The sequence below is a fragment of the Lolium rigidum genome, chromosome 4, assembly GCF_022539505.1.
Source record: "Lolium rigidum isolate FL_2022 chromosome 4, APGP_CSIRO_Lrig_0.1, whole genome shotgun sequence".
Lineage (NCBI taxonomy): Eukaryota > Viridiplantae > Streptophyta > Magnoliopsida > Poales > Poaceae > Lolium > Lolium rigidum.
Window position 1 is genome coordinate 127,442,943 of NC_061511.1, and position 61,966 is coordinate 127,504,908.

The window sequence follows — 61,966 nt, forward strand, 5'->3', positions numbered from 1 at the left end:
CCCCAACACTTTTGCCTCAATTCCTATTTCTTGCGAGTGCATCATTAAAACTGCTGAGCCCATCTTAATGGCTATAAAGAAAGAACTTCTTGGGAGATAACCCATGTGTTATTTTGCTACAGTACTTTGTTTTATATTTGTATCTTGGAAGTTGTTTACTACTGTAGCAACCTCTCCTTATCTTAGTTTTGTGTTTTGTTGTGCCAAGTGAAGCCTCTAATCGAAGGTTGATACTAGATTTGGATTTCTGCGCAGAAACAGATTTCTATCTGTCACGAATCTGGGCTGTTTTCTCTGTAGGTAACTCAGAAAAATATTCCAATTTACGTGCGTGTTCCACAGATATGTACGCAACTTTCGTTAGTTTTGAGTTTTCTGATTTGAGCAACGGAAGTATTTTATTAAAATTCGTCTTTACTGGCTGTTCTGTTTTGGCAGATTCTGTCTCTGTTTTTGCATTGTCTCTTGTGGACTTTAAGCGAGGTTTTCTAGACGTGGAGAGCTGTAGCTAATGTTTTATTGAGTTCTTGCAATGTGCCACTACAGGACCAAGGTGGATTCAAATTTTTTGAGTACTAACCCCTCTAATGAAGTTTATGAGAAGTTTGGTGTGAAGGAAGTTTTCAAGGGTCAAGAGAGGAGGATGATATATGATCAAGAAGAATGAAAAGTCTAAGCTTGGGGATGCCCCCGTGGTTCATCCCTGCATATTTCAAGAAGACTCAAGCGTCTAAGCTTGGGGATGCCCAAGGCATCCCCTTCTTCATCAACTTATCAGGTTCCTCCCCTGAAACTATATTTTTATTCGGTCACATCTTATGTTCTTTACTTGGATCGTTTGTGTGCTTTTATTTTTGTTTTGTTTGAATAAGATAGGATCCTAGCAATCCTTGTTTGGGAGAGAGACACGCTCCGCTTTTTCATATGAACACTTGTTCTTCGTTTTACTTTTAATGTTCAATGATAAAAGTTGGAAGCTACAATATCTTATTTGGTTGGAAAAGGAAAATGCCTCATCATGTCTTGGATAATTTGACACTTGGCAATTGTTTTGAGCTCTCAAGTAGATCATGATTAAGTTTTTTCATGTAGTTTAAACCTATTAGTGGAGAACTACCGTAGAGCTTGTTAAAATTGGTTTGCATAATTGATCTCTCTTAAGGTCTAGATATTTTCCGGTAAAAGTGTTTGAGCAACAAGGAAGACAGTGTAGAGTATTATAATGCTTGCAATATGTTCTTATGTAAGTTTTGCTGTACCCGTTCATACTTGTGTTTGCTTCAAACAACCTTGCTAGCCTAAGCCTTGTATTGAGAGGGAATACTTCTCGTGCATCCAAAACCTTGAGCCAAAAACTATGCCATTTGTGTCCACCATACCTACCTACTATGTGGTATTTCCTGCCATTCCAAAGTAAATTGCTTGAGTGCTACCTTTAAACAATTCAAAATGCTTCTCAATTTGTGTCAATGTTTTATAGCTCATGAGGAAGTATGTGGTGTTTATCTTTCAATCTTGTTGGGCAACTTTCACCAATGGACTAGTGGCTTCATCCGCTTATCCAATAATTTTGCAAAAAGAGCTGGCAATGGGATTCCCGAGTCCCAAATTAATTAACAAAAATAGACACTCCTCCATGGTATGTGATTGTTGGACGGCACCCGAAGGATTCGGTTAGCCATGGCTTGTGTAAGCAAAGGTGGGGAGGAGTGTCATCATAATAAAACTAAAATAAAAGGGCACTCCTTCATGGTATGAGATTGTTGGCGGGCACCCGAGGATTCGGTTAGCCATGGTTTGTGAAAGAAAGGTTGGAAGGAGTGCCACCCAAAAATAAAAATAATTCATGGGAGCCGCTCTTGAAGGTTTGTCTGGCAAGGGGGTTAGAGTGCCCATTACCATTCGTTGACAACAACAAACACCTCTCAAAACTTTACTTTTATGTTCTCTTTATGTTTTCAAAACCAAAGCTCTAGCACAAATATAGCAATCGATGCTTTCCTCTTTGAAGGACCTTTCTTTTACTTTATGTTGAGTCAGTTTACCTACTTCCTTCCATCTTAGAAGCAAACACTTGTGTCAACTGTGCATTGATTCTTACATACTTGCATATTTGCATTCATCATATTACTTTGTGTTGACAATTATCCATGAGATATGCATGTTACAAGTTGAAAGCAACCGCTGAAACTTATATCTTCCTTTGTGTTGCTTCGATGCCTTTACTTTGAACTTATTGCTTTATGAGTTAACTCTTATGCAAGACTTTTGATACTAGTCTTGAAGGTATTATTCATGAAAAGTTTTGCTATATGTTATCTACTTGTTAGCAACTATAGATCATTGCCTCGAGTCACTTCATTCATTTCATATGCTTTGTAATAGTATGATCAAGGTTATGTAAGTAGCATGTCACTACAGAAATTATTCTTTTTATCGTTTACCTGCTCGGGACGAGCGAGAACTAAGCTTAGGGATGCTGATACGTCCCCGACGTATCCATAATTTCTGTCGTTCCATGCTTGTTTTATGACAATACTTACATGTTTTGCTTGCACTTTATGATGATTTCATGCATTTTCCGGAACTAACCTATTAACAAGATGCCACAGTGCCAGTTCCTGTTTTCTGCTGTTTTTGGTTCCAGAAAGGCTGTTCGGGCAATATTCTCGAAATTGGACGAAATCAACGCCAAACCTCCTATTTTTCCCGGAAGTCTCCAGAACACCGAAGAAGAGTCGGAGAGGGGCCAGAGGGCCACCACACCATAAGGCGGCGCGGCCTGGCCTGGGCCCGCGCCGGCCTATGGTGGGGAGCCCCAGGTGCCCCCCTGCGCCGCCTCTTCGCCTATAAAATCCCTTTCGACCTAAAAACACCGTACCACTTGACGAAACTCCGGAAAGACTCCGGGGCGCCGCCACCATCGCGAAACTCCAATTCGGGGACGAAGTCTCTGTCCCGGCACCTGCCGGGATGGGGAAGTGCCCCGGAAGCCATCTCCATCAACGCCATCGCCTCCATCATGCTCCGTGAGTAGTTCCCCCATGGACTACGGGTTCTAGCTGTAGCTAGTTGGTATTCTCTCCCCCATGTACTTCAATACAATGATCTCATGAGCTGCCTTACATGATTGAGATTCATCGATGTAATCGGTGTTGTGTTTGTCGGGATCCGATGGATTGTTACATTATGATTGTCTATCTACAAAGTTTATGAAGTTATTGTTGCTGCAATCTTGTTATGCTTAATGCTTGTCACTAGGGCCCGAGTGGCATGATCTTAGATTTAAGCTCTATACTTATTGCTTAGATTGTATCTACAAGTTGTATGCACATGTCACTGTCCGGAACCAAAGGCCCCGAAGTGACAAGAATCGGGACAACCGGAGGGGATGGCGGTGATGTGAGGGACACATGTTTTCACGGAGTGTTAATGCTTTGCTCCGGTGCTCTATTAAAAGGAGTACCTTAATTTCCAGTAGATTCCCTTGAGGCCCGGCTGCCACCGGCTGGTAGGACAAAAGATGTTGTGCAAGTTTCTCATTGCGAGCACGTACGACTATTATTGGAAAACATGCCTACATGATTAATGATCTTGATATTCTGTCTTAATGCTATTTCAATCCTATCAATTGCCCAACTGTAATTTGTTCACCCAACACTTGTTATTGGAGAGTTGCCACTAGTGTAGATAGCTGGGAACCCCGGTCCATCTCTCATCATCATATACTTGTTCTACATGTCATCGGAAGTAGTATCAACTATTTTCTGGTGCCATTGCTCTCATATTACTATTACTGCTGCTGTGTTACTGTTACTATTGCTCTCATACCACTGCTACTTTCACATCACACCTGTTGCTAGTGCTTTTCCAGGTGCAGCTGAATTGACAACTCAGTTGTTAAGGCTTATAAGTATTCTTTACCTCCCCTTGTGTCGAATCAATAAATTTGGGTTTTACTTCCCTCGAAGACTGTTGCGATCCCCTATACTTGTGGGTCATCAAGAGACAACTAGATTCGCACGCGACCTCTCTTCTCTTCTCTCTTTTGCTTAAAAGCTTGTGACTCTTTTGTATACGGTGGCACTTGCACTCTTTTGTATCTATGGTGGCACTTGTACTCTTTTTGTATGTATGGTGCGACTTGCACTCTTTTTGTGTTTTTGCGGCTTTTTCTCGCACTATGTTAGCGTTAGCTCGCTTTTGCTATCTTGCCACACGAGTGTTTGCTTAGAAGCTTTACTCCACACTACACACACACCTCACAATCGGGGTCACGTGCAATGTCTCGCAACACTAGATAAGCAATGCTCGATAGGATAGATCGCAAAAGGAAGAGAGCTACAAGGAAAAACTGCAAGTTATACCTGCGATGATGGTGGTGGTGGTGGTGGTGGTGGTGGTGGTAGCCGAAGTCGAGCTTGGAGGAGGGCGCGGAGGGACGCCCGGTCTGGGGTCCGGTTTGACCGGTCTCTGACCGGATGGTCCGGTTGGCGCCCGGTCGGCCGGGTGCTGGGCCGGCTGGTCCGGTCTGGGGGCCGGTTGACCGGATTTCTCAACCGGATTTCACGGTTCTCTCTCTTGTTCTTCCCCAAACCAAAACCAAAAGATCAAATTGACGGGAAACGATGGAATTGGAGGCTAAAAGTTGGGGAAATAGTAGATCAAGCACAACAACACCGAATCCACGGACCAAAACCACTCAAAACGCAACCAAATCACGAGATCGGTCCAAAGGCAATTTGGGGCTATTTTTGGGGATTTTGTGGAAAATTTTCTAGAAACGAAATCGGGTGGGTGGAGGGTCAAAATCGCGGTAACCAAAAGCTGCTGATACCATATGATGAGATCTGAGATCTAGGGTTTGGCCCGATCTCGCGATTTGACCAAAATCCACGAGGAAAAGGTGGAAGAGCGCGAGGAACACGAAGAACACGCGGAACACCGGTACTCACGCACGCACACCAACTCGATACACCCGATACTTACCCCCGTGGCTCGATGGACCACGCCAATGGAATCACCCGGAAGAGGCACGCGGCAGAATTCCCGGTGAGAGATTGGTGTTGGAGAAAAGAGATTGGTGAGGGAGAGAGAGTGACTTGCACTAGAATCTCACTCAACAATATCCAAATCAACAAGAGTGCCTTGATTACAAAGGGATGCTTGTCCAAGATGGATGCTAACCCTAGGGAGACTAAGCTCAAAGTTGGTTTAAGCTCAAAATTATGTCTGAGGGGTAAGGGAGGGGTCCATGTTGCTTATATAGGCCTACATGGCCAGCAAGGCGAAAAGGTACATAAGTGGATAACTTAGGCGGTTTGGTGGGGCATTCCCGTCGAGATCCGGTCTCGGGGCCGGTCGGACCGGGCCTGTGACCGGGTGGTCCGGTCGTGGGGCCGGTCGGCCGGTCGCCAACCGGAAATGTCGCGAGATCTCCGTCCGGTTGGCCCCGGTACGACGCCGAGGGAATCCGGTTTGGCGACCGGTTGGCCGGGCCCGGGACCGGATGGTCCGGTCGTGGGGCCGGTCGACCGGGTCCTGGGCCGGCCAGCTTCCTCTCTTCCTTCAAGCGCTTCGAGTGACGTCGGGTCCAGCTTCGTGCTCATCTTCAAGTCCCGCTGCTCCTCTCCTTCCCTTGACCATGGTGTGTCGTTCTCTCCGGGGTCTTGATGCACCTTGTACCTAATGACACAAAGTATGTCGGCATGAGGTAGCATTCCATCCAAAGGGGTCCCGAGATCAAGGTTGGTGAGGAGCGAGTTCACCTTATCATGTAGCGCTTTAACTCGAGCCCGAGTCATCGGTCCACTTGGGGGACTAGTTGGTCTTGTTGTAGTGTCGTCGGTGAGTGGGGCTACATCACAAAGTATGCAAAGGATTGAGCTCCCTAAGACGATGCAATCAAGTTACCCAACCGAAAGCCCCTCTTGATAGTGCGGCTATCTATCCTATAATCCGGTCTCCCAACAACCACCTTGAGACCGGTAAAAGGAAAACCTAGCAAGGCCATACCTTTGCCTTGCGCATCCCGATTGATCTTGATGATAGCTCTTCAAGCTCCACTCAAGCCGGAATGCCTCACTTGATCATCGTCGCTTCGTGAAGACTCACAAATGCTCCCCCATACACATGATGGGAAAGCTCTATTGATGCACATCTTCACATGTCCATTATCACCAAATGGACGGCAAGCTTCAAGTATGTGATCCACTCAAGATGCTCATCTTGAACTTGCCCAACTCAACCTTGTATCTTCTCATACTCTATCATAATATCTTGAGGTGTATATAAAGAATTCTTCACTTGGAATCAAGCTCTCAAGATCTTGATTATCCATTGCTTATCACATAAGATAGAGCATGGCTAATATTGAGTTCCACATAAGAACTCCTTCTTCATTTCTTCTTCTTGATCATATCACATATAGATCTTCAAATCGATGATCTTGATGCCAATACACAAGGTGTATCTTTATCTTCATGGCATCCATACTTGAATCCAACACATGGAATACAAGAAGTACCTATGGAATATTCCTTCATATAAACTCTATGAAAACATTAGTCCATAGGGGTTGTCATTAATTACCAAAACCACACATAGGGGCAATATACCCTTACAATAGTTGTCGAGGTCGGAAGGCATCCAAGTGATGTAGGCCGGCGAGGACCCAAGGTCGGAATTGCAACAAAGGGTGGGTGTGCGAGGTAGCGGAGGAGTATGATTGACTAAGACCTTATACCGGGCCTCACACCAACGGAAGTGTGGAAGGGAATGTACACCCGGTTGGCACCAAGGTTAAGATCTCTTATGGATAAAGCAACACACCTCTGCAAAGTGTAATGAATCGTGACATGTCACTCCCAGTTCCGGGTTATGGAACTGCGAACGCTGCCGGAAAGGAACTCCATGAAGTTCTAGTAAACCGGTGAAGGCTGACGGACATAGTTCTTCTGAATAAAAGCAACCTTTTGAAGAAATGGTTATGAAAACCTGCATCGGTATTAGACTTTCTGGTCTAATGCTGTAGCTAGTGCATTAAACACTTCTTTCCTATAATGAACTTGTTGAGTACACTCGTACTCATCCCACTCTTAAATCCCCTGCTTAGATATGGAGGCATCGAAGGAGGATCTACCGTGCAACTCGAAGACCGAGAAGTCTACAAATACTTCAAGGGGACAGGACCCTGTCAGAAGAGTCAAACACCACATCTACCATGGAGAAAACCTAGATTAAGCAGTAGAAGGGAACTAGCTTCCTAAAACTAACTCCTATTTGGCTAGAATTTAGTCATAGCCTATTTAGCTAGTCAAATACTCTATCAATAGAGTCTGTGATAAGATTAGACCACGAGTTGTTCTTCTGGAGTTTATTTGCAGTTTTACCTCAATGTAAAGTAGGAGGCAGTGTGGATCTTTTGTAAAGAGTCGGTGTTGTAATTCTATAGACATGCCTTGGGCCCGCATATGTTTCTGTTGTACCACTCCGAGCGATATAATACTGGTGGAACGGTGTTTCATTGGTGTTATATCAGACTTGCATACTACACCATGAAGTGGTATGCCGGGTCACCACACCCTCGACACCGCCAGGGTGCGCGGTCAGACAAATCGTGGCCGGCGTCGGCGGTGGCGGGGATTCCCTCGTCCTCTCGCGCACGGGGTCGGGCACGGGTCGTCCTCCTCGGGCCAGGGCGCGGCCCTATCGTCGGGGACCTCGGTGGCAGCACCTGGCCTCGGCTAGGCGGCGGCATGATGGACGACGAGGTGGTGGTGTGCCCTGCCGGCGATGGAGGGAGGGTGGGTGCGGGCTGCTAGGTCCTCTTCTCCTCGCCTCTCGGCGGTCGGCGGTGGAGGGCGGCTCTCGGGCGTGGCGGGGGCTAGGCGTGTGCGGTGTCTCCGGACTACGCGATCTGCGCTTTGTGTCTCCGGCGGCAGCCTTGGCCGGCTCCGGGATGGTCGTTGGCGTGGGGGCGCGACCTGAATAAAGGCAGCGGTCCTAGGATTCCAACTTGCGTCAAGATGATGATCTGCCGGAGGTGTGTCCCCATTGGGCTAGAGTGACGGGTTCCGGAAGGCGCCGCCGGCGATCTTCCATGACCGATTCACGCCTGGAGAATGCTGGATCGGGTGGGATTCGGTCGGGCGCACCCGTGTGTTTACTCTGTTTGGTTTTAGAGGGAGCGCTTCGAAACTCTGCTGGCTGTTAATATCATGGGGCATATACTCGTTCCATGGAGAATGTCATGAAGGCCGAGATCTGAGGACTAGCAATGGAGGTTCCAATCTTTGGGGCGAGGAGGAGTTGGCTTGGTGTTTCATGACTTGGAGCAGCGGCATGCAAGTAGGAGCAACTGCACAGGAAAAGACCAAAGTCTTACCTTTCAGGGAAAAAATCCAAGGTCTAACCTTAATTCGTTGTGGCTGTCAATGGCCTTGTTGACGGCATTGTTTTGAGAGCGAGGACCTTCTTCAGGGTGAAAATCTAGATCTTTGATTGGGCGACGACAACGTTTGTGCATTGTTCCCTTTTTGGAGGCGCCGCTTGTGAAGAAGTTGGACTTATTGCGCTGTCTTGGTGGTGTTAGTGCTGCTGTTTCAAGGATTAAACCACCGTAGCGGGACTTTTCTTTTTCTGTAACTCTTCTTTTTTTTTTGGTTGTGTACATCTGTAATGTCGCCAGGGAAATGCGTTGTTGCAGATGCTGGGTGTGATTGGTATCTCCGATATTAATATATGCTCTTTCTCGAAAAAAAAACTCTGCAATTTGTTGTTCAGATACTTTCAAAGTGGTCGCATCAAGTCTATTGTCCACCGACGCGTTCTCTTCGTCCCAGAAAAAATAAAATTTATATTTCTTATAATATTGCATCAGCATCATCTAAAAGTACATGGATAGTGTTTAGACTTTTTATACTTCCTCCTGTCCAAAATACTTGACTCGACCCTGGAATTTTTATTGCTTTTGCATCAGCATCAGCATCATCTAAAAGTACATGGAGTATGTGTACAACACATGTTTTTATTGCTTTCTCCGTTCATAAAAGGATGTATAACAACTTTATTATTTTGACGCGTTTTTTTAGACATATTAGACGAAGCTAAGCTATCCTTTTAGGAATGGAGAAAGTATTAAACGGAGAACAATTTCATGTCGCATCTGACGTGTTGAACGGCCCTAAGTTAGACAAAGTACTGTGAGAACAGTGGCGTGTGTTCTCCGGTCCCGACTCCTCCTCTAGCTGCAGCGCGTATGCCGTCGGTATCTCACAGTGGCCAGCCAGTGGTCATTACCGGCCGGCTCGGGAACAAATCTTACATACATGATACATGTGCAGTGGCGTGATCTGATGATTGAGGCCGGGGACGCACAGTGCTTCAAGCGAGGCGCCGTGACTAAACAAAACTAGGGACGAAGACACTGGAAAAACTGGCTAAACACATGTATTGTTGGCAAATACGATGGACTTTTCTACCGTATAGCTACCGGACCACTAAGGTCCCTCCACCTTGTTGTGTCCCAAAGGCTCCTTCAGTGTCCGATGGTAAATGGTTGATTGATTGATCGTACTCCCTCCTTCCTAAATAAAATTCGGATGCCTATAGTTTTCAGTAAAGATAAACTTTTTAAAGTTTAGAGAAACTAATATCAAAAAATATCAAACTTTGGGATTATAAATGTCGACTTAATATGAAGTCATATTTCATAATGGTTCTAAAAAAATTAAATGCACATAATATGAAATCATATTTCATAATGATTCTAAAAATATTGATATGGAATTATAAATGTCAACATTTTTTTATAGTTGGTCAAACTTTGAGAAGTTTGACTTTATTCAAATATTATAGGCATTCTATTTTAGGATAAAGGGAGTACTATGAGTGCAAGTAGGTCGTTTTACATACCTTCGGTCAATTTTTAATTAATTTTGTTTGCAGTATCACTATAATTATCAAGATTGGAAACTTCAATATATATATGTATAGAATTTTCTTGATTTCACCTAGGTATTATATATAGATAGAGAGTGGATTTGGTGATCAGGGGGATACGTGAGCACCCGGTTATCACCGTTGGATTTGGTCCACCACCGTTGGATTCTGCTACTCACTAACGGCCACTACCTCTCCGGCCTCCACCTCCACCTCGCCGGCCTCCACCTCGTGCATCTGAGGTCGCGCCAGTGTCTCTCCGGCCAAGTGCGCCGCCATGCACCTTCCCCGCGTCTCTCCGCCCTTCCACTCGACGCGTTGGACCGCGTCGATGCATGTACAGTGCTAACATCGTTAGACACGTGTCGAGCAGAGAAGGGATGCTCACGTATCCCCTGATCACTGATGACCCACAAGTATAGGGGGTGTATCGTAGTATCTTCGATAAGTAAGAATGTCGATCCCAACGAGGAGCAGAAGGTGTTGACAAGCAGTTTCGATGAAGGATTCACTGTAAATGCTCACAGACAAGTATTCGGGGGTTTTTGATGTAACGAGATGAAATAAAGTACGAGTAAGTAAAGTGCGAGAGAAATAATTGCAGCGAGTGGCCCAATCCTTTTTAGCACAAAGGACAAGCCGGTTTGTTTACTTATAATGACCAAACGTTCTCGAGGACACACGGGATTTTAGTCTAGTGCTTTCGCTACATACGAGCTGATTAATCTTCATTGTTTTGATAAGTGTTGTGTGGGTGAACCTGTGCTAATGTACCGCCCTTCCTAGGACTAATACATACTTGTGATTATACCCCTTGCAAGCATCCGCAACTACAAGAAAGTAATTAAGATAAATCTAACCACAGCCTTAAACTGCGAGATCCTGCGATCCCTCCTGCATCGATATACCAACGGGGGTTTAGGTTTACGTCACTCCGGCAACCCCGCAATTGGCAAACGAGTACAAGATGCATTCCCCTAGGCCCATAAATGGTGAAGTGTCGTGTAGTCGACGTTCACACGACACCACTAGAAGAATAACACCACAACTTAAATATCATAACATTGAATATTACTCAACCATAGTTCACTACTAACATTTAGACTTCACCCATGTCCTCAAGAACTAAACGAACTACTCACGAGACATCATATGGAACATGATCAGAGGTGATATGATGATGAATAACAATCTGAACATAAACTTGGTTCAATGGTTTCACTCAATAGCATCAACAACAAGTATGAATAGATACGGGAGAGTTTCCCCTATCAAACAATCAAGATCAAACCCAAATTGCTACGGCGGTGACGAGGTTCTGCGGAGGAGATGGCGGTGATGATGGTGGAGATGATGATGATGGTGATGGAGATGATGTCCAGCTCGATGGCGGTGACGATGGCGTCGATTTCCCCCTCCGGGAGGGAATTTCCCCGGCGGATTCCTGCCCGCCGGAGAGCTCTTTTCTCTCTGGTGTTCTCCGCCCCGCAGAGGCGGCTGTAACCCTTCGTGAGGATTCCTCTGTGGCTTAGGTCTTCGGGACGAAGGGTTTCGCGAAGAAAAGGAGGCGAAAGGGGTCGTGGGCCCTCCACACCACATGGCGGCGCGGCCAGGGCCTGGGCCGCGCCGCCCTAGGGTGTGGGCCCACCACGGCTCCTCCTGGCTCCTCCTTCGGCTTCCTTCGTCATCTTGAAAAATAGGATTTTTGGTATAATTTCCTTCCACGAGTTGATCTTCCGAAATATTGCGTTACGACGGTGCTTTTTCCGGCGAGAATCCTGGCTCCGGTGTTCGATCCTCCAAATAATGATGAAACATGCAAAATAGATGAAATAACATAAGTATTGTGTCCCAATATGAAATATATCAATGAATAACGAGCAAATTATGATATAAAATAGTGATGCAAATTGGACGTATCAACTCCCCCAAGCTTAGACTTCGCTTGTCCCCAAGCGAAGCTGAACTACTGTAAACGAGGTCCACATGTTTATGGAGTGAAGAGTCGATAAATAAAATACGGACAAGAAGCATCATATTCATTCACACAAGACATTATAGTAAACAACTTCCTCATATAATTCAATCTTGAAACAAGTATAAGGTAGTCACAAATAAAGGTGCATAAGGAATCATAATTGATGATGGCAAACTTTGTTCTTGGTCAGAGAACATTTAACAAATTATATTCATCTATTGAGCGGTGCTCTCATATTAAAAGCTTATGGTAAACTTGCATACTCAATCATATTAATCATTGATGACTTTCAAAGCTATATTCATTCAAGGTAAAACTTGTACTAAGCAAGAAAGAGTAAAGACATGATGAAGCAAATCACAATATAATATTTTAATCACAACAACTCAAATGCTTGCTTGAGATGGAGGGAAATAGGTTTACTGACTCAACATAAAGTAAAAGACAGGCCCTTCGCAGAGGAAGCGAGAGATTAAATCATGTGCTAGAGCTTTTTCAGTTTTGAAATCATATAAAGAGAATAAAAGTAAAGTTTTGAGAGGTGTTTGTTGTTGTCAACGGCTGGTAGCGGGTACTCTAACCCCCTTGCCAAACAGACCTCCAAAGAGCGGCTCCCATGAAGGACTTTATCTCTACCAGCAAGGTAGATCATCCCTCTTCTCTTTTGTTTACACATGTACTTTAGTTTATTTTAAGGATGACACTCCCCCCAACCTTTGCTTACACAAGCCATGGCTAACCGAATCCTCGGGTGCCTTCCAACAATCTCATACCATGGAGGAGTGTCTATTGCAAAATTAAGTTGCTTACTGATGAATCAGGGCAAAACATGTGAAGAGAATTATTAATGAAAGTTGATTAATTGGGGCTGGGAACCCCGTTGCCGGCTCTTATTGCAAAATTATAGGATAAGTGGATGAAGCCACTAGTCCTTTAGTGGAGGCTGCCTAACAAGGTCGAAAGATAAAACACCACATACTTCCTCATGAGCTATAAAACATTGACACAAATAAGAAGTAATAAGTTTTGAATTGTTTAAAGGTAGCACATGAAGTATTTACTTGGAATGGCAGACAATACCATGTAGTAGGTAGGTATGGTGGACACAAATGGCATAGGTTTGGGTTCAGGTTTGGATGCACGAGAAGTATTCCCTCTCAGTACAGGTCTTTGGCTAGCAAGGTTAATTAGCAAGCATAAGAGTTGAGGTGAAACAAACAAATATACATGTGATAGAAACAATCATGCATCTTACTTGTAAGCACAAACAGTTTTAACTTTTAGAATACTAAGCTAAGAACTGATAAGAAAGATAATAATATCTTCTACATGTACTTCCTCTATTCTTCTAAAACTCAAAGTGTTGTTACTATTGACCATTGCTAAGTTTGCCAAAACCAAATAGATTAACTCAATGCTCCCAAAGTGGTACCAATACTAAAATCAAGATCAATCATATAGTAGAAATTGCAAACTAAAATAAGATGTGCAATACGTAAATGATAAGACTTCTCATTAATATTCCATAACGATAACTCACACCAAGGGATACATAGACAAACTAAAGGAGAGATACTCCACACTGCAACCCATCTCATACGATAACTTCCCTACTCATGATATGACACTACTTGATAGTAAAAAGTAAAAGGTAATGATAATGTGATACCGCGGCACTCCCCCAAGCTTGGAACAAACCAAGGGGATGCCAATACCGATGATGGATTACTCCTTTGGTGATGGTGGTGATGAATTCCCGTCTTCAGACTTCCAAGATAGAGGCTCTCCATCAACAAATGACATCTTGGTCTCGGGAATCCTGAAACTAGCAGCACGGCTTATATGTTTAAACCTGTTTTCATACTCACAATTCTGATTATGAATGTCGTAGAGTTGAGCTTGGAGTTTGTTGGTGGTGTCGTGAAGTGAGAGGATGTCGCCCCATAGCTTTGCAGTTTCCTTCTCGTGTTCAGCAATGAGTTCAGACACAATCTTGTGAAAGATATCCACTTCACGCTCGGCCATCTTCTTGTAATTGAAGACCTCTTGTTCTAGCTTCTCCATCCTGTCTTCCAAGCTTCCTTCTCCTTTGGGACCCTGAACATCTTTGATCTGCAGTTTTCCCTCGGCGAGCATCAACTCCTTTGGATGCATCCTCAGCTCCTCCTTGTACAAGTTGCCAACATCCTTGCAGGAGTTGTCCTTCGGAGATCCCGATGAAGACATGATGGCTCTAGATCCAAAACAAATCCTGGCAGAAACAGCTCGAAACAAGACACGTCGAGAAAACGATATACGGACCTCCAGGGGTCCGGTGGATTTTATAGTAAAAATTTTCAGAACAAACGGAAAGTACCAGGTCGAACCAGAGTCGGAAAGGAGCGACGAGGCGGCCAGACCATAGGTCGGCGCGGGCCCAGGCCAGGCCGCGCCGGCCTGTGGTTTCGCCTCCTCGTGCGTCTTTTCCACTCCGTTTCGAACTCGTAATTTTTCTTATTTTCCAAAAACAGCAAAAATAAGGTTCGGAAAGTAAATCGCGAACTTTTCATTACCAGTACTGTTACCTATTCAAAGTCGAGTTCTGGCGGACTGTCAATTTGTCCCTTGATGAAAGCTTCCGGTGTTTCCACTCGAACAATATCAACATCAACATTATAAGAATCACCTGAGATATAATGCTTGAGTCTTTGTCCATTCACCACTTGCGTGGCATTACCTTGGAGAGAGCTAATTTTAATTGCTCCTGAACGATACACCTCCTCGACAACATATGGTCCTTCCCATTTCGAGAGTAGTTTCCCTGCAAAGAATCTGAGACGAGACCGATACAATAGGACTTTATCCCCAATATTAAACTCTCTTTTGATAATCCTTCTATCATGCCATTTTTTAACTTTTTCTTTAAAGAGTTTAGCATTTTCATAAGCTTCACTTCTCCATTCATCTAGAGAACTTAATTGTAGCAACCTCTTATCACCGGCAAGTTTAGGATCTTTATTTAATTCTCTAACGACCCGATAAGCTTTGTGTTCTAGTTCTAAAGGTAAATGACAAGCTTTTCCGTAAACCATTTTATAAGGTGACATTCCCATGGGGTTTTTATAAGCAGTTCTATAAGCCCATAGTGCGTCTTTCAATTTACTAGCCCAATTCTTTCTAGATTTATTAACGAGTCTTTCCGCAAGATAGATTTAATTTCTCTATTTGATAGTTCTACTTGACCACTACTTTGAGGGTGATAAGCGGAAGCAATTCTATGATTAATACCATACTTAGCAAGAGTTTTTCTAAAACCTCCATGAATAAAATGAGAACCTCCATCGGTCATAATATATCTAGGTACTCCAAATCTAGGAAAAATAATATCTAAAAGCATTTTTAAAGAGGTCTCACCATCGGCACTTTTTGTAGGTATGGCTTCCACCCATTTAGTAACATAATCAACAGCAACAAGTATATGAGTGTTACCTTTTGAAGAGGGAAAAGGTCCCATGAAATCAAATCCCCAACAATCAAACGGTTCAATAACAAGAGTATAATTCATAGGCATTTCATTGCGTCTGGAGATATTACCAACCCTTTGGCATTCATCACAAGATAAAATAAACTTCCTCGCATCTTTGAAGAGAGTTGGCCAATAAAAACCTGATTGTAGAACCTTTTGCGCGGTTCTATCTCCGGCGTGATGTCCTCCATAAACACTGCCATGACATTTACTCAATATCTCTTGTTGTTCATATTCGGGAACACACCTTCGCATAATACCATCCACTCCTTCTTTATATAAGTGTGGGTCATCCCAGAAATAATGCCTCAAGTCATAAAAGAATTTCCTCCTCTGCTGAGCTGAAAAGGTTGGAGGCAAGTACTTGGAAACAATAAAGTTAGCATAATCGGCATACCAAGGACTGTCTCGCGAGCTCACCTTTATTACAGCCAATTGTTCATTTGGAAAACTATCATTAACGAGAACAGGATCATAAGCAATATTTTCCAATCTAGACAAATTATCGGCAACGGGATTATCGGCACCTTTCCTATCTACAATATGTAAATCAAATTCTTGCAAAAGAAGTACCCATCTAATAAGCCTCGGCTTAGCATCTTTCTTTGTCATAAGGTATCTAATTGCAGCATGATCAGTATGAATTGTAACTTTTGAATCAACAATATAAGATCTAAATTTATCACAAGCAAAGACTACAGCTAACAATTCCTTTTCGGTTGTAGCATAATTTCTTTGAGCAGCATCAAGAGTTTTACTAGCATAATGAATAACATTCAGTTTTTTATCTACTCGCTGTCCAAGAACAGCGCCTACAGCAAAATCACTAGCATCACACATAATTTCAAATGGTAAATTCCAATCAGGAGGTTCAACTATAGGAGCAGTTGTTAAGGCTTTCTTTAGAGTTTCAAAAGCTTCCTTACAATCATCATCAAAAACAAAAGGTACATCTTTTTGAAGAAGATTAGTAAGAGGCTTTGAAATCTTGGAGAAATCTTTAATAAATCTCCTATAAAACCCAACATGACCAAGAACACTACGAATACCTTTAACATCCCTTGGATAGGGCATCTTCTCAATAGCTTCAACTTTAGCTCTATCAACTTCAATACCTCTCTCAGAAATTTTATGTCCCAATACAATTCCTTCATTAACCATAAAGTGGCATTTCTCCCAATTAAGAACAAGGTTAGTTTCTTCACATCTCTGCAAAACTTTATCAAGGTTTCGCAAGCAACTATCAAATGAATTCCCATAGACGGAAAAATCATCCATGAATACTTCCACAATACTCTCACAAAAACCATGAAAAATAGCAGACATGCATCTTTGAAAAGTAGCAGGAGCATTACATAAACCAAAAGGCATACGTCTATAAGCATAAGTTCCATAGGGACAAGTAAAGGTGGTTTTCTCTTGATCTTTAGCTTTAACAGCAATTTGTGAAAATCCAGAATAACCATCAAGAAAGCAAAAATGAGTATTTTTAGATAACCTTTCTAGCATTTGATCAATAAATGGTAAAGGGTAATGATCTTTCTTAGTAACTTTATTAACTTTTCGAAAATCAATGCACATTCTATACCCTACAACTACTCTTTGAGGAATGAGCTCATCATTATCATTAGGCACAACGAGTCATACCTCCTTTCTTAGGAACGCAATGCACAGGACTAACCCATCTACTATCGGCAATAGGATATATAATACCAGCTTCAAGAAGTCGTAATACCTCATTTCTTACCACATCCTTCATCTTAGGAATTAGACGACGCCGAGGTTCAACAACAGGCTTTGCATCATCTTCCATATTAATGGCGTGTTGGCAAATAGAGGGAGAAATCCCCTTCAAGTCATCAAGAGTATAGCCAATAGCACTTCGGTGTTTCTTCAATATTTGCAATAATCTTTCTTCTTCATACTCTGTAAGTTTAGAACTAATAATAACAGGATATATTTTCTTATCATCAATATGAGCATATTTAAGATTATCAGGTAAAGGCTTTAAATCAAAAACAGGATCTTCCTTTGGTGGCGGTGTTGTACCCAAGTCTTCCACCGGTAAATCATGTTTGAGAATAGGTTGGCGAAGAAAAATCTCCTCAAGCTCCTCTCTTTCTTTCCTAAAAACTTCACTCTCGCTATCCTCCAAATGTTCTCTGCAAAGGATTATTAGGAACAAGAACAATAGATGCACACTTGCTCCATTTTAAAATCATTACTAGGCAAATCAGCTTTATAAGGAGTTTTAGTAAATTTAGAGAAGTTAAACTCATAAGATTCACCAGCAAATTTAGTCAGAATTTTCTCTTTCTTGCAATCTATAATAGCTCCACAGGTATTTAGAAAAGGTCTACCAAAAATGATAGGACAATAATCACTAGCGAGCAGAACCAAGTACCAAAAAGTCAGCGGGATATTTAATCTTACCACATAGAACTTCCACATCTCGAACAATACCAATTGGTGAAATAGTTTCTCTATTAGCCAGCTGAATAACCACATCAATTTCTTCAAGTTCACAAGAATCAATTTCGTGCATAATCTCCGTGTAAAGCTCATAAGGTATAGCACTAACACTTGCACCAATATCACATAAACCATAATAGCAATGATCACCAATTTTAACGAGATAGCATAGGAACACTAGCTTGTTTGGGTTTATTAGGATGTGAAACAATATTAGAAGCATCTTCACGAGAAAATAATATGACCATCCTCAACATTTTCGAGTCACAAGATCTTTAACTATTGCAACGAGCGGAGTTCAACTTTTATTTGTTCTTCAGGTTCTCTAGGTTTCTTTTCACTTTTATGAACCGCACTATTTATAACAGAGTACTCTTTCATTTTAGCAGGAAAAGGAGTTTTTTCAATATAAGCTTCAGGAATAACGCGATCAACAGTTTCAATTACAACACACTTATTAATAGATGAATCAATTTTATCTTTATACGGTTCATGATACTTATCAAAATTCTTCTTAGGCAATTCATAATGAGAGGCAAAAGCTTTATAAAGGTTTGCAGCAACTTGAGAATCAAGACCATATGTAGCACTAATATTACGAAATGTATCGGTATCCATAAAAGCTTCAATGCATTTATAATCATAAATTATACACGATTCTCTATCTTTGTCGTTCTCCCATCCTTCGGTATTTTCTTGGATCCGATCAAGAAGGTCCCTTTTAAACTCTTCTTTATTGCGTGTAAATGATCCGGAACAAGAAGTATCCAGCAAGGTCTTGTCTTGAAAAGAAAGTCTTGCATAGAAATTATCAATAATAATATTACCGGGAAGCTCATGAATGGGGCATTTGAGCATTAAAGACTTCAATCTCCCCCAAGCTTGGGCAATACTCTCTCCATCATGAGGCCAGAAATTATATATGCGGTTCCGATCTTTGTGAATTTCACTTGGAGGATAAAATTTGGAATAGAATAAAGGCACAATGTCCTCCCAATCAAGAGAATCACCATTCTTCAGCAATTTATACCAATGCGCCGCTTTGCCAGACAGCGATATAGAGAATAGCTTCTTCCTAACTTCATCCATAGCAATACCTGCACACTTGAATAACCCGCATAATTCATGCAAAAACGAGTAAATGATCACCAGGATGGACGGTTCCATCCCCTTCATAGCGGTTATCCATAACATGTTCAATAATTTTCGTAGGTATTTTATATGGTATTACTTCCTCACCTGGCGCCTCATCCACTACCGTTGCGGTAGTAGTAGATTTCCCAAATAGAAATTGAAGAGAAGATCTCTCCATAATGACTTATAGCAGCAGGCGAGAAATAAAATCAGCACAAACGAGTAAATGTTTTCCTTACCAATTCCACTTACCAATAGCGCTTCACTCCCCGGCAACGGCACCAGAAAATAGTCTTGATGACCCACAAGTATAGGGGGTGTATCGTAGTATCTTCGATAAGTAAGAATGTCGATCCCAACGAGGAGCGAGAAGGTGTTGACAAGCGGTTTCGATGAAGGATTCATTGTAAATGCTCACGAGACAAGTATTCGGGGGTTTTGATGTAACAGATGGAATAAAGTACGAGTAAGTAAAGTGCGAGAGTAACAATTGCAGCGAGTGGCCCAATCCTTTTTAGCACAAAGGACAAGCCGGTTTGTTTACTTATAAAGACCAAACGTTCTCGAGGACACACGGGATTTTAGTCTAGTGCTTTCGTTACATACAGCTGATTAATCTTCATTGTTTTGATAAGTGTTGTGTGGGTGAACCTGTGCTAATGTACCGCCCTTCCTAGGACTAATACATACTTGTGATTATACCCCTTGCAAGCATCCGCAACTACAAGAAAGTAATTAAGATAAATCTAACCACGGCCTTAAACTACGAGATCCTGCGATCCCTCCCGCATCGATATACCAACGGGGGTTTAGGTTTCGTCACTCCGGCAACCCCGCAATTGGCAAACGAGTACAAGATGCATTCCCCTAGGCCCATAAATGGTGAAGTGTCGTGTAGTCGACGTTCACACGACACCACTAGAAGAATAACACCACAACTTAAATATCATAACATTGAATATTACTCAACCATAGTTCACTACTAACATTTAGACTTCACCCATGTCCTCAAGAACTAAACGAACTACTCACGAGACATCATATGGAACATGATCAGAGGTGATATGATGATGAATAACAATCTGAACATAAACTTGGTTCAATGGTTTCACTCAATAGCATCAACAACAAGTGTGAATAGATACCGGGAGAGTTTCCCCTATCAAACAATCAAGATCAAACCCAAATTGCTACGGCGGTGACGAGGTGCTGCGGAGGAGATGGCGGTGATGATGGTGGAGATGATGATGATGGTGATGGAGATGATGTCCAGCTCGATGGCGGTGACGATGGCGTCGATTTCCCCCTCCGGGAGGGAATTTCCCCGGCGGATTCCTGCCCGCCGGAGAGCTCTTTTCTCTCTGGTGTTCTCCGCCCCGCAGAGGCGGCTGTAACCCTTCGTGAGGATTCCTCTGTGGCTTAGGTCTTCGGGACGAAGGGTTTCGCGAAGAAAAGGAGGCGAAAGGGGTCGTGGGCCCCCCAGACCACATGGCGGCGCGGCCAGGGCCTGGGCCGCGCCGCCCTAGGGTGTGGGCCCACCCTGGCTCCTCCTGGCTCCTCCTTCTGGCTTCCTTCGTCATCTTGAAAAATAGGATTTTTGGTATAATTTCCTTCCACGGTTGATCTTCCGAAATATTGCGTTCGACGGTGCTTTTTCCAGCAGAATCCCGGCTCCGGTGTTCGATCCTCCAATAATGATGAAACATGCAAAATAGATGAAATAACATAAGTATTGTGTCCCAATATGAAATATATCAATGAATAACAGCAAATTATGATATAAAATAGTGATGCAAATTGGACGTATCAATCACCAGGCTTCATCCGTATATAGATATATGCCACAATTATATTTGGTCACTCTGTCAATTGTTATAAAAGCGACAAGCAAATAACGAAGAACGAAACAAGAACACACGCAGGGGACACAAGATTTAACGTGGAAAACCCCTTCCAACACAGAAGGGGAAAACCACGGGCGCCAGCCAGCAAAACTTCACTATATCGGGAGGTGTTTACAAACGCCGTGGGTTATCTTATAATCTGATAAACCCTAGCCGGCGGCTTACAAGATGTATATATAGGCGGTGCCAACGATCCGTACCTCACTCCGCTCGTCAAAACTTAGTCTCCCTTTAGTATATGAATTTGGATCACAATACAACATCAATCATAGCTCCGCCATTACGGTCTACTGCTATAGATGTGTGTGATTATGTCTATGCAGTATTTTGCGTTTCTAAAAAGAATAGAGTATCTTGAATACCACGTGACTATCCAAACATCGCTTATCTCTGAACCTGGAGGCATATGAATATATGGTATATGGGTGGGACACAAGTTTTTGATTGTTAAACGGAGAAAAAAATAATGTTACGTTTTAGGTGTTGAAATGTGTATGTAGTGACAAAAATTGATTGATTTTTTTTATATTTTGTCTACTATGTAATTTCCTTCCAAGGTCAGGTGAACCATGTGAGTAGAGAGGCAAAATATGGTAGCTCATGCTTTACCTATGCCACCAAAGCGCAGCATGCACTATGCTGTTTGGTATTCCTCAACGCTTCAGTTTGTTGCTCAAATATGCTACGCTTCAAAGTGATTATAAAAAGTCCGGTATCTAACAAAGCGCTCTCTTTGTAACTAGAAATAAAATTTGTATTACGGTATAATATTGGGTGGTCTACAACTAATGCAAGTATCCTCATAGTGTTTTCTAAATTTAAGCTAATTTTCAGTCAGATGATGTGATCGAATCTTGGTTGCAACCCATGTTGCAACTCATCAGTAGCACGAATCACGGAGAACTTTAACGATCTGAGATATTTTCTCGGTTGTAACTTGCAACTCATTACTAAAACAAATCACGAGACAATCGAACGGCTTGAAAGTAGTTTTCGTAGTTGCAACATCATATATAACTAGAAAATCTTAGTTGCAACCGTTATTACAACTCATGCTACAATCTTTCTTTAAGCAGAAAACATGTTCAAGCTTCATGATTAAGGTACTAGGGGCTCACAACACTATCGAGAAATGGCTTTCGGCTCTTGAAAGCATTGGGTTGCCACGTTTCCTCTTAGCCTAACATGCGGGGCCCACTTTCAGTTCACATGGCAGCACGCAGGTATTCAGATAGGCCGGATCGATTCGGAGCGAGTCGCCACGGCGAAAGGTAAAGCAACATCCAGACCGACGCTCACCATCCGTATGGCGACGGCGGAAGAACAGGCTGCGGAGGCATGAATCACGATTCAATCCTATGATCTAGAAGTTGACTGAAAATTAAGCTAACATGAATTAGCAAATTCATATTATAAAATTAGACATCCTTGGATATGACCGTCTTGGCAGCAATTCGATCTAGAGAGATTGTCGGAATTATGGGGCAAAATGAATGTCGAATAAAAAGAACCAACCAATAACCAGAGGTGAAAAAGTGACTCCGTCCGAAAACAACAAATTGTAAAATTTGACCTGTCTCTTTAATTTCAGAATGCATGGTGTGATGGTGAGTAGTTTCTAGCTAATCGGGAAGTAATGGCATAGATAGATAATACATGTTCGACCTCACTTTTTGTCGTCCCGTTCCTTTCTTTTGAGTTTATGGAAAACCCACTTGACATACGTTACGTTATATACGGAGTACATGCGCTGTATGTAACAAAAAACAAATAGTCGCTGACTGAGCACAGTTTTGTCGTCGACCCGACTCGGACCTACCGGAGACAGACCGCCGTAGACTGGACCAGCATGACCTGCCATCTGACATGCGGGGCCAAACACACTAGTACTAGTACCACATACAGTACGTAGCGGAACAACGTGGGTCCACCAGCCTATGGCTAGCGCGTCCAAAAAGAGCTAAATACACCCGGGGTACTAAAAGTTGCTCCTTACGTGCAGATTCGTCCCAATACTAGAAAACGGAGGTTAATTAGTCCCAAAACTTGTAAATCGGGTTAGTTAGTGGTGCCCCGCGTCTCAGAGATCGACACGTTGTGTGTCACGCTGACTAGATACTTTTGCTGATAACCCCCCTCTATTTTGTGATTTCCCGTTGTAGTACCCAACCCAATCCCTAATTGGCTAATTCCTAATTGGAATCCCCTGCTTGCAGCGTGCCCGCGATGATGGCGGCGGCGGAGTGGTGGTGCTGGCCGCTGCTGGCGTGGCTGGGCTCCGCGCGGGGTGGTTCGTGCTGCTCAACGTCGTCGTGGGTGCTGCTGCAGCGGCTCCGGCCCTTCTCCGTCTTCTCCCCCAGTCGCCGGGCTTCCACACAGAAGCAGCGCCGGCGGAGGACTCGCACGCCACATTCCGTGGAACGGAGGAGGACGAACGGGAGGACGTGGGTGCTGCTGCAGCGGCTCTGGCCCTTCTCCATCTTCTCCCCCCAGTCGTCGGGCTTCCACACGGAAGCGGCGCCGGCGGAGGACTCGCACGCCACATTCCGTGGAACGGAGGAGGACGAACGGGAGGACGTGGTCACCGTCGACGCCCCGCGCAGTCGCAGCGCCCTCGCCCGGCCCTCGCCCGAAGCAGCATGTCGAGCAGATGCGAGGTGCACTGGGAGTGTCGGACCAATGCTTTGCCTCTGGCCTGAAGAACAAGCAGCTATATGCAGTTTGCTGGGAGGAAGAAGCAGTGTGCAATGAAGAATTTAGCAGTTTGCAGGGAGGAAGAAGGTAGCAGAATTGGAGCTGCTGATTATGGAGATGAATCAAGAGAAGAAAAGAGTTGAAAGGACTGGGAATTATCTTAGTAGTTGTCTTTTGTGTTGTTGTGTATGTTGTACCAGCATTGAGAACAAGAGGTTGTGTATGCTGTAACATCAGTGACAATATTGCAATTGTGTACTTATTCCAGAAATGTTTGCAAGATCTTTGTGTGGTTTCCTCCCTTGCAATCTGTCTTGTACCACATAATCTAGAGCTATGAAGAACTTCCAGAAATCATTACAGGAGAGGGTACAGGAACCATTTCATAAGCTCACACTAAATTCACAGGAAATTGACAAGAGAATTACTGGAACTTCTATAGCAAATACATTGTAGTATTTATTACTCTAAATTGCAGTCATCATAGTACAATACAAATCCTGGCAGTACATCACATGAAATAAAACAAAGAACATTCTACATTTAATTTAGCAGTACATTTGCAGGTCATGTGAACATACACCTATCTGTGTAAGATGTACACTCAAACTGGCAGCAACACATTAAGTTTTGAGTATGAGGTGCATTTTGACTGACTGGCGCCTCATTGACATCAACTGGAACATTAAGATCTGGAACATTTGCTTGTTGGTGCTGCCTCTTTGCAGAACCGCTTGCTACATTATTTGCCCTCTTTGTTGTAGCTTTAGCCCTCCCTTGTCCTTCGGCCCTTCCCCTCCCTTGTCCTTGATCTTGACCTGCAACTCTTGCTCTACCTCTGCCCCTCCCTCTACCTCTACCTCTGACTTGCGTAGAGCTGACTCTAACTCCTGTAGGTGGAATCTGGTCTCTAGCAGCAGCAACAAATGATGACTCTTGAGGTACTAGCTGATGTTGAATGTTAGTGACATGAGCATTCGCCTGAAAGTATATACGTAATAGCAATGAACCCAAATTAGTGACAAATTTTGAATTCACAAGTAATGTAGTAGAAATAAATATATATTTGTTCACCTCTTGGCCCATCTTGTATACCATGCTTTCCAATACATGAATGGGGTCACTTGTTGGATTAGTGCTCTGATGTATGATATTCTGTACAAAACACCATAATTAGTGCTTAGACTGCATTTTATGAGAACATACTGTTAGAAATAGACATTTGTGCACACACAAGCATACCTGTAGGATAGAAGGATCATCGAAATCTACATCTAATTGAACATCAGGTTGCTCTTCCATTTGTGCTTCCACATACTTGTAGTGTCCTTTTTTGTTGTGATTTGCTTGTCCACAAATGGAGCAATGCATTGTTAATCCTCCTCTAGTGACATATGTAGCTCCATTTTTCTCCATCTCCTCTGGTGCTTTCTTTCTATTCTTTCTAGGTCTTCCCATAACCTTAGTGTAAAGAGGAGGAAGTACTTGCACTCCATTGGTCTTCTCCCAGAATACTCTGCCTCTCATTGGCACTAAATTATACCCATATGCCTCCAAATATGTGCCAATATTGTAACAGCTGTGCACCAAAGCCTCAACATCTAGCCTATCTAACCTACAACATGCAATTGCATGGTGGCATGGAATACCTGTCAGCTGCCATCTTCTGCAGTCACAACTTCTTGCTGGGATATCTACAACAATGTCCTTCTCAAACTCACCAGTTTTGATTGCATATACTCCTTTGCCAGCAGACCTTACTCTTATTCCTTTGCTCCATTCACTGAATTTTTCAATCTTTTTCCTAATTTTAGGACAGATTGTCCCTGGCCATTTCATCGCCTCTTTGTGCTTTGTGTCAACTCTTTCCATCATTTTGTAGAAGATTGTCTCAAGCATTGGTAAGACAGGCATTTCTCGAGCCTCTAAAATGTAGCTGTAATAAGAGTGAAAAGCACATGTATAAGAAGTAGCATCTATATAAGCAGTATCAACACATAGACACGGATGATCACATAAATTTGCAGGAGCACATAGATAAGGAGGAGCACATGTACACATGTACCTGTTAAACACTTCACAGTGATTGTTGAGTAATAAATCACACTTAGAGAAGTCACTGAAGAATGCCTTAATCCATGTGTTTGGCACAAGGTTTAGAACCCACTCATAAGCTTCAGGACTATCGGCTTGCATTTTATCAAGATTGTTCTGCCACTTCGCTAAGTTTGTTGATCTTGCAATTGTCCATAGGTTATTCTTTAGACCCTCTCCTTTGTGCCCTGCTTTTTGAAAGTTTTGATACAAATGTCTAACGCAGAATCTATGTTCTGCATCTGGCCATATTTTTTGGACGGCATTTATAAGACCCTACAATTAGAGAGCATTTATAAGTGACCTCGCTTTCGACTTTAGTGCTAAAAAGGTACAAAAAGCATTAAATAGATGTGTGAGTGCAGTAAAAAGGTGCTAAATATGTTATTGACATACCTTTTGTTTATCGCTCATGATTGTAAATGGGGAGGTATTTGTGATATTCAAATCTTCCTTTAGTGTGGTAAGAAACCACTCCCAAGATGAAGTGCATTCTACTTCTACTATGCCCATTGCAAGTGGGTAAATGCAATCATTTCCATCAATTCCAACAGCTGTGAGCATAACCCCTTTGTACTTTGTCTTTAAGTGGCAGCCATCAACACATATGAATGGTCTGCAACCTCTAAGGAACCCCATTTTAATAGCACCATAGGACCAGTAGAGAGTTGCCAGGTGGTGTTTTGGTGGCTCACCTCCAATCCCTTGCACTGTGTTTGTTGACAACAAGAATGTAGAACCAGGGTTGCTTCTCCTAAGCTCTTGGCCGTAATCCCATAGTACAGAGAATTGGCTGTCTTCATCTCCATGAATAACATTTAGAGCATCCTTCCTTGCCCTACTCAGCTTCCACCTATTTGGGCACATGTTGTACTCTCTCTGTACTTTAGTGGCAAATGTCTGCAAACTAATTTTCTGATTGTCTCTTATCTCATCTATAAACTTCTCAGCAAGAAAAGGGGCAGTAAGAGCATTGACATCAAATGATCCCTTGCAAGTATGCTTCCCTTGGTACCCCCTGATTTTGAAACCACCTGATGTACTGTCAGCTGTAGCTTTCAAAAACCATGGGCATCCAGGCTTGCAGACTGCATCCAATCTCCTCTTGTCATTCTTGAGTTTGTTAACCTTAACTCTATTTCTGACACTATAAGCTATAAGTGCTTTCCTCAATTCTTTAACACTACTGAAAATCAAGCCGGCTCTGAATGTTGGATTGTCCATGTCCACTTCAGGATTGAATACCTTGAACTTGTTCTGCAACCAATGCTCATCTTCCTCTCTCAGATTCAGATTAGTGTCTTCTAACGCTTGCTCATTTTCTAGCTCAAATTCATTCTCCAATGGGTTGTTATCATTTACCTCCTTATCCACATTGTCAGCAAACAAGTCATCGTCTCCATCTTCAATATCATAGTCACTGTCGTCAAAAGTTGTATCATTATCACTGCCACTGTCCACAAACTGCAGTAAATCACCCTCATCACTTCTTGCTGCACATGATACGACAACTGAACTGGTTGCTTCACCCTCATCTGCTGCAACATTGCTTGGAATTTTCATTGGACTTATGACAGGAGGTAGTTGTGGTCCTCCTGTATCCAACACATCATCTCTTAGAGTCCTCAGGAAGTTTGTGTGGTCAATTATAACAATCAATTCCTTATTAACTTCTGCTGCCCTGATCATATCAACAATGTCTCTATCATATTCAATGCACTGCAATCCATTTGTTAGCTCCTTCCCTGGCTTTAACCAGTACACATGCAACCTGCCATCAAACCGATAGCCAAAATGTCTCAGGAATTCTTCAATCCAGAGCAGTGAGAAGGTTTCTGTGTTGCAATGGTCGAAGTGGTCTAAAGTACCACTGATGTATGTCAGATTATCACCAAGTCCACAAAAAAAACCATTGTGCTCCAATACAACAGTGAACATAGTTGGATCATTCCCTGCATTGTATATCAAGTGAAAAATAAGGTTATGTGCAGACAACATTAAACTCATACTTAATTTAGTACACATGTGCGCAGTGAATTTGCAAGTGAAGGAGTGCTCTTGGGTTGTTCAGAGAATGTACTCAATTCAGAAGCGTGCAAATGAATGAACACAAGCAAATTTACAGATCAGATACCACAGCTTCTTATAGATGCATTTGTCCCTCAAAAATAGATTCAGTTCAAGTAGGCGATTAACATACACAGTGGAGGCTAATAATGAAATACAAAAGCTGACTATTCAGTTCAAGTGCAGTTAACTGTGACTGAATTCAGTTAGGTTCAGCTGTAACTAAAATTGCTCATACATTAAATTTAAATCCAGCTGCATACCTATGAAGTTCAGTACTGTAGATATGAACTGAATTTGTACTCCAGAACACCAAAAATAACAACTTTCAATACAGACTAATCATCCCAACCGCAACATGCACCCATGAGTACTAAATCAGTACAAAGTCCATCGATTTTTAGATGACCCATGAGTCCAATCAACATTGTCAGCCTAATCCATCACGGACAGGCACCCATGAGTACCAAATCGAGATTGATCACACGAACGAAGCACGCTAGCGATCACCCGAAAAAATTCGCGATTTCGCATCCTAAGAGAGGGGAAAGGGCTTACCGTAGTCCGGTGGGTCTTCACGCCATCTACGCCAGTGCGGTTCGTGCGCCATCGTCGCCGGCAACGACGCCAAGGACGGCGCCGCACGCAGCGGAGTGTTCGAGGACGGCGCCGCACGCAGCGGACGGTTCCAGCGATGTCTTCAGGACTAAAAGGTATGGAGGTCGACGAGAATTGAAATAAAACGAGGATCCTTTCCGTCAAAATACAGTACTGCCTCACGCAAGGAGTTTTCTACAATTATATCGCTTCTACCTGTGCGGTCGTGGCTTCCACGTGGCTACTTGGGACTCGCTGGTACTGATTCACACGGGCAGACAAGTTTTGGGACTAATTAACCTCCGTTTTCAAGTATTGGGACGAATCTGCACGTAAGGAGCAACTTCTAGTACCCCCGGTGTATTTAGCTCGTCCAAAAACAACGAAGGATGACGGCGAGTCGCTCGTGATCGTGATCGTGAGGGGTCGCGTTCGATGACACGGTGGGTCCACGTGCAGTTGGAAGGGCCTGCTTTCGCTGACGTCGTGGTGGGGCCATGTACTGTTCCCGAGTAAGTGAGCATGGGCTGGGTACTTTGGTTCTTTGCTGTGCGAGTTTATGTGTATCCCACGGTTGCTACGTGACCGCCGTCCGCGGATAAATTAATCATTATCGGAGTATCAGCTTAAAAAAATAAATACCTACTACTCTGTCTATCCGTAAAAATATGTTAAAGATTGGTCCAAATTTGAAGCATCTATACTTCAAAAAATGTCTAGATACATCTAAATTTTGACGAGCTTTAAACATCTTTTAAGGATAGAGGTAGTACAATACAATACTTGTTATATACGCGTAGCTTCGCATGTTTATCGAAACATATTTGAGAGCGTATAGGAGCATTACAACCGCGCCCCGTTCAGAGTTCCTAAAATAACCTTGAAAAAGCTACTCTACTACATATATCAGATGTAAAATAATGCCAGCCGCGGCTCCCATCTTCTTGCTTCGACAATGTGATCCACTACACTATCCGGTGCCACCAGCCAAACCCTATCTGCAAGGGCTTATTGGGAGCGTGAAGTGCAAAGTTGTAATATCCCAGGTAATGGGGTTACAAAAATAGAGGAAACAGATGTGTGCATTGCATTCATGCATAGAAAATCTGGGGAATTTTCGCGCTTTAAAGTAAAACAATCACAAGAATCGAAGTTTCACTTGACCTTGGTGGAATTGAAGTAGCTCATCAAGTCAAGCGCTATAAACCTCAATGTGACTTTGTTCAAACCTTGTTTTGGGTAGAGATGATTTGATCTAAAGGGTTAGATCAAATGGAACTAATAATCAACACAACAACACTTTACACAATGATCAACTACTTGATCATACAACGGATCATAACATGGTATTCTTTGCCATAACATAAGAACATCTATTTAATTGGAAATCAAGTAACAATAATTGGGAAACTATTCTTCACTTATCTTCTCCATGTCTTAAATTAATCCAAGCTTTACCTATTTAAGAATAAAGGACAACCTTTGAACTAAAGTATTAGGAGATTAATCATTTCATCTTAGAGTGGTGAGACAACCCAACATCACATGGAATAATACCATATCCCTGAGTTGATAAAATAAGGATGAGATTAATGTAATTAAGTTAGACAAATGGAATCTTCGCCTAGATACCTAAAGAGATCTTGTGAGTGCACCATAAACCCTAGAATAAACCATTCTTATATAAGAGAGCTCAAGATCTGGTGTTACACTCAAGTGAGTTGAGGAAACACTTGGTTTTAAGGGAGAGATCTATTCAAATATCCAAAAGGTTAAACCATCATTTCTTGAGAGAACTTTAAGTGAATATTCCGGCATTTTCCTGGGATATAAAACTATTGAGACAACCATGACCATCCTAGAAAGTAAAATAGAAGTGATATATCCTAGTTGATCAAGACAATGCTTGATCATGGAAGTGAGAACCCATTCCATAAGAAATATTGTAGGAAGCCAAACCTTGATCATTATAAATTAAGTGATGATCATAAACCCTAAGAACTTGAGGTAAGGATATCAAGCACAAGTGGATCATGTCTAACCATGATCATGCTCTTGATGTATGTGAGGATAAGTTAAACCCTAAAAGGATAAGCCGATATCATTAGCCACATGAAATTATAAGGAGATCAATAATAAACAACCCTAGACTTATATCCCAACCTTTACTTGTGAACCACTTGGTGATCACAATTTGAATCCTACCATATCTATAGTTCATCAATTAATGAACCTAAGGGAACCTTAGAGTTAAACACTATACTTCATATGGTGAGAAACCATATATCCATTTGACCAAAGTTAACTATAAAAAGAACTATAATCAATATAGTTACTTTAATGATAAGTTAGGGATAATAATAGGAATTAATTGGTAGAAGACAAAACCTATTCTCAAATCATAGTAACTAGAGGAGAACATAAAATGTTAAATAAACAACCACCTTATAATGGTTAGGGGTGATTAAACCCTAGCAAATGCCATATGATGATATCCCAACTCTACAAACTAGAAGTATATCTCAACCTTAGTTTATATATCACTATGGTGATCATAATATGAACCTAGGCCATAACTGAAATTCAAACCAATTGCCATTAGGTAAATATCACTGGAACCCTAGTGTAGCATATTAATAAAATCTTATGCTTCATTTATTAAACCCGAGAAAAACCATTGTGATACATCTTATAATTAAACCCATGAGTGTTGATCAACCACCTATAACCATAAACTAAGAACCAAACCATGATGGGAGTAATACCTACTCTAGATATTTCAAGGTGTATTAAAAAATAATACTAGAGCTCACCTTGAATTGGGATAAGGATACTCCTTACAAGACCTTGATTAAAGGGTGCTCACATAAAATCATATGCAAGCAATCAATTCCTCAAATAAGAAACCAAGCCCTCATGATAATCTTTAAAATGCTTTGGGAAGCTATTCTCCACTTTAAATAATTCAAAAGAGAGTTGTATTGTAGGGAGGAAAAGGAAATTCTAAGAACACCCAAACTCATGGCTAAATTGAAATTTAAATAGAAATCACAAGGATACAAATAAAATCATACAAAGATTATTATTGGTAAGTCCTAAGTAAAAATAAGTATAAACATCCGAAAGCATAATTGAATTCAAATATGAATTCAAAACAGAATTCAAAATAGGAAATACCAAAACGAAAAGAAAAACCGAAAAGAAAAAGAAAGAAACCTTACCTGGACCTTACCTGCCGCAGCAGCCTCAGCCTAGGGAGCCTGAAGCAGCCCAGTGCCCGGTCCAGACAGCCCAAAGCCAGCACAGCCCACGTACCTCTTCGCCCGGATAAGAACGGAGAGAACGTCGTCGTCTTCGTCTCCTCTCCTCGCGCGCACGGGAGCTCGACACGACGACGATTGAGCCACGTCCCGGCCGACATTGTGGACAGCGCGACCGCCGACGATCGTCCTTGACCCTATAAATACACGGCCGAAGCCCTCCTCGCTCTTGTTCTTCCTTTTCCCCAATTTCGCAAACCCTAGCACGCTCAGACCTCGGCCGTCGCCGTCGACGGAGACCACCCCGAGCCTCGCCGTGACCACCATCGAGACCGCCGCTCTCGACTTGCTCGCCTCGTAGGAGGAATCGACCCCGGGTGACCCGTAGCGCCGCCGTCGAGCTCGTCTTCTCCGACGACGGGAGCGGGCGATTCCGGCGAACCAGGCCACGCCAAGCCTCGCCGTCACGCGCGTCGTGATCCCGGTGAGCTCCCGAGTTCCCTAGCATGCATGCCTCGCTCGATTGCTGGCCGTAGCGCCCTCGCGTCGCTAGCCCGTGTGTGTCGCCGCAGCACCTCGCCGCCGGGCAAGCTCCGATGGCCATTTCCGAGCGGCGCCGCCACGTAGAGGTTCGAGCACACTCACGCGCGTCGTATGCGCTAGTTCGCGCCGCCCCGCATTCGCCCGAGCGTCGAGTCCATCCTCTATCGGGCGCCGGTGGTGGCCATGGTTGCCACATCACCGCCACCGTGGCAGCCATCGTGGCTACCGGCCCACCGCTCAGTCCCTGGGTGTAGGTTAACCCGGGTAGCCTTAGTAATTCCGTTTCAAATTCAAATTCAATAAACATCTGCAACTTCAATTGAATTTAGAAAATTCAAATTAAGTCAGAAAAATATAAATGAGGTATCAAAATTCTTAGAAAAGAAAACTCTATTCAATAAAAATATAAAATGAAATTTTTATTCTTAATAAAAATTTAATTGTTTAATAATGGTTGTTTAAGCCTTTACTTTGATTCTTAATTGAATTAAAATTCAATAAATAGTAAAACCTTCTAAAACAAATAAAAACCAGTAAGAAAAATAAAGAAAACATTAAAGCTATTCTTCTTTATTTGTTAATTTGTTAAATCTTTATTAGTGGAAATTTAAACCCTAATTAATAATTACCTTAATTATAAATTCTTTAAAAATAGTAAAATGCCAAATTCAATATTATTTTTATTCCAAAGTTATTAATAACTTCAACTTTTATAATGAAGTTATTAATCCAATAATTATAGGGTAATTAAGAAACCCTAGTTCTATTATAAATAAAGTGATAACCTCATCATTCCATGTGGTATTCTAAAACCCTAATTCATTTAGAACCCTAGTTCCACTATTACATGTGAACCCTAATTAGCTTCTAACCTAAACCCAAGGTTAGAACTGGAGATCATGGTACTTTATTTCAAGTCATAGAGCCATCATCAGCAACTATAGGACATACCTCTGTTCACATAAAATGTAGAATACCTATCACATATATATGGGTATCCCATGTGTTCATCCTCATCAGACTTAAATGATCAATCAGGGTCAACCAAGTTTAAACCCTAGATCCTATTACCAAATCCATCATCCTTGTTTATCCATGACTAGCATCACACCATTGTGATGAAACCTAATAGCAACCATACCTGCTATTTTACTTTACATAACCCTATTCCACTAAACCCTCTAGTGTGAGGTACTTATGAACCATCCTATTTAGGAAACCATCATTCCTTACTTAATGAACCCAATAACAAAACCTAGACAACCTCAACCCTAATTGATATACTTCTTATTATGTAAGAAGTATGTTCTTCAAAAGTTATTCTTTTGAAGTAAATAAATAATCATCATCAACCCTACCTAACAGGACCTATTAACTCTAGCTAGCTATCACCAAAGAAATGAATCAACCTTGATAACAACCATGTATAAATACTTGCTTAGGATGCCTAGGCTTAACTCAGCCTTATCAGCTCCTAGGTATTGATGAATCCAACATTGTTGTGATCCATCTACTACTTACTCCGAAACCAATTACAATCATAGAAAACCATAGAACCCCACAAACCTAATATCATACTTGTTCTTCATTTTAGAACATGTTCTTCAAAAGTTATTCTTTTGAATTATATAATAAGTAATCATCAACCATGTATTATAGGACTTAAAATTGACAACTGCTCTTTACTTATTATACAACTACTATTCCTGATTGTGTAGGATTGTTACTATTCATTTTGTCATCTGCTTATCATTCTAAAACAACACAACCCTGAATAAGAACCTTGATTGTGAATCACTCTAAAAGTGCAACACACCCTAAACCGATCATTACAACTCACTGATCCTAAATCATCGGGGTTAGGTCACGCTTAGAGCGATTGCATCTCATTCTTATGCATTATTGCATCCTTGCCAATCTTTTAAACATCGTCCTTACTGGACGATGATGCTATTTCAGAATTTGGAGTTATTACGCATCGAAGACCTTGTCCGCATAATCTTGCAGCCAAGAAAGGCAAGTTCATCACTTGCTCATGTCATTTGAGTATTTTTATCAAATTACTTGCAAAGTATTATGGTTATCACTATTGCACAAAAATCAAAACCACTACTTTCATAACTATGAATATGTGTGGTGGGCAATGGAACCATGGATTGTGTGGATATGGTGGAGGTTCCATTGCACGGGCTTGTATCCATCTAGGATTAAACAACAAATGTCGCCAGTGATTCTTGTGCCGTAATATCCGTGTTAACCATAAGATCCGGAGTGGGACGGAGTAGTCAAAAGTGTTTCCACCTCTCGTTCATCAACGGATGCGCTTTACCGTAGACACTTGTATCCGTCGTGGCAAGCGGTTGGCTGGGGAAGCCTTAAGTCCCCACGGCATAGTCCGTAGACACTTGTCGCTCGAAGTGCAAGCGGTGGGCTGGGGAAGCCTAAAGTCCCCACGGTATTGTGGTCTATGATGGGTTGCAGCTACCGGCGAAGGAGTTTGGTTAACGAGTCCCAAATTGTTGTCGTGGTCGGGGTCCATCCTTAATTGGTATAAGAGGACCGACGAGGACCCAGGGTCGGGGTATGCAACAAAGGGTGGGTGTTCGAGGTAGCGGAGGAACATGATTGGCTAGACCTTATACCGGGCCTCACACCAAAGGAAGTGTGGACGAGAACTAGACTCGGTTGGCACCAAGGTTAAGATCTCTTATGGGTAAAGCAACACACCTCTCGCAGAGTGTAAAGAACCGTGACCTGTCACTCCTCGTTCCGGATATGGAACTACGAACGCGGCCGGAAAGGAGCTCCATGAAGTTCTAGTAAACCGGTGAAGGCTGACGGACATAGTTCTTCCGAATAAAAGCAACCTCTTGAAGAAATGATTATGAAAACCTCGCATTGGTATTAGACTTTCTGGTCTAATGCCGTAGCTAGTGCATTAAACACCTCTTTCCTATAATGAACTTGTTGAGTACGCTCGTACTCATCCCACTCTTAAATCCCCGCTTAGATATGGAGGCCATGATGGAGGATCTACTGTGCAACTCGAAGGCCGAGGAGTCAACAAGTACTTCAAGAAACAGGACCTACCAGAGGAGTCAGATACCACATCCAACAAGGAGAAACCCAGATTAGCAATAGAAAGGAACTAGCTTCCTAAACTTAGCTCCTATTTAGCTAGAATCTATTCATAGCCTCTGTAGCTAGTTAAATACTCTACAAATAGAGTTCGTGTTAGGATTAGACTACGAGTCGTTCTCCTGGAGTTCATTTGCAGTTTTACCTCATTGTAAAGTAGGAGGTTGTGCTGATCTTATGTAACAGAGTCAATGTTGTAATTCTATAGACATGCCTTGGACCCGCATATGTTTCTGTTGTACCACTCTGAGCGATATAATACTAGTGGAACAGTGTTTCATTGGTGTTATATCAGACTTGCATACTACACCATGCAAGTGGTATGCCGGGTCACCACAGCTTGGTATCGTGAGCAAATGCTTTGACCTTAGGATTAAAACCCTTTAAAGGAGACCTATAGGATTGGTAGTGTCTATAGGAAGTTGTCTAAGCTAAATCAAATCTTATGACTTGAGATGGATATTCACTTGGGAATAATCCTGACACACTTAAGTCAATCTTTTCCAACTACCTTCCTAAGTAAAAATAGATAGCTAATTCCAAATATGTAGCACATCATTCAGTCCTGAAAACTATAGATGAGTAGACCATAGTTGGTATACAATACATGGTAGTCCAAAGAGAGGATACAACCATAAGGAAGATATCCTATTGGAAGATGTATACCAACATATGTTATGTTCAAGTAAGAATTATTCGGACATGTAATAGGAGTAAATCAAGTGATGAAGATAATTAAGATATCCTAATAGAAGATGTAGACCAAGTTAAGCAATGAGTAATTAAAATTATCTAGATATGTGAAACAATTGATAGTAAGTGATAACTCTGAGTTATATGAGGTAGTATAGACCATGATGAGTCAATCATGGGAGGTAAGGAGGAGAGATAGGAATAAAATATGCCTACTTACATGGTAGTGATAGTAATCATATATGATTCACCTGAGAATCATTATGTGATGGACTAGAACCTCATAAGTAATTAAGAGGAGTACAATAAGAAGCCAAGTGCAAAACAATAGTGCAAGAATTGTGTTCCAAAAATATGGGAAGTGTGCCAAGCACATCATGACCATATGCTTATGGTAGAAACACTTAGAAGTATAGGAACTATATCCTAATAAATATGTATTTAGAGCAACCATATTAGAACTAGAGGTATCATACAAAATAGTCCTCAATAGCACTTATATATGGTATAATACTAAGTTAAGTAGTACTTCCAAAGAAAATTAGGTTAACCTTAACTATCCTAGACCACTTTGTTTCAAGTTTATCTCATTGCAAATGGGCAATTAAGGTAAATGTTGAGACAAATAGTAGAGTTCCCTATATTCGTGCTAAGTATCACGATATAAACCTATATTGTGTGGTGTTATATACTACACATCTCAGCCTGATGTTTAGAGATGTCATACTCAACTATTATATTCAGGCTTATGATGATGTGTATTATAAGCACAAAGCTGAATCTTCTTGGATTTTATTGGATTTTCATTGTTTGACTAGATCCATACATGAAGTTTGACTTTGATATGCAAATGCATGTTGCAATACCAAGTTCTTACTTGATGCTATAGATCTAGAGGGTAATGGTATTCGTGTGAGGAAGTGACGAATTCTGAAGATTCTGAAGACAAGATGAAGGTTGATCAGAAAAAGGAAGTAAAGATGTGGGAAGTAACCACAATACTCTGAAGGAAGTACCATCCGAAACTCATGCTTACCTCAACCGAGGAGTACTTTTATAGTGGTGATCACCCACTATAACAGTACATAAGAAGCATGAAGGTATGAAATATAATGATTATGGTGAAGCTCAAGCAGATCCATAGTCAACATAGAAGAGGGAATGCATGGGAAATCACTTAGGATACTATAATCATAGTGTCAGCTAGTGGTTTTCTTGCAAAATAAACCCTGAATGAAGGAAGGTGATATATGAAATCATAGCAGACATAAGAAGATCATAGTTGATATTAGAAGACCACAATTGGTATAGTATCAATACTGCGAGATAAAGTAGAAGATGTCTCGTCCAGTTGATCAGAACCTATAATAGAAACCATTTTTAGATATCAAATAGCCACAGTTGGTATAATAACCACAGCTGGTATCAGTTGGTATTGCAAATAGTCCACTATTTAATTATTTGTAACAAAAGATTGTGAACAAATAGAAATCTTGCCAGCCAAATAGCTAGGTCTATAAACATTTAGTCGAAGGATTTACATTGGATGTCCACAATCGAGTGGATACACCACAAACATTCTTCGCAAGATCTTAGAAGAAGTAAAGCCCATAAGTTGGAACCAGACCAATATTCCAACCATAGTCCAATAGTTGGAAGAAAAGGAATTGAAGACCATAAGAAAACTCTAAGGGGTAGAGTAAAGATTGAGTTGGATGTACAATAACTCAATACCTTGAGCATAATAGAAGAAGAAGGTCTGAACTGAGAGGAAGTTCGATCTTATTTTCATAAGATTGTTGAACAATACTTTCAGAAGGATATCAGACCAGAAGCCGAGGTTTATACCTCGAGGAATCAAGAAGTGGACTATAACTTGAGAAAGTGAGTAATATTCAATCAGAAGTAAGAAAGCTCAAGTAAAATAAGGATAATGAAGTTGGATGAAGGAAATACCATATACCAAATACAGTTCAAAAAGGCCAAAGACCGAAGAAGATTGAACCTACCAATATCAAAGACTAATAGAATGATTCCTTTCATGGAACCTAAATAACCCAAAATAGTTATAGGTATCAACTATGAACCATGATTGGATGGACTAAATGAGTCTAATCCATTCTTAGGAAAAGAAACCATCATGACGAATTCCATAGTTAGTACCTTATTAAGCACCACTACTGCACTTTTGGTAGTAAGGGAAAAACAAAGACCTATTTTATCAAATAGGAGAATGTTATCCAATTAGTCCTCAATAAAGACTGCCAGGACAAGAAGAAGTCCCAATCATTGAATCTTCAAGGAGATAGGAAACAAGATTATGATAGTTGGAAGACATCAATGAATCAAAATAAGAGCCATGGTTCAGAGACGGGCATTATTAGAGACAAACCCTAATGGATTCCAGGAAGAGTCTGGACAAGGGATATATTCAATTATATCCAGTGAGATCACCAAGGAGTTTGAGAAAAGATGTAGTCTGCACAAGACAGATCCACACTCCGAAACGTGAGAGATATCAAACTTCGAGGACGAAGTTTAGTTTAAGGGGTAGAGACTCGTAATATCCCAGGTAATGGGGTTACAAAAATAGAGGAAACAGTATGTGTGCATTGCATTCATGCATAGAAAATCTGGGGAATTTTCGCGCTTTAAAGTAAAACAGATCCACAAGAATCGAAGTTTCACTTGACCTTGGTGGAATTGAAGTAGCTCATCAAGTCAAGCGCTATAAACCTCAATGTGACTTTGTTCAAACCTTGTTTTGGGTAGAGATGATTTGATCTAAAGGGTTAGATCAAATGGAACTAATAATCAACACAACAACACTTTACACAATGATCAACTACTTGATCATACAACAGATCATAACATGGTATTCTTTGCCATAACATAAGAACATCTATTTAATTGGAAATCAAGTAACAATAATTGGGAAACTATTCTTCACTTATCTTCTCCATGTCTTAAATTAATCCAAGCTTTACCTATTTAAGAATAAAGGACAACCTTTGAACTAAAGTATTAGGAGATTAATCATTTCATCTTAGAGTGGTGAGACAACCCAACATCACATGGAATAATACCATATCCCTGAGTTGATAAAATAAGGATGAGATTAATGTAATCAAGTTAGACAAATGGAATCTTCGCCTAGATACCTAAAGAGATCTTGTGAGTGCACCATAAACCCTAGAATAAACCATTCTTATATAAGAGAGCTCAAGATCTGGTGTTACACTCAAGTGAGTTGAGGAAACACTTGGTTTTAAGGGAGAGATCTATTCAAATATCCAAAAGGTTAAACCATCATTTCTTGAGAGAACTTTAAGTGAATATTCCAGGCATTTTCCTGGGATATAAAACTATTGAGACAACCATGACCATCCTAGAAAGTAAAATAGAAGTGATATATCCTAGTTGATCAAGACAATGCTTGATCATGGAAGTGAGAACCCATTCCATAAGAAATATTGTAGGAAGCCAAACCTTGATCATTATAAATTAAGTGATGATCATAAACCCTAAGAACTTGAGGTAAGGATATCAAGCACAAGTGGATCATGTCTAACCATGATCATGCTCTTGATGTATGTGAGGATAAGTTAAACCCTAAAAGGATAAGCTGATATCATTAGCCACATGAAATTATAAGGAGATCAATAATAAACAACCCTAGACTTATATCCCAACCTTTACTTGTGAACCACTTGGTGATCACAATTTGAATCCTACCATATCTATAGTTCATCAATTAATGAACCTAAGGGAACCTTAGAGTTAAACACTATACTTCATATGGTGAGAAACCATATATCCATTTGACCAAAGTTAACTATAAAAAGAACTATAATCAATATAGTTACTTTAATGATAAGTTAGGGATAATAATAGGAATTAATTGGTAGAAGATAAAACCTATTCTCAAATCATAGTAACTAGAGGAGAACATAAAATGTTAAATAAACAACCACCTTATAATGGTTAGGGGTGATTAAACCCTAGCAAATGCCATATGATGATATCCCAACTCTACAAACTAGAAGTATATCTCAACCTTAGTTTATATATCACTATGGTGATCATAATATGAACCTAGGCCATAACTGAAATTCAAACCAATTGCCATTAGGTAAATATCACTGGAACCCTAGTGTAGCATATTAATAAAATCTTATGCTTCATTTATTAAACCTGAGAAAAACCATTGTGATACATCTTATAATTAAACCCATGAGTGTTGATCAACCACCTATAACCATAAACTAAGAACCAAACCATGATGGGAGTAATACCTACTCTAGATATTTCAAGGTGTATTAAAAAATAATACTAGAGCTCACCTTGAATTGGGATAAGGATACTCCTTACAAGACCTTGATTAAAGGGTGCTCACATAAAATCATATGCAAGCAATCAATTCCTCAAATAAGAAACCAAGCCCTCATGATAATCTTTAAAATGCTTTGGGAAGCTATTCTCCACTTTAAATAATTCAAAAGAGAGTTGTATTGTAGGGAGGAAAAGGAAATTCTAAGAACACCCAAACTCATGGCTAAATTGAAATTTAAATAGAAATCACAAGGATACAAATAAAATCATACAAAGATTATTATTGGTAAGTCCTAAGTAAAAATAAGTATAAACATCTGAAAGCATAATTGAATTCAAATATGAATTCAAAACAGAATTCAAAATAGGAAATACCAAAACAGAAAAGAAAAACTGAAAAGAAAAAGAAAGAAACCTTACCTGGACCTTACCTGTCGCAGCAGCCCAGCCTAGGGAGCCCGAAGCAGCCCGAGCCCGGTCCAGCAGCCCAAAGCCAGCACATCCCACGTACCTCTTCGCCCGGATAAGAACGGAGAGAACGTCGTCGTCTTCGTCTCCTCTCCCGCGCGCACGGAGCTCGACACGACGACGATTGAGCCACGTCCCGGCCGACATTGTGGACGGCGCGACCGCCGACGATCGTCCTTGACCCTATAAATACACGGCCGAAGCCCTCCTCGCTCTTGTTCTTCCTTTTCCCCAATTTCGCAAACCCTAGCACGCTCAGACCTCGGCCGTCGCCGTCGACAGAGACCACCCCGAGCCTCGCCGTGACCACCATCGAGACCGCCGCTCTCGACTTGCTCTGCCTGTAGGAGGAATCGACCCCAGGTGACCCGTAGCGCCGCCGTCGAGCTCGTCTTCTCCGACGACGGGAGCGGGCGATTCCGGCGAACCAGGCCACGCCAAGCCTCGCCGTCACGCGCGTCGTGATCCTGGTGAGCTCCTGAGTTCCCTAGCATGCATGCCTCGCTCGATTGCTGGCCGTAGCGCCCTCGCGTCGCTAGCCCGTGTGTGTCGCCGCAGCACCTCGCCGCCGGGCAAGCTCCGATGGCCATTTCCGAGCGGCGCCGCCACGTAGAGGTTCAGCACACTCACGCGCGTCGTATGCGCTAGTTCGCGCCGCCCCGCATTCGCCTGAGCGTCGAGTCCATCCTCTATCGGGCGCCGGTGGTGGCCATGGTTGCCACATCACCGCCACCGTGGCAGCCATCGTGGCTACCGGCCCACCCGCCGGTCCCCGGGTGTAGGTTAACCCGGGTAGCCTTAGTAATTCCGTTTCAAATTCAAATTCAATAAACATTCGCAACTTCAATTGAATTTAGAAAATTCAAATTAAGTCAGAAAAATATAAATGAGGTATCAAAATTCTTAGAAAAGAAAACTCTATTCAATAAAAATATAAAATGAAATTTTTATTCTTAATAAAAATTTAATTGTTTAATAATGGTTGTTTAAGCCTTTACTTTGATTCTTAATTGAATTAAAATTCAATAAATAGTAAAACCTTCTAAAACAAATAAAAACCAGTAAGAAAAATAAAGAAAACATTAAAGCTATTCTTCTTTATTTGTTAATTTGTTAAATCTTTATTAGTGGAAATTTAAACCCTAATTAATAATTACCTTAATTATAAATTCTTTAAAAATAGTAAAATGCCAAATTCAATATTATTTTTATTCCAAAGTTATTAATAACTTCAACTTTTATAATGAAGTTATTAATCCAATAATTATAGGGTAATTAAGAAACCCTAGTTCTATTATAAATAAAGTGATAACCTCATCATTCCATGTGGTATTCTAAAACCCTAATTCATTTAGAACCCTAGTTCCACTATTACATGTGAACCCTAATTAGCTTCTAACCTAAACCCAAGGTTAGAACTGGAGATCATGGTACTTTATTTCAAGTCATAGAGCCATCATCAGCAACTATAGGACATACCTCTGTTCACATAAAATGTAGAATACCTATCACTAATATATGGGTATCCCATGTGTTCATCCTCATCAGACTTAAATGATCAATCAGGGTCAACCAAGTTTAACCCTAGATCCTATTACCAAATCCATCATCCTTGTTTATCCATGACTAGCATCACACCATTGTGATGAAACCTAATAGCAACCATACCTGCTATTTTACTTTACATAACCCTATTCCACTAAACCCTTCTAGTGTGAGGTACTTATGAACCATCCTATTTAGGAAACCATCATTCCTTACTTAATGAACCCAATAACAAAACCTAGACAACCTCAACCCTAATTGATATACTTCTTATTATGTAAGAAGTATGTTCTTCAAAAGTTATTCTTTTGAAGTAAATAAATAATCATCATCAACCCTACCTAACAGGACCTATTAACTCTAGCTAGCTATCACCAAAGAAAATGAATCAACCTTGATAACAACCATGTATAAATACTTGCTTAGGATGCCTAGGCTTAACTCAGCCTTATCGGCCCTAGGTATTGATGAATCCAACATTGTTGTGATCCATCTACTACTTACTCCGAAACCAATTACAATCATAGAAAACCATAGAACCCCACAAACCTAATATCATACTTGTTCTTCATTTTAGAACATGTTCTTCAAAAGTTATTCTTTTGAATTATATAATAAGTAATCATCAACCATGTATTATAGGACTTAAAATTGACAAACGCTCTTTACTTATTATACAACTACTATTCCCGATTGTGTAGGATTGTTACTATTCATTTTGTCATCTCGCTTATAATTCTAAAACAACACAACCTCGAATAAGAACCTTGATTGTGAATCACTCTAAAAGTGCAACACACCCTAAACCGATCATTACAACTCACTGATCCTAAATCATCGGGGTTAGGTCACGCTTAGAGCGATTGCATCTCATTCTTATGCATTATTGCATCCTTGCCAATCTTTTAAACATCGTGCTTACCGGACGATGATGCTATTTCAGAATTTGGAGTTATTACGCATCGAAGACCTTGTCTGCATAATCTTGCGACCAAGAAAGGCAAGTTCATCACTTGGTCATGTCATTTGAGTATTTTTATCAAATTACTTGCAAAGTATTATGGTTATCACTATTGCACAAAAATCAAAACCACTACTTTCATAACTATGAATATGACTATGTGGTGGGCAATGGAACCATGGATTGTGTGGATATGGTGGAGGTTCCATTGCACGGGCTTGTATCCATCTAGGATTAAACAACAAATGTCGCCAGTGATTCTTGTGCCGTAATATCCGTGTTAACCATAAGATCCGGAGTGGGACGGAGTAGTCAAAAGTGTTTCCACCTCTCGTTCATCAACGGATGCGCTTTACCGTAGACACTTGTATCTGTCGGGGCAAGCGGTTGGCTGGGGAAGCCTTAAGTCCCCACGGCATAGTCCGTAGACACTTGTCGCTCGAAGTGCAAGCGGTGGGCTGGGGAAGCCTAAAGTCCCCACGGTATTGCGGTCTATGATGGGTTGCAGCTACTGGCGAAGGAGTTTGGTTAACGAGTCCCAAACTGTTGTCGTGGTCGGGGTCCATCCTTAAGTGGTATAAGAGGACCGACGAGGACCCGTGGTCGGGGTATGCAACAAAGGGTGGGTGTTCGAGGTAGCGGAGGAACATGATTGGCTAGACCTTATACCGGGCCTCACACCAAAGGAAGTGTGGACGAGAACTAGACTCGGTTGGCACCAAGGTTAAGATCTCTTATGGGTAAAGCAACACACCTCTGCAGAGTGTAAAGAACCGTGACTCGTCACTCCTCGTTCCGGGATATGGAACTACGAACGCGGCCGGAAAGGAGCTCCATGAAGTTCTAGTAAACCGGTGAAGGCCGACGGACATAGTTCTTCCGAATAAAAGCAACCTCTTGAAGAAATGATTATGAAAACCTGCATTGGTATTAGACTTTCTCGGTCTAATGCCGTAGCTAGTGCATTAAACACCTCTTTCCTATAATGAACTTGTTGAGTACGCTCGTACTCATCCCACTCTTAAATCCCCGCTTAGATATGGAGGCCATGATGGAGGATCTACTGTGCAACTCGAAGGCCGAGGAGTCAACAAGTACTTCAAGAAACAGGACCTACCAGAGGAGTCAGATACCACATCCAACAAGGAGAAACCCAGATTAGCAATAGAAAGGAACTAGCTTCCTAAACTTAGCTCCTATTTAGCTAGAATCTATTCATAGCCTCTCGTAGCTAGTTAAATACTCTACAAATAGAGTTCGTGTTAGGATTAGACTACGAGTCGTTCTCCTGGAGTTCATTTGCAGCTTTACCTCATTGTAAAGTAGGAGGTCAGTCTTGATCTTATGTAACAGAGTCAATGTTGTAATTCTATAGACATGCCTTGGACCCGCATATGTTTCTGTTGTACCACTCTGAGCGATATAATACTAGTGGAACAGTGTTTCATTGGTGTTATATCAGACTTGCATACTACACCATGCAGTGGTATGCCGGGTCACCACAAAAGCGATGTCGATGCCACGTAGGATATAGACATGCGGGTTAGAGGTTGGTCATTGGCATATCGGCTGACCATGGTTCATTAGACTGAGGCAGGCGAGACATTCCATCTCCGCCGCGTCTTCTCCACGTGGCAGTGTTATTGCGCACCACCGAGTTTATCTCTCCTTCTTGCATCTGCTTCCTGCATCCGTTTCCAGAGCTTAAAGCTAGACTGTCGTGCGACGAGCAAAAACATGCTCACTTCTCGGTGCTTCACGCCTCCCTCGCCCGCAAAGATGTCACACCACCTACCTACCACGTACATGATGCTCGCCCACTGCATCCAGCCGACGCCGAACCCATTTCCACCAACTTCGAACAATGACGACGAGTTCTACTACGACGAGGATGAAATGGAGGAGGAGTTGTTGCCGGTCGTCCTAGAGCAAGCAGCGGTCCTCATATCCTATGAGACCACACACCGGGAGAGGATCACCATCGCTGTTGTCCTCGGGGATACGAACGCGGCACTCTCGTGCCTCTCATACACCCGATCCGATGCTGTTGTCGAACTAAACTCTTCACTTGTAGTACTCCCTAGGTTCAAAACTGACTCGCGTTTTAGATTTAGTAAAACTTAAACATTTTAAGTTTGACCACATATTTAAGAACAAATATCAACATCTACAATATAGAACCTATTGTATTAGAGAGTCGCCATGAACTATACTTTCACACATATGCCTTTGGTACTACAAATACTGATATTCTTTATAGCTTTAGTTAAACTTTCCAAAAATTGACATTGGTTAAATCTGAAAGCGTAATGTAAATAAAAACGGAGACCAGAGACCCTGACAGTCCGTGCAAATTAAGGTGATATATGCTCAAGTTGCGAAGAACAGTTGGCAAGGCACGGTAGGAGAGCCAGATTTGAAAGCACCAACTCAAGACCGTGGCGTGTCCGGTAGGAGTCGGATCATGTGATGGGATGACGACTTTTTATTTGGTCGGTCGGCCAGTTGCGCACGGGCGGCCTCGGCTCGCGGTGCGGTGCGGTGGCATCGCCCGCTCCTCTCGCTCTTGGATCCAACGGGAACGAGAACCGAAAAAAAAACGACGCCACTTTCACTGGGAGCTGGCACGTCAGGAACCACTGAGACAGCGCGCTTTCCGATCGAGCTCGACGTTTTCTCGTCCGCTTCACGGCTCGTACAATATCGTAATCACACAATTAGCCAAAGAGATTGGAAAATAAATACCAGTATACGCGGTCATCTGCAGAGAGGTAGTGCCGTAGTGGTACGTAGGATCTCAGGCCTTATCATCTATGTCACTGTGACCAACATGAGTCTAGTATGGGTATTTGACCGATCGAAACCTCAATCTTGCTCTTGCCCTGTTATAACATTTCTCATTTTTGCCATTCCATCATCTTCACCATTAGTCTATAATCAGTTTTGCCATTTGAAGAGTGGATTCAATCAGAAAAAACCATTTAATATGTTAAAGTGGCATACATTCCATGTTTAGAAATTATAATTACCAACAAAGAATTATACAAAGGCCCATCTCCACAAATTCCAACACTTGGTCTAAAACAAATATTGTTGTTGGTATACATGAATTGTGATAAGTAACAATTCACTAGTCTTGCTAGAAAATTTCGGAGAAACCATTTATAACAACCAAGGAGCTATGGGCTGCTTCTTCAATTGGCACAATGAATATATGATCTTCTTCTGGTGTAATTCTTTAATTGGCTCATCTCTCGCTTCACGCTCGTGTCGGTGGATAGTGGTGGCCTCTTCGCCATTGTTTTTCCACGTCGGTGGTGGATGGAAATATCACCGGAGACACCGTGGTGTAGCGTTTTGCGGGCAGATAGAGACACCATGGCATGGTGAATTGCTGCTTTGGATCTGTTAAAGTGATGACGTGTAGGTGCAGCCAATAAGTGAGATATAAAGTGAATTGCTGCTTTTAAGATGTGTTAGGGTCCGTGTCCGATTTAGAAAGACGTGGCGACAACTCTATGAAGATCGAATAAAGTCCTTCTCGATCCTGGTCTTTGTCGGCGGGAGGGAACCGTTTGTCGATATGTTTTCTTAGTGGGGTTAAGGTTTGCGTACAATTTAGAAATACGTTGTGGCGGTTCTCTCAGGAGATCGAATAAATTCCTCCCGTTTTGTCCATGTCCCGATGTTGTTTGTTGCATGCGTTTGTGTGTCTTCGACTGATATCGTTGGATTTTGGACGTTGTTTCTTCTGATATACGTTTCTCTTTTATCAGCGACGGGTGTTACCCTTGTGCGGTGGTCTTTTGGTACTTATCACAACTAATACGACAAGTTTTGCCGAACTCCAACAAGGGATAGGGGAGGATGGTGGTGCGCCTTTTGCTCGCTCCAGTGTGTACTCGTCGCTAGGTGGACCTGATTATATATTTTTTTGGGATTTGTTGTACAGTCGTTCAAGAATTGTGAATTGGGTAGACCTTTTGTAAGAAAAAAAGTTTGCCGATGGGTTAAAAAAAGAGTAAAATCCACTCACGATCACTAAACTTGTTGGCCTTTTTCAATACGGTCACTGAACTCAGAAATACGCTACTTACGGTACTCAAATACAGGTAAGTGTTTCATCTACGGTCACTGGCTCCGGTAGAGCTGTGTATTTTCTGACGTGGCAAGTGCGGGACCCATATGTCAGGTCACGCTGAGTTCTAGCAGTGCATTGTTCTTGCAAAAAGACCCCCTAAACTTACTGCCTCAACTTCCTCCTCTCCCTGATATCTATCCCCGCCACCCAGCAGCTCCAGCGCTGATCCATACGCGGAGCGGAAGCGAATGGCAAGGAGCGCCACCGTCGTAGCTCATCAAAGCCGCAGTGTGCCTGGCCGGTCGCGCCTTTGCCGCCTCCCGCTCGGCCGCTGGCCATCATCGAGCACGGGCAGAGATACGGGCGCAGCATGTTCACCTGCTGCCTCTTCAGGAGAGTCGTTTGCGCGTATCCACCAATCTACCGTATGGCCCGTATCTTCCGCTCCACCGAGAACCACCACGGCACCACATGATGCAGAGACGAGACTGCAAGTTCGACCTCAAGGATGAGAACATCATGCTCGACTAGGTGGACAAGCTCCTGGAGTTCACGAAGGGGACATGGACGACCCCCGGTAACAACCGGATGCCGACAACCTCGCGCACACCACGTTGACGGAGGCGTCGGCCGTCGCACGCCTAGTCCCATGGGTCAAGGGGCTCCCGGTCAAGGGGCGCCCTGCGTAGTCCTCCGTCGAGCCATGCCGTCCTCTCCAAGCACGCCACAGCCTCCCCCTCACATGCCGTGCACCAAAAATGCACAACCAACCCCAAATTCGGCACCGCCACCGTCGAATTAGCAAGCGGGCGCCTGGAGTAGCAGCCACCGCCATCCCAAGACGTAGGTGCTCAGCCACCCTTCCTGCGCCACCCCTCCTTGTGCCGTTGTGACTTGTGCACCATCGGGAGCAACTTGCCGACGCCCCTCGCCGCGGCTGGCATGCCTGGAGCACGCATCGGCATGCTCTGGACGCAAACGCCGGCCCGAACTCTGGAGGAGGTCCTGCCGAAGGCGCGTGGTGCCGGTCTCTGAGGAGGATCTCCTCCGTCCTCGCCATCTCGCTCCTTGCCCTCCCAACGCACGGCGTCGATCTCGTCAAGGCGGCATGCCCCGGGGAGAGCTGCGGCGGCGAACGTGGTAGCCTCCAAGAGGGCCGGACTGGAGCGTGGCCGCGGCTGGGTGGCCGGGCCACCGCCTCCAATTCACCGTGCGGGAGGAGTGGATCAGTGGAACAACGCTGGCGGGTCTTATCCATTTTGGTGAACTTTTCAGTATAGCCCATCTTTATATTTTATTATTTCAAAATGGTTCCAGATGACGATTGGGGGCTACCTGACGGGGTCCACAACGTGTCACGTCGACGAATACTATGCCCTACCGCGAGGAGTGAGCGTAGATGAAACACATGACCGTATTCAAGTACCGTAAATAGCGTATTTCTGAGTCTAGTGACTGTATCGAAAAATACCGACAAGTTTGGTGACCGTGGATGGATTTTACTCTTAAAAAAATACTAGTAATAAAAAGAAAAAAAATAGCAAGGCATGATGGAGTGGTCGCCAGCTGCACAGATTGCGGTAGCGCAAAAGTGGCGAAGATGCTGCGGCGTTGGACATGTCCCGATCGGTGTTCCGGCCAGCAGTCGGTTTTGCCGTGGCTCTGAATTCCCGGCGATCGGTTTGCCCCCGCGCCGGAAAGGTAGGGGCATGGGGTGAGAGGAACAAGGCACAAGATTCGCCCATTTCCGGGTCGTGCAATCAGTTGTTGCCAACTTACAGGGACACAAATGCCTTGTCCTCTTCTCCTTCCCCTGCCCAAAAAACTCACGATGTGTCGTCGCGTTGCTTGCTCCACAACAGACTGGGATAGGCATGGACGGAAATGTGACGAGGACTTTTGTCCTTGTTTGGTTTGCAGAGATGCCTTTAATAATTGTTATTACTACTCTACTAGTAGTAGCGTTTCCGACCAAGAACAATCAGTTTTTTTTTCCAAGAAGCTGAGAATATTGCAATTGAAAATTCAACAATCAGCAGGGGACGAAGCAGACGCAACCTGCAATTTTTTGTTGCTTCTGCTGCTAATAATAAATGAAAGAGCATGAAAACCCTCTGCCCTACCACTCTTGTCACCACTTCCTACTTCCTAGTCCACACAGGCCACAGCCATCATAGCCCCGGCCCACCGACAGCAAAGAAAGCGGACCATGCCCCACGCCCATTTATCACCGACATGTCGGCCCCAGCGGTCCGGGTCCCACCAGTCATGCGGGTACACCGTAAGTCTCGGTGCTGGCTGTTGGCCCAGCCGATCCGCTCCACTCGGCCACTGCAGCAAGCAGCGAAGCGGAAGCCTATCTAATGGCCGAGAACACATCCAAGCACTCGCCATAATTCCAAACCACTGTGCCGCTCCCTCCTTCCCCTCTCCTCCTCGCCGTCCTCGCAAGAACACGGCGAAAAATCGGGGCTTTTGGGTTCCGGACGCCCGAAGATCGTATTTAATTTCCGGTTTTGACCGGCCGGCGGAGGGAAGGGGATGCGGCGTGGTGGTGGTCTGATGTAGATTTCCTTTTCCAGCCTTGTCTGCTCTGCTCGCGTTCACATCTCTCGCTTGCACAGAGCTTTCTGATCTGCCAACTGGAGAACGAGGCCATGCGCGCCGCCCCAACACGAGGTACTCCCCTCCCTTTCTTGCTTTTCATGATGATTCGGTCCGGTTGCTTCGCCGCCGTGTATGTGTGTTCGTGTCCGTGATTGCGATGGGTTGATTGCGTGTGGGACTTCGGTTGTTCGAGTGATTGCAAACTGATGCAAGCCATGGTGGTGGCAGGTCTGCTGAACGGGGAGTGATCGCGTCCGGTGGCCTGCCTGCTGCGGAGATGAAGGAGGAGAGGTGCCTGGACCCGCAGCTGTGGCACGCCTGCGCGGGCGGCATGGTGCAGATGCCCACGCCGCGCGCCCGCGTCTTCTACTTCCCGCAGGGCCACGCCGAGCACGCCAACGGCGGCGGCGGCGGCGTGGCCGCCGCCGAGCTCGCGGCGGCGCTCGGCCCGCGCCCGCTCCCGCCGCTCGTGCTCTGCTCCGTCGCCGGGGTGCGCTTCCTGGCCGATCCGGACACGGACGAGGTGTTCGCCAAGATCCGCCTCGTGCCCGTCGGCGCCGGCGACCCGGGGCTCCGGGACCCCGACCCGCTCGGCCCCGACCAGACGGAGGCGCGCGAGAAGCTCGCCTCCTTCGCCAAGACGCTCACCCAGTCCGACGCCAACAACGGCGGCGGCTTCTCCGTGCCCCGCTACTGCGCCGAGACCATCTTCCCCAAGCTCGACTACCGGGCCGACCCGCCCGTGCAGACGGTGCTCGCCAAGGACGTGCACGGGGAGGTCTGGAAGTTCCGCCACATCTACCGGGGCACCCCGCGCAGGCACCTGCTCACCACGGGATGGAGCACCTTCGTCAACCAGAAGAAGCTCGTCGCGGGGGACTCCATCGTCTTCCTGCGCACCGAGCACGGCGAGCTCTGCGTCGGGATACGCCGCGCCAAGCGGGTCACATGCGGTGGCATGGAGTGCATATCCGGATGGAACGCCCCGGGCTACGGGGGATTCTCGGCCTTCCTCAAGGACGAGGAGAACAAGATGATGAATGGACCCGGAGGAGGCTACATGAAGGGCAGGGGGAAGGTCAAGATCGCCGACGTCGTCGAGGCCGCCAGCCTTGCGGCCAGCGGCCAGCCGTTTGAGGTGGTCTACTACCCGAGAGCTAGCACGCCCGAGTTTGTTGTCAAGGCCGCCGCCATGCAGGCTGCCATGAGGATCCACTGGTGCCCTGGGATGAGATTCAAGATGGCCTTTGAGACCGAGGACTCCTCAAGAATTAGCTGGTTTATGGGGACTATATCTTCCGTCCAGGTCGCTGATCCCATCAGATGGCAAAATTCTCCGTGGAGGCTTCTTCAGGTTCGCTCGATTTGATGATATTCATACTAGTAGTTGCATTTCATCTCCTTCTTCTTTAAATGCATTGTTTTTTTTTTTACATTCCCTGGAACTGCAATAGATGAATGGACTGCATTAATGACTCAAGTTTGCTGCTTTCAAAGTGCTAACATAACATAAGTATGAAAATCTCTCATTGAGATGCTTGATTGGTAGGTAGCATGTAAAAAACATGACCTGCATACAAGTATTTTGCTTTCCCACAACGTTGCCATAATATAAGATCTTTGTAATGGAAACATTCTTAAAACCCTGCTAGCAACAAATTAATCAATGAATTAGTTGAACAGACGGCTAAGATTTCAGCCGGACGATGAATTGGTTGAACAATCAGTAAAGCTGTTGGGGAACCAGAATTCTCCAGTGCATACTATTTATGAAAGGAAAGGCTTGTGGTCCTTTAGTAGCTTTATTGTTGGTATTCTAAATTTGATTGTCATTGTCCCTGCTCTCTTAACATGAATCATTTTTGTCAATAGTGCGTTCCTACCTTTAAAACTTTTAGTAAGCATCCTAATTTCTTCCATTCGTCACCGGTGGTTACTTAAATGTCACAGCTGTATTTGGTCTTTAGCATGTAAAACGTCCTGCAAAAGAAAGATAGCATGCAAAACATGACCAGCATACAACAGTATTATGATTTCCCACAACTTTGCCATAGTATTAGATCTTGGCAGTGAAAAGATTCCCAAAGCCCTGCTATCTATAAATTAACCGATGAATTAGTTAGTGGCTTATATTTCAGCTGGGCAATGAATTGGTGGAACAATAAGTAAAGCTGTTGGGGATCCAGAATTCTCAATACTAGTTTTGAAAGGAAAGTCTTGTGGTCCTTTAGTATTACTATCGGTCTTCCAAATTTGGATTGTCCTTTGCGTGCTCTCTTAAGTCTTAAGTATGTATCTTCTTTGTCAATATCTGAGCTTCTAAACTTCAGTTTTCACTGATGGTTGCTCACATGTCACACCTTAGTGTTCGGTCTTTAGTACCCAACATGAAGCATCCAAAATGCATGGGAATACTTGATAAACTTTGAACTAGGAATGGGATTGCTGAGCACTGTTAGAAGTGATCAATAGATGAGAAGCTACTTGTCTAATTACATTAACCTAGGATAGGGGAATAATGGTACATCAATCTAATAAAGAAGCTGGTCATTTGGAATAATGGTACATTAACCTAGGATAGGAAATAAAGGTAAAAAAATACCCTACAAAAGCTACATCAACTGTCATATTTATTCAGTTGGTCATTTGGACTTTATTCTGTACAAATGACTAAGAGTACAGTTGAGAATTGGGGCAGGGTCTTCATTTCCAGCAGCTTCGTTTCTGGTCATTCATATGTTTCAGTTTTTTCTTAAGCGTTTACACCCAAAATCCTACTGGCATTTTATAAGCAAATGCAATAAAGTAGTTTATATGAAATTGTACTGCATGCTATTTTTAAATAAATATGGGATAGTAGTTCTAGAGTACTAATAAAATTTCAAAGGTGGGAAGTGAATTAGTATGTCAGTCAAAAGGCTTAGTCGGTCATGTACTTCGCCAACGGTCCATGCTTAAGGTACCTGGTCCTCCCTATAGCTGAAAGTACTACCTTACATATGTCTCTGATCAGTCCTGTCCTCCAACTATAAGGTGTCTGTTTGTACCTCAGGAAATAGTTGTTGAACTAAGGAAATTAGTACAAGCGGCAGTTGGACATAAACATGCTAGCTCTATTTATCTGCCATATATATACATATTGGTAATTTGGTACTTCATGAAATTTTACCTCATTGTCCACTTTATTCGCCAATGTTTGGATAGTGAGTGGTGACTTACTAGTAATGTGTAACTGAGATATTGAAGGGTTCATATTTATTTTCAGTTATAGCAGTATGAAATTGAGCCATCAACTGTAGTTGGTCACTCTTCCCGTCATGGAATTTTACTTCAGTAACTGCAGCAAGTCTCTTCGTTGACATGGTTCATGGTTGCATAATTCTTTCAGGTCACATGGGATGAACCCGACTTGTTGCAGAATGTGAAATGTGTCAGCCCATGGCTTGTGGAGCTTGTATCAAGCATTCCACCTATCCATTTGGGACCATTTTCACCTCCACGAAAGAAGTTACGGGTTCCCCAACATCCAGATTTCCCATTTGATGGTCATCTGTTTAATCCCATTTTCCATGGGAACCCACTTGGTCCTAGCAACAGCCACCTATGCTGTTACCCGGACAACTCTCCTGCAAGCATACAGGGAGCCAGGCATGCTCAATTTGGTTTACCATTGACAGATCATCAGCTTAATAAGCTGCACCTCGGTCTGTTCCAGGGCGGCGGTTTTAACCGGTTCGACGCCCTAACCCCGTCTTCTCGGATACCCAAGGGATTTGTGATCAGCAGCGCACCAGCCCATGACAGTGTCTCTTGCGTGTTGACGATTGGTACACCACAGAGCGCAGAAAAATCTGATGACAGAAAGACACCACACATAATGTTGTTTGGAAAGGCTATCCTTACCGAGCAGCAGATAACCTCAAGTGGATCAAGAGAGACACTTTCCTCTGGGGCTACTGGAAACAGTTCTCCTAACGGCAATGCGACGAAGGCAGGAAATGTATCTGATGGTTCTGGTTCGTCAATTTGCATTGGCTTTTCGTCCCAAGGCCACGAGGCCTCTGACCTTGGATTAGAAGCTGGACACTGCAAGGTATTTATGGAATCGGAGGATGTTGGTCGCACCATTGACCTTTCAGTGTTTGGGTCGTACGAAGAGCTGTACGGCCGTCTGTCTGACATGTTTGGAATCGAGAAAGAGGAGATCATAAGCCATCTCCGTTACCGCGACACAGCCGGTGCAGTCATGCATACCGGCGAATTGCCATTCAGGTGAGAAGCAGCCTCCCCTGTAATATATGCAGCTTTCTTTAGTAACTCATGTACAGTAATATATCTTCATATTAATGTACTTAGATATAGTAGTAATGTTGATGTACTTAGATATAGTAGTAATGTTGCAGCGACATGTACCTAATTTGTTCTGTACGTGTAACAGCGACTTCATGAAAGTAGCACGGAGGCTGACAATAATAACTGGCGAAAACGGAAGGCTGCCGAAACCTCTCATGGAATGCATGGTTCAGCGGGTGTGATCTCTCGGCCTATTTGACCATGAATTTCATCAAGAACTTCTAAACCTAGAGTGAAGAAGGACCTATTTTCTATATGTATTTCAGTGTTCCTCGGTGCTGTTTTAGCAGAACCGCATCGTTAGTACAATCTTGTGGATTGCTTTTTCATATGTATCTGTCTCGCTCAGCTGAGCGGACCTATGGTAGCTGTTTGTTGGATCTTGTGGACTGCCTAAGTAATGTTTTTCGTCCTGCACCGGGTTGGTCGTCAGTCACTGGTGTTGTGCTGATCTGTAGTGATGTTACTCTCTCTGTGGAACTGCTCCTGAACTCTTGGACGGATTTTCTTTGAATAATGTAAGTTTCGGATTAAGATGTGGATGTGGATGTGGAAACTAAAACTAGTGTGTAGGCTTCTGAATTAACGCATGCGATCAGATTTCTTGTATTTTTTTTTGTTTTAGTACATTTTACCAGCAGTGCATCTTAAAACCAGTATCTCCTTTCTCTGCCTGTTTTTACGGCCGTAGTGCTCATTCCGTTGATACGAAATGGATGCGTACATCATGATTTATTTACGTAGAAGATTGCCTTGGAAAAATTGTTTTGCTTTTGATGATCATGTCCAAACCTTGTGTGTGTTTTTATGGAGTCCTGGCAGTTGTACATGAAGTCACTAGCCACATGGCATCTCGATTTTTACTGGGTCTCGACTTTCCCTCCCTTCTCTCTTCCGTATGGGGGCCAGGCGACTTCCCCTCCTCTTCTCTCTTCCTTTTGGCGGCCACGCTGGCTGCTAGAGGGGTGTGGATCTGTCCTCTTATACGTTTTCTTAGAGGTCATGTTTTCCGTTTGGTTTTGTGTCTCTAGCGGCATCAGTGAGATGGTGGCACATATGAACAAGGTCTCTCCTGCCTCTCCATAGTCCCTACCTCGAGGGTGTCCTTATCACGTCAACGAAAGGCCCGTGTGGGTTTGTGCCGCTACATCGGTTGGTTCACTTTGGATCTCGGCAAACAATTGGGTCGTTGTTGGCATGGCAGCTTCGACCTCTTCTTTCGCTCTTGCTATGTAGCAAGGACGGGTTTCTTCACCCTCTAGATTAGTGATGAAGAATTGTAGGGCGCGTCCACAACCGAGGTTCGATCATCGGCTACCCTATCTCGTTGTCATCAAAGATAAATATGTGAGCGCATTTATATGTGTGCATATGCCTTATTGTATTCATAGGGCGTTTTTCAACCTTAGGCCAAGGACGAGTACGTGGAGGAAGAAAACGGGCATTATGACTTGTGATCGTCGGCTACCCTATCTCTTTGCCATCAAAGTTATTAAATATGCGAGCACATTTATGTGTGCCTATTCCTTATTGTCTTCTTAGGGCGTTTTTCAACCTTGGGCGAAGGACGGTTAAATGGAGGAAGAAAACGGGCATTATGACTTGTGATGCAATTCTGTTTTCTTATTGGTCGTGTTTGTGTATTGTTGTCTATTATTGTTATGAATATTAGACATAAGATGCCTGTGGGGTGTCTTTTGTAAAAAAAAAAACGAAAATAGCTAGCCACATGCCATGGTGGCATTCCTACAATGGATTTATTTTCTTGTTTCCGGAACATGTGTGCGCGAAGTAAGGATCTGAAATTGTGGCGCACGTTGAGAGTTTGCAAATGCACGCTTTGGCAGTAGTACGATGTGGTAGCGTCATGTGGCCGTTACTTCCAGGAAACCGGAAAGTCTCCCCGTCTTTCTTCATCATAAGAGCATCCCCATTCGTCTCCCTGACGAGGCCTCCTAACGACGATTTTCACATCGGGACGGCGTAATTCGGTCCAGTCGCGTCCCCGGTTCCTCGATTTCGTCCGGATTTGGACCTAAATTCATCCGGCGTTCCCACGCCATCCCCGGTCCCCCGAGGCGCGCTCGGGGACTCCGGACGAAACAATTTGGCGCGAAAGAGGAGTGTGGACCCTCGTAGTCGGCGACTGGACCGCCAAATCCTGTAGATTTCCCTCCAATTTGCTTGCATATCTCCATTCTCTCCCGCCGAATTTGTGTAGCCGTCTCCATTCTCCCCCTCCTCTTTCTCGTCCACCACCATGCCGCCGAAGCCGAGGAAGTCGCGTCTGAAGAAGGAGCGGCCGCCGGGTGTGTCCAACGCATAGTGGGCGGCGGACGAGCTCCAGCGACAGATCGAAACAAGCGCCAGGGCGGAGAGGGAGAAGAAACTCAACGCGAAGAAGGCGGCGTTGGCGGCGGAGGACGAACAAGCGAGGAAGGTCTCCATGGCCATGAGCATGGGCCATCCTCACGGCGGCGGCGGCGCCGCCATGTTCCCCGGCCAGTGGCCTATCCAAGGTACGAGCAGTTCCCCGTCGGCTTTCTCCCCTTCGAGATTCTCCCCGTCGTCGCCTGCCATGTTCCAAGAGGCGACCTACGGCCAAACGTCCAGGTTCACGCCGTCGCCGCTCGATCTCGCCGGCGGCAACCTGAACGAGGGCTTCTCGCCGGCCCTGCGACGAGGGCCACTCCCGTTCGGTGCGACGGCGGCGCCGAACGACGAAGTGATGAACGAGATGATCAACTCCGGCTCCATGGCCGCCGCTGCGAGTCCGGGGTTCTTCACGCAAGAGGAGGCGAGGGCGACGACAACTATCGCGGCGCGCAACGAGGGGGTGGGGGATGTGGCCGACGGAAGCCAAGTCGTCGAAGAAGAAGAAGAAGAAGAGGAAGAACCAACTCAAGAGCAGGTCGCCGACGCTAACCTGCCGAAGGCAAAGAAGAAGAGGAAGAAGGACTCGCCGCCGGCCGAACCGCGCATCAGATGGACGCCGAGGGAAGAGGAGTGCCTCGCCGAAGCTTGGATGACCGTGTCCATGAACGGCATAACCGGGGCGAATCAGAACTACGAGACGTATTGGCTTCGAGTGAAGCAGGCGTTCGACGAGCGCAAGCTCGTCGATCCCTACTTCAACAAGACGGTCATGAACCGGGGAGACAAGGCCATGGCGACCCATTGGGGGATCATACAGACGGCGTGCAGCAAATGGCACGGCATACAGGAGGAGCTCAAAAAACTGCCGATGAGCGGCGAAGACTTTGAAGCCAAGGTATACGCCGTGACTCCTCCGTCTACCCTGCATGTACTGATCGCCGTGAGCTGACCCATATCGCCGCCCTATTTTTTCGCAGGTGCGCCGTGCTTTCGACATGTACCACGACGACACCGGCTTGACGTTCAAGTTTCTGAACGTCTTCTCCCGCATCGAGAAGTGCAAGAAGTGGACGGAAACCCGCACGAGCCTCTCGAAGAGCAAAACCGAACAGTACAACCCCGACGCTCCGGCGCCAGGATCGTCGGATGGCCGCCCGGAACTCGGCCAGAAAAAGCTCAAAGATCTGAAAAAGATGGGCCATCCCGCCGAGAGGATGCAGGCGTCGTTCGACAAGTGCTAGGCCGACGTGAGGACGCACGCCGCCGGGAGGGACGACAAGTTCAACGGCAGGTGGAGGGAGATGCTCGCCAACCAAGGCGCCCGGATCGCCCTGCTGAAGACGATGGCCGCGGCGAAGAAGAGGAACACAGACTTGGCGTTTCTGATGGGCGGCAACACAACCCTGATGGACGAGGAGACGAGGATTTGTTACGAGGGCCACCGCACCGACATCCTCCGACCCACTCCGGCCAGTGCTTCGCCCTCACCGTCTACGACGTCGACTGCCGCCGCTTCGACGTCGACTGCGCCGGCAGCGACATCGGCCGCCGCTTCGACCACGGCGTGTGAGGAAACTGGGCCGTCAGACACCGCCGTGCCAGACGGGACTGCCGACGCCCCTGTTTCCCTCCGATCGCCGATCTGTAGCTGATCCTTTTGACGACCTGGACGTATTTGTAGCGCGACTTTGTTTTGTTTGAATTTCGACTTTGTCCGCCGAATTCCCGGGTGAACGACTGAAAATATGGTTCTCCCCACGAATTAATTTCGTCCAATCCGACGGTTGTTTCGTCCGCATTTCGGTTTTAGGAAGCCAAACGAGTGGAGATGCTCTAAACTTAAACTTGCGATGGTAGTACGTAGGAGCAGAGCATCGATGCGACATGATCGGGGGCGTGATCCATCTAGTCTAGCTTAAACACACCAAGGGCACGGGGTTCTCATTCGCGCAAATGCAAATGCAACAGCGCCGCGGGAAGCGGGAAGCGGGAAGCGGGAGCACGCGTCGCGACTCTGGACTAGGCTGGCAGTGTTGGTGCTGCTGCTGCTGTTGCTACGTGGTTCACGTCACGGCACTGTCCGTCCTGTGCTTTTTAGCCTGTCAAGCTAGCGAGTAGCAACGGTACCGGTATGATATCGAGGCCGTCGTACGTCACTACGTTGAGCTGTGTAACCGTTAATTGCTCCGTGCTACCGTATCCGCGATGATGTTTACCGCTATCGGTCTCGCTTTCATGAGGTGTCGTGCGGTCCAACAGGCCGTACGTTACTACGTTTGATGGTTACCATCTAACAAAAATGGGAAATTTAGGTTTCCAACGATTTGAAAACGTCCTTCTCCAGCGGCCCGACAATGCGACCGCGGTTGTAAAATGGGGCTTCACCCCATACCATCTCACGGTCCCGGCACAAAACGGTTGGCCTATCCGCATGGACATAAATACAGCCAAATCTGCGCCCCGCGCATGCACCTATTTCCAGGGCTACCTGGAAACGGATGCGAGGCCGCATCGCTTCGGGGTGCATTGCTTCCGCGGCTGCGCATGCCGTAGATTTGGGCATCAATGACGCCTTGTCTTCGCAGGCCGCGCCAGGTCTGGTGGGCGACAGCTGGCCTTCTGCGCCACCATCAATAGCACGTATCTTCGTGTCCCATGCATTGTCCTTCAAATAGCACCGGCAACATACTGCAATCACCCACTCCTTCCTAACCATGCTTGCACCCAAACAAACCGGCAGCTCAGCGCGCCACCGCCACGCTACGGGCAAGAAGAAGAATGACCACGAGACAGGATCGTCGCAGCCGGCGGAGGAGAAGAAACGGATGAGGGTCCTCCTTTGTTCCTCCGACGCGGATGTTCTATGCGAACTGGATGTCGTGCCTCGACTGGGGCGACATGCACCTGCCTGGTGGGTGGCGCCTCAGCACGACGCAGGTGCCACTTTCCGGCCATTAGCCGGTGATGCATGTAAAATGCATACATGAACTTTGTCCTTTATCATATTAAATTCCCACATATTTGCAACATATATGATGATAATACCATGATAATACCTTTATTTGGGTTATAACGATGCAGAACAGGAAAACCATGTTTTGTGTATTTTTCACTTTCAGAGACCTATATGGAGTCAAATTGACTTGAGATTTTTGTAGTGTCACTTTTTCATCAGGAGAAGCAGCATGGGCCCTGGAAGCTCACCTGGAGAGGCCTGAGGGTCAAAAGAGGCCAGGTGGCGCGGCCAGGAACAGAGGTCGATCCACCCCCCCTCTTTCAGCCGTCGATCTCCCGTTTGCCCTGATTATTACATGAACCAATATTTTGCCCTAAAAACGACTATATATATATGACCCCGAAGAGTTCTCGGGAGGAGAGCACCGCACAAACACAAAAACACGAAAACGGAGCCTGCTGCAGATAAGATTGGAGGGGGAAACTCTGCCGGGATCACCGCCAGAAGGATCTCCACCTTCTCCAACGTCTTCATCATCATCACCATGACCAAGAGGGAGTAGTCCACCTTTGGACTACGGGTTTGTGGCAGTAGCTCGATCTATTTCTCTCATGTTCTTCACAGTTCTTAATGCCAAGATCTTGCGGTAATTTCCTCATCCAAGATCTTGCGGCTCCGTTGAGGTAGACCTGAATGCTTTGCATGGCCGTCGCTCTTGTGCCACCCATTAGCTTCACCGTTTCCAGATAGTCAACCAACCAATCTTCTGGATCTTGGAGTCCGTCGAACTATTTATAACTATCGGGTAATTTAAAACTGGTAGCTACTCGAGTCTTGCAAACCCTAGGGGTAAAGCAAGGGAGTCCACATAGTTCCTCTTCACTATCCTATGTTGTTTGGCGATTTTCTCGGCCTCTATTTTCACGACCTCTTTCTTCTTGTGCTCTGTCGACCCGAGCTTGGGCCGTGGGGTTCCTCGCATCACCTTCTCCCTGAATGTCTCGAGTTGCCGCCGATGTGTGTCGAGGACTATGATATCTTGGACTATTACAGAGTGGAGATCTTGCGGCTTGTGGTATCACTTCTCTACCAGCTATTGCTGCTCCCATAACACCAATACCTTCCATAGCAGTTTGGTATAAAGACGCTCGAGGATCTCCCTGAGGTGGCCTGGTTGCCATCAAGTATGCATTGATACGTTGTTAGCTCTGCTGCCGATGCTTGTGTTGTCATCGGCTATGTGCCGTTTATAGCCCTTGTCGCTCTATCCCAAGCAGCTTGAGGCAGCTGCACCTTCTCTCTTGGCTGGGCTCCAACATACTTGTGTCATGTTCCCCTCGTGAGATCTGCGGGATCGACATATGGGTTGCCTAGTACGTCGAAAGCCTCAGATTGCTCATCTTCTTTTGCCTCGCGGCCCGACGCCGTGAGCACGCAAATTTTATGGTATGTCAAGTTTGCACTATCGTCGAGCTCGGGATCTTGAATCGTCGAGTTCTTGCTACGTGATGCTAAGCTTAGCACCCGCGCATTATGCATGGGATAGGTGACACCGTCGTTCATATTGGTGAAGACCTCCCTGCTGGCGGTGAAGTTGGTGTTGCTGGTGAAGTCGAAGTTGGTGAGGCTATCGGAGTCGCTATCTTGGAGCAGAATGGTTTCCACGGCTGACCCGAAAGTCATCCCGCAAAATAGATCAGTGAGTTTTCTGCTGTCAGCTGGCTTGGTGATGCATGGTGGCGAGATCTCCTCGTCGCCTTACTTAACGGATGACGTTGACGATCCCGAGGAATCAGGCCCGACCGCCAACGGTGCCGAAAAGCGGTGTGATCCTTCTTTCCCGATGGGGAAGTGTAAGCTCCCGAACGTCATCTCCATTGCTTCTTCCAAGTTGGCATATGCATGCAAGCGGGCGGGAGGGTGAGGAACAAAATCGACAAGACCAGATTGGATCTGTTTACCTCCTTCCATCGCGTTGCTTGCTGCTGATGATGATGATGACGATGCCATCGAGATCAGGACCTTGCTACCTTTTTCCCATAGATGGCGCCAATTGACGAGGTATCGACTCGTCAATGTCTACGGATTGTAGACTTAGGGTTACATGGAAAATAGAGGGCAAATAGAACTCGAAGGTTGTCAGACGAACAAAGGCGTCCAACTAAGTAAAACATGGTCGCTAGGGTTTGCAATGATTCAATCCTTATTTCGACCTTGGCTTCAACTTTACATAGGAGGTGAAGCCGAGGCTTTTCCGTGTCGTACA

General features: G+C 44.1%; 1 protein-coding gene across 1 annotated transcript; it reads left to right on the forward strand.

Annotated features, from left to right (window-relative positions):
• The first annotated feature begins 49,776 nt into the window (after positions 1–49,776).
• LOC124705586 (auxin response factor 22-like) lies at positions 49,777–54,781 on the forward strand. Its single transcript, XM_047237288.1, has 4 exons — positions 49,777–50,087; positions 50,244–51,369; positions 53,404–54,287; positions 54,454–54,781. The coding sequence occupies exons 2-4, from the start codon at positions 50,293–50,295 to the stop codon at positions 54,548–54,550; spliced, it is 2,058 nt and encodes a 685-aa protein (XP_047093244.1). The 5' UTR covers positions 49,777–50,087; positions 50,244–50,292; the 3' UTR covers positions 54,551–54,781.
• Positions 54,782–61,966: the final 7,185 nt, after the last annotated feature.

Excerpts from the sequence above, each read along its gene's own strand:
- LOC124705586 (XM_047237288.1), top strand. The coding sequence starts at position 50,293 with ATGAAGGAGGAGAGGTGCCTGGACCCGCAGCTGTGGCACGCCTGCGCG. Across the intron at positions 51,370-53,403 it reads CTCCGTGGAGGCTTCTTCAG|GTCACATGGGATGAACCCGA; the intron begins GTTCGCTCGATT and ends TAATTCTTTCAG. Across the intron at positions 54,288-54,453 it reads ACCGGCGAATTGCCATTCAG|CGACTTCATGAAAGTAGCAC; the intron begins GTGAGAAGCAGC and ends TACGTGTAACAG.